Below are 62261 nucleotides of genomic sequence, written 5' to 3'. Positions count from 1 at the left end.
TTTGTGAAATATTATTGCCGGTGATGCGATAATTCATATCATCAGGTATGTTTATATAAAAAATGGGCAAAAATCTTCTAAAGGCTTGATTTTGACGCTAAAGATATCAAAATAATCCTGAATATGTGAGCTAAACCACTGCAACCGGTTTTCGTTTGCATTTGGGCAATATCCAAAGAATTAGGCCGCTTTGATGTGTAATATTGAATATATACAACACGTGAATATCGTAGCTGTGAATAGCTATGTATGCATGGCGGTAAAACGCCGTATTTCCACTGGAATTTGCAATATTTAGCCTTGAAATTTACTACATTTGCGAATTTGTCAGTTTGCTATATTTACTATTATTCCATGCCATGCCCAATTCTACAATATTCTGAAAGGTTCAGTAGTTAAATGTACCACAGAATTCAAGTGCTACAACAGTTTGAAAGATTTACTTGCCTTTTAAATTCCGACTTTCCTGTTCGATGGGGTTCTAAAGCTGGTAGGGGAATAAAGCCTTTTAATAATGATTGAACTGTAATTTCTTGTGAACTTCATGAGAGAAATAATCGAACAAATACACTCATACTGTGATACATTGGCTTGGAATATGCTCCAAAACGTGTGAAATCGAACATTTGTTGTGCAATCACCTTGCAAATATCAAAGAAACGGTATCAAATTTTGAATATAGATTAACCAATCTGATTGGTTTTTATTGAACCAATCGTGGAGTACAAAAATTGACCAATGACAAATTGACCTGTGTACAGAAATAACCAATCAAGTTGTCTTAATTTTGCTGAATTATGCAAGAGCCTACAGGCTATAAAACAGAGCCGTCTGCGACCGTTTTTCTCAGGTAAGTGAGTTCTTTCTTTAGGTAGGATCAAGGTATGTATAATTAATTTTTTAAATAGAAGTAGACCCCGTGGCCCCGCTGTTAGCTAAGAATCTCTGTCCCCGTATCTGGAAACACGGCTCACTGCTTGTCTAACTGTGTTTTGCTTTTCGTTTTCTAGGGAGCTACTAATAATTTTTTTTTGTGTTTTTCAGACAAAGACGATCGTAGTTTAGTTTCAGTATCCAACCCTAAGAAGCCACCCCATATCCATGCCGTCAGTTAAACCCCAGCCAGCAATTGCCTTCATGCTAATTGTGATGCTTCATTTTCTAGGAACAACTCACCATATTTTTTGTCGTTTCAGCTACAGAGTTAGTGGGTTGTGGGTTGTTGGATGTTGTGTCGTCGGTTGTGTGTTTTGTGTTGTGTTGTGTTGTACTGTCTTGTCCTCTACGTTTCGTATTGTCTGCCAGTCGGTTTGGGAGAAGCCCTGTAGCTCTCTCTTTTTCCTGGCCACACAAAGAACACATTTTGCGGATACTCCTTTTTAGGAGTTCATGGGTTCGAATCCCATGAATGTGTCAATTTCGCGCTGATATCTAATGTGGTCCGTCTCAAATACAAAAGCACAACATCCAACGGACAATCTGCATCCTTTCATCACACCAACTACAAGTGTTGTCCTCATACAACAGAATGGAACTTCCAACGGAGCAAAGAGTAACCAATACCCAAGATGAAGTTCTTGTACCTTCTCAAACAGGACAGAATGCGGCACTTGTTAATGAAGTATTCTCGATGTTTAAGGGATCCTCTCAGTTAGACGTCCGATCAGAGGATATTTCAAAGTGGTAAGCTCATTTAAACTTGTGATTACTCTGCGAATACTTCACCCATTTTAATAAATATGAGACCACTAAACTCATTGCTGTCCGGTCGTAAACGGCGCACACAGATAATTTCGGTTTTATCTGGAAGTGTTTTATCAATTCAACTAGAAATTGTATTATCTTAAAGAAAAAACATTTACCTATTTGTATAACTTTAGTTCATTTCAAAAGCTTTCCTATAAGCCAAGATATTTATTGCAGAACTTGTACTTTTTAAATTGAATGTTAGAGAAGCAAAAATACGCAAAGCCTTCCAAAAATCTCGCCTAAAAACCTCCAAATATTTGTAGCTTACATTGGGATCAATATTTTCATATATTTTACTCGAAATACAGTTGCTTTGGCGATTTGTAGTGATATTTCCAACAAATGTGTTTACAAACGGAAACCCGAAAATGTGCATATAATTATCACCATATTAGCGAAAATTTGACAATTATGACCTCTAGGGACAATTTTACCCAGAAATCGATTTCTGGGCTTATTTTACCCCCACGGGGTAGGCAACATTACGTTTTTGACACCTCTAACCTCACGCGACAACCACTTGTGCATGCGGCTGAGCAACGCCTCGCTATACACAATAACAAATAAAAAAATCTATATTTTTCGAGTTTTTCTGCCCATCCTGACTTAAATCCTATCAGAAAAGATAACTAATGCCTTTACAGTTTATATGTAACGGTTAAAAGACGACAGGATAAAAAATAACGAAGAAAATAACGAAATTCCAAAGGCGAGTTATATTTCCATTTTGTAATCCTGTGTAATTTGATATGATTTTTAGAGCTGCACTGCAGTGTCAGGTTAACAGCAATATTGATTAATTTCTTGATTAGAAATTTTCGAGCTATATTTTGGTGGTATTTTTGTGCTTTTTAAATTAAACGGATTAATTTCAACATTAAAAAACCAAGATGATTTCATGATATCTGGTGATGGAAGCATGACAGCATGGGTCATAGCGCTAAGTATTATGCGTACACAATATTTCACTGGTGTTATAAAAAATAGATTTTTTTTCTCCCTTTCCTATTATGTAATTGCATTTACCAATATATATGTAACTGTCAGGGGTTGGGGGTATTATGTGAATATGAAAGAAAACAACCTGCATTTTGTTCTGTATATTCTTGTGTTATAGAAGTCAAAAATACATGCTGTTACTATACTGTATAGGCCCTTGTGATTCATATACAATTATAGTTTCAATTGTGTGATAGTTATGTTCTTGTAATCTCAATTGTAGATTCTATGGCATATAGAGTCGAATTGGTACGGCAAAATATCTTTGAGAATTGAAGTTTATGGCGGTTCTTCAGGTATGTTCTGGCAATTCACTGAAATACTATTTGTTCGCTAAGGAATGTTGTCCCATGGTAGCGGTACGCATGAACCTGGGATATCACAATGCTGATAGCCTCACAACCCTGGACAATAATATAATAATTTACTTGTTCCTTGTGTTTCAATTTTAGATCAAATAAAGTATGGCAACCCAGGAGTTGCTAACAATTATTACCTTTCTCTTATCACTGACTACACCTCCATCCATCGCTGTGCCATACATGGATTTGATGGACTGACATACCAAGCAAGGTAAATATTGCAGGCTACATGGTATATGTTCAGTTTATTATTATGTCATATTAGGACTGTTGGACATTATTTTTTTATTCAGTAATTCCCCTATATGGGAATGTGATAAAATTCGATGTTAACCCCCAAGTAAAGATTTCACAAAATCAATGGAAATAACGCTGTACCTCGACTGGTTTCAATTCTGGAGGAGCCGTGTATGGCAAAATTATATGCATTATCATTTCATTTTTGTTGATGATTGTTCGATGGTGTTTTGGTGCCAGAAGATAATTGATACTAATTATTGGCCCACGTACTGAAGACACATAACATCCCAGATAATAGCAACAAGTGTTGGGAATGCGGATAAGTCGACAGGACATGGTCGCTTAAATGAGGCAGCTTCCTGGTCTGCACGGAAAAATAACCAGGACCAAATGCATTCGGCAAGAAAGATGTTTGTCGGAGCGATTTCACTCAAAGTCGTCGTGATTATAATTAGTGGGTGAAGACCTATTCTGTGTCCTGTAGTTCCGACGGGCAAAAATTCGATCATTACAAAATAAATGGACTAGTCAGGGTTAGCTGGATTAATAAGCAAGGCTTCTACAGATTACCCTGTCACGTTATATGCATCACATCATTTCCATGCGGTCATATATAACTTTTAATGTGTGATTAAGATTAATTGTTTAACAAATTATTCATTTCATTAGAGACTCGCTGGTGGAAAATGTCCTATCACCAACTGTAACCGCGCTTTACATCCGCATTCATCCAAAGACATGGTACGCAACATATCTTTGAGAATTGAAGTTTATAGCTGTTTTTCAGGTATGTTCTAGCAATTCACTGAAATACTATTTGTTCACTAAGGAATGAGAAATGACTGAGAGATCCATCTGACTGAAATATATAGCGAAAATTTTTCAATAAGTGGCTTATGTAAGAGCGAGTTTTTGATTTAGAAATAAATTCTTTACACCCTACCAGCGGGTTTGTCAGGTTTTTTACTAACTTAGGTGCATTGGAATACAAGTAAAAATAAGGCGTGTTTTAGAAGTTATACCTGGACGAGGAATCCAGCATATCATTATGAGGAACAAAGCTATTATAGCGGTATATACTCAGGGCTATCACAATCAAGTTTAGTGTTATCGCTTTATTTCAATGTTTGCTGCACGGTCGGATTCTCACAATTAAAAGAAAATCAAGCGAAAAGTTTCACACGTACAAAAGTATAGGTATGGAACTGGGGCCGGTTGTTCGAAAGATGGATAACTTATCCAACGGATAAGTCCTATCCAACGGATAAATCTGGATAGTTATCCATTGGATAAAAACGCGTTGCAGGAAGCGTGGATAGTGAAGTGGATAGCTACCCAATAGATAAGTTAAAATTTACCAGAAGAAAACAGTATTATTCTGAAATTTCGTACCACAACGTCAGCTGTTGCTAAGCATTTACAACATTGAATTCATAATCATTACGAATTCTCGAGTATAGTTACTGAATGGAAAAGGCTTGAACAAGTGATTTGCTCGAACTTTGCACTTCACATCATAGTGATTTTATTAATTAAACACATTGCAATTTTATTCCTTGACCTTGCAACGCTTTGCCTTTCGGTCCAATAGCAAATTTAGAAACACTATTTTAATGTTCGTGAATGAAATTACTTAGATATTAGCAAGTTTCCTTGGAATAGGTTGAATCTTTCTTTGCATATTCGCGTTTATAAACTGATTAGAAGCGTATAGTAAATTTACCACCTGTTATAAATGCGAGGATGTCCAAAAAATCGCCGGTCGAACGGAATGTGTAGGCAACGTGAAACGCTGCTGCGACAAATTGCACTTCGAAAACATTTTTAATATATAGTGAATACAATCATGATGTGTATTAGTTTGTTGAAACACAGTAAGAGGAATATTGCATTTTTGTCCTATTTTATATAAATGTTTACAGTGTTACCTTGTATCTTTGAATTTATCCACTGGATAGTGGATTTAAACCACCTCCGGACCTTGGATAAATTTATCCGGTAGATAGCGATTTTTATCCTCTGGATAAAGTTATACAAGCTTCGTGCAACCCAAATCACACGCTGGATAAAACTTATCCGTTGGATAGTGAGTTATCCGTTGGATAGCGACTTATCCACCTTTCGAACAACCGGCCCCTGTTCTTTTATTTATCGGAATAACTAGTGATGTGATCTTACATGAAGCATTTTCAGTCATGCTGCTAAATTGTCGTGCTGGCTACGCCACTGAGTATTTTATTTGCTCGCAGAGCCTCGTCTGCTGAACGTGACCGTCGGCCAGTCTTCACCATGTACGGTGACAGTTATTTTCTGCCTTTTAACTTGCCGACATGCAATGTTTCATTGCACGGTGAGTTTTCAACTTTACTGAAGGCGCTACTTACAATATGCAATTTTCCTTACAACTTGCAATGCAATTATAATTCCGAAGGATTTTAATTTGTAAAGAGTGTTCGAAATACTAAGGAAACGTTAGCAGATCGTAATAGATGTTCGTATTTGACAACTTTAGATGCCTCAGGAGTAGAATGGTTTTGCAATTTGCAAGGAAAGTTGCGTAGTGTAACAGCGCGTTGAGATTGTTTCAGAAAGCTGGTTAAATTTCGATGTAACTTGCAAACATGTAATGTTTCATTGCAATTGCGAGTTGAAAAAAAGGGTCATTGGACGGAAGAACGGGACAAGTATCGTAGTTTTCAACATACCTTTTATAAGTGCGGAGACATTGATCTTCCATCCACGGTCGGTTTTATCATTTTTTCTGCTTTTTCTATCATTTCTTTATCCTACAAAAGACAAAAAAAACTTGTTAAATCGTGGATCAATCTAACACTTTTAAAAGCTTTCTCTCCTAACTGAACTAATTTTATTTATACCGTATAGTTCTATTGTCCTTCATGGAGGTCCAGTAGGGGTCATCCCGTATTGATGCAGTGTTACTACAGGAGGAAACCTGAACTAAACTGACTTTATTTATGCTGGATAGCTGTATCAGTTCTAAACTTCAACCAAACTAATTCTAACAATTCGAAAAAGCTGGGACTTCAGACGAAAAAGGTCAGCCGATTTTGAAAAATCTTAGATGCGGGGTGTTATAAGGCGGTTAGTAATTTCATCATCACCTTCATCCAAGGATGTTCCAGAGCTTCTGAAACCGTGATGCATTTTCTGTGACCAACAGTAAGCAGTTTTGTTATAAGATCCTTAGCTTCACTGCTAACATTCTTCCAGAGGTTGTTCGGAAATTTATACGACCCTTCTTTGACTTGTTTCTCCAATGGGTTATTTGCCTGCTTTGAAAATAAAGAAGATCCGGAAAGTCTAAAAGACGTTAACTTTTCATTGACGTACTCCAATTTTGAAATGAGGTTAAGCTACCTCCAGCTTCATTACAAATCGTGTTCACTACGTGAATTTGAGTAAACTGAAGTATATGGCATACCAAACATATAACACACGATTTCTTGTAGGATCGTTCTTCAGGCTACGGGATTAACATTTTGGTAGCGAGGTAACTTGGTGTACCACAGATTGTTTCCATATAGGAATTCTGATCTAAAAAATTAATTGTTATCATTGAGAAACTGTAACAATGAGAAATAACTGAACCTAAAACGTTTGCAGAATGCGCTCTGCTTTCGTAAAACGAAATCACGGACAAAACTCGGAATTGAGATTATAGTGACTTCCAGGATTTGCTGGCAATGGTCACATCGAATGGTTTCTTCAAAGACAATTTAAAGGGCAATTTAAACACAAGTTCAATACACAACCGACACAAACCTTTATAAGCGTTTCGTCATACGAGGAACACAATAAAACATTTTCTGGCTAAAGAAGAAAAAGTTAAATTATGGTCGTTAAAGTTTAGGATATAAAGACAGTAGTGATAAATAAATTAGGGCGTGCTTACCTTCCAATCCCTGTTAGTGATGCCATTTTCATGTAAATGCTAAAAATACGAAACAGTATGAATAAAGTTAGTTTAGTTCAGGCTCCTGCAGTAACACTGGATCAATAACAGATGATCCTTAGCTTGGTGTCATTAAAAGCTCCAATCTCTTCGTGATATTTTCCATAAACTTTAGTCATCGCCTGTGAATGAAATATTCCAATTTGTTTAATTCATTCTTCGAAGGCTACACATGGCTACATTCGCGCTAAACGACATCCTCACCTGAAGGCACATTGCTTTCATAGTTGGTTTAGTTGTCAATAGGAATCAGTGATACAGATCGTTAGACAACTCGAGCCTGAAAACAAAATAGAAAAGTCGATCGAATCTTGAATGGTTTCATCCATGATTCTATACTTCTCTACTACATTCTGCAGGACAAATAACATTGCGTGAACTGTGCAGCAATATAGAGAATAGGGGGAAGCCAGACAGAAAAGCACATGGAAAGTAGTTTGAATATTTGCAAACCCTGATAGATAAATGTCGTGGACTCACACATTTGTTATCGGCGTCTCCTCGTCGTTTTGTTCCAACAAGACTCTCAAATAATAGTCACCTGATAGCAGAGATACGTTACTGAGTTTGATTCCTATCGAGGAATAAGGGGGGGACGCTTTATGAAGAACTGTTAAAAAGCTAGAGCAGTTAGGCTTATCACTAACCTATTTCAGTTCATCAGCTAAACATTCATACAGGACTTCAAACTAAAGGTGATTCCAAAAGACAACGTAGTTTCCACTCAGATCTTTTTCCATTGCAAATGCGTGCAAATCAGATTCGAGTGCCCCAGAAGTTCCTCTCGCGTCTGTTACATTGAAAACATAAGAAATTGTTTCATACTCTTTTACGAGAACAGTTTAGAGAAAGAGGTCAGGACTATTGAATTTGTCTTGTTATACTCATAGCGACAGGAAATCCTCCATTACATTTCCATTTCCTATATTTTCAACGGAAACTAACCTTAACTTCGAGACTCACCTTGTAATTCCAAATCAGGTTGTACGCTGTCAGATCTTGACTGAATCTGTAAAAAAGATCCGCTTAAATATCATTGCTTTTTCATCTTTCAAACGACTAGAACATTTTCCCATTTCTTAATATGAACACTTACTTTTAATAAAAAAACTGGATTTAAATTCTCACATTTTTCCTGGATTTGAATCCTATTTTTGTCCTCCAATGCGAGAGATATCCTTCAAGTTGATTCCTCAACGTTCCCCTCGTTTTTCCAGAGCTCTAAGACACAAGTATAACGCGTGAAATAACAGGCTTATACGTACATGCAAGCATGCATTATGAAATTTTGGAACACGATTGTTGATTTAAAACGTACTTCTGCAAGCTTTACATTGTCACGAATTGATAAACGATCTTCTTCAGTCTCTGGTGGCTGAAGGAAAGATAAAAACTTTCCAACAAAATTGTTTCTTTACAAAAAGGTTTTACACTTCTGAATGAATTACCATTTAATTATTTCCTCAGTGGGGCAGTTGGCACCGTTTAAGGATGAATGATGGAGTTTAGTTACCAAAGCAGTTGATACAACTTAGTCATGAATGCGATTGGTTAGTCAGAATCACCTCAATGGGTTTATGTAAATAATGGCCCTCGCAAAAAGTTTTCAAAGATTTCTTACTTCGTCAGGGCTTTCAAGGTAATAGAGCAAACCAGCAGGCTGTGAAAATCGTATTCAAATTTATTACATTATTGTTTATGAACCAAAAATTATGAACAGGAAATCTCGCATTTAAACTTTCTTGTATATTTTAGACATTAAAAACTATAACTACTTTAATACGAACATTATTCTCGCAAGTAATGCCATTGCTGTTGGATGATGCTATGCCAACAATAATGATTATAAATTACTTATGGAGTATGCTTGTTAGTCTCAATTGAACTATTTACAGATGGCTAGTATATAGAGGATTATAAAATCACAAGTTTTAAGATGAATCTGAGAATGTTGCTAAAATACAACTCAGGTCCTGCGGATGGAATAGAGGCTATACCTCTGCAACAATTTGTTAATTTATCACACTAATTCGCACCTGTTCAATAGCGAACGTCTATCAGTGCTTTGCGTAAACAAGGCCATGCGTAAGCGTTTTGGTAGAGCGCCCTCGGCAAGCGCCAGAACTTGTATTTTTGCTGCGGTTTCTTCATCAGCTTCCTAAAGTGAAGTTCTAACTAAATATTAACAGATGATTTTAGGCACTTCACACGATGCAGGAATATTCTTGAGGTTTTAAAGGGTCTTAATTTCGAGTGGTATTATACGCACTTCAAATTCAAGCAGGGAACAGTTGATGGAAAAATTAGTCAACTGTACGTCCTCAGTGACAAGAGCATTGCACCGGCATCGCAAAAGCGTAGGTTTGATTCCTGCCGGAGGATCTATAGATCACTCATTTTTCCGTCATCTGTTCCTGGCTAGATTTGAAGTGTGTATAATACCTCTCAAAATTAAGACCCTTTAAAACCTCTTAAATATCAACTGAACTAATATGTACATTCATCACGGCTAAAAAAATGCAGAGCGTTATAAATGACGTTCGTCAAAAGCAGAAAATTCTCAATGGATGAATGAATGAATAAAACGTACCTATATTATCGCCTTCAGAACCATGCCAGCACCTTTCACAATTGTTGTCGACGGATGCTGAAATTGTTGAGGAACGAATTCAAAACCACGATTGGTAAGAACCATTAGCGGGGCAATAGTAAAACATACATAAGCGAAGAAATGGTAAAATTGGTACTATTATTTAGTTTTGTCGTAAACCTACCTGGAACAATCGATAAATGCAATGACCCATTTCTAGACAAACAAATAACAGACTTCATGAGTTGCTCCTATGCATGGGACAAGCTAGTGGACGTGGTAAACTTCACCAAAAAGGTAAAGAGAGAAAGGCTATTTAATCAACTCTCAACCTCAGTGAAAGAGCCATAAACTACCAAGAAGACAAGTTGAATGAAAAGCTCCTCAAATTTCTTTGTAGCATACCTGCAACTTTCTCCAGTAATTTCCCAAACTGTTCATCATCTGTTGTCTCACTAAGAGGAATATGCAATAGTCGATTTATTGTAACAGACTACATGAGTTGATTCAAAATATTGGAAGCAATCACACCTTACTATTAGTTTAACATGAATGTCCAACTTCACCCCCGTATTATTTTAATATATTGCAAAGCAACTAGAACAAACCTGTAAGGAGGACACAGAGCAAACGTCAGAAAATCAAGCAATCCACTTATAACTAAAACCCCAGTAGAACGAATATAGAAGAAAAGTTTTCATGGTTAATCTATTTTTTGTGTTTAGTTAGAAAGGTAGTTCAAATTAGAAAGGCAGTTGCTACGAATCACTTGCTGGGTTTTGCAAGGGAATTTCTCTTCCAAAACAAAGCTATATACATACAAGAGGGATGGAAAAATAAAATGCAAGGGTTCAGCATAGATTATAGGCAACCAACACCGCACATCTTACAACATTTATCGTGAGAATTTCCAACAAACTGCTTAGAAATTTTTCAGAGGATAACAAAGAGCTTTTGTTTATCTGTTCTTGTCGAATGTCATAGTTATCGTGCGTTGGCTATATAAAAAAACAGAATTGGTTTCGATAAAATTGGATCCTGTTAACATTCAGATTTCAAAGTTGGCTGAGTTTATGTGGATTGCAAGTTAAAGGGGTAACACTAATGACAGTGACAGATTTGGCAACATATTACCAGGAAATTCATCGTTAAAGTGTTGGCGCTTTCCTTTATACGGAAAAAACGGCCAGACCGGTCCTATTGTTGATCTCGGTACAGACAGATTACTGGTATTTTAGAGTGTTTCAAGAACTCTGCGTTCAAGTATATCGTTACTTGCATCTGTCTAGCTCGGAAATTTCGCAACTATATTCTTAACGAAATACTCTATTTTAAATTTAAATATGACCGGTCTGACCATTTTGGCCGCTTAAAGGAAAACCCTCTCTTTACCTGCATCAGAGCACACAGTATGGCGACAGCGGCGTGAGTCACGGCTTCATTATTCCTCTTCAAAGCTTTCACAGTTTTCACACCAACCTTCTCTTAGAAGCTGTAAAAACAAAACAGAAACACGGTCTAGAGAAAGTGAGCTGGTTGAGTAAACAGCGTGTGTTGTGGTTAAAGATAAACGTTTCTCACCTAGTGAGCGTTGTGAAACCTGCTTTGGATCCAACCTAATGTCTCAAAGCGTGAAACAGTGCTTCGAGATCTTTATCTGATATTTTGTTTTGGTCTCCTGCAAATAGACGAAACATTTTAACTATTTTATGTATATATTGAATACCTGTGAAGGTAATAGCAGTCAGAATATGTATATTTTAGGGGTGAACACTAAATTTATATGGCAAAGATATACAATACCTTCGTGAGCAATGAGCATTGTGATGGCATTAATGATAAGTCTTTCTTTATTCTCCGGGAAAAGTCCTTACAAAATATTTAAAATCGTTTGAAATATATATTGGAGTTTAAAAGACTTAATATTCCAGCCGTACTTCTGGCGAGAAAAATTCAAATCTACCATTTCATGGATTCGGACCCAGTCAACTCAGCAACTAGAGTTACCGCAGCGTAGTCCCTAGGCCTCTTAACGTTCCTTATACGCGGCGAGGCGGGAACTGAGAGGCCTAGAACAAAATGTTTTGTATTTTGGCTATTTTGCCCCACTTTCTGTATTGAGGTCAGTTTACGATCCACGACGCGGTTAACTGGCCTTGTTCGACGTCGCTAGTCAAATATTTGCTTGAAATAACCTACGGGATATTAATTATACTGTCAGGACTTCGAAATATCCATACAAACGTTTCAATGTCATTTGCTGTCGACGCTATCGACTATCAAGTAAACTCGAGTCCGTGCGTACATGGTTATGATTATAATAAGCTTCAATCTGCCAATTTAAATTATTCTCGCTTCCTTTATAACGATTATTGTTGTAAATCTAGGTCAACTAATGCATACTAAAATAAGCAGAAAACTAACGTGCGTATGAAAAACACGTGAGTGGAAAACAGCCTTAATCCAGATTTTGACAGAACATTAAAACTCAGTAAAAATGCAATAATATTCTCTACACAGGATTTTGTCTGCAGAAAAGTACAAAATAAGAAATTGTCAACTTACGTCTTGGGTGACTGCATGAAGTAGACCGCTGTAGGAAATATTGCAGTTAAATCTCTACACATCTTCGGTTAAATTTCCATTAAGGAACCAGTAATAAGACAATATAAGCTTTTGGAGATATTTCAAAAATTTAAAGTGAAATAAAAAGAGAAATATTTCACCTGGAGACGCAGCGAGGAATTTTAAATGACTGCTTTCTACTTCTTCGTCAACAACGTTATACAATGGACCCCAACGATAACCTTGAAAAATATATCATCTTAAAAAAACAATTCTTCTTTTGCTGTATGTGATGTATTGGACTGACTAATAGGAATACCTGACGAGAAGTGTAATTGTTTGTGTGTTATATGAGATCCCATACGTCAGGAGGAGAATGAAATGAGGGTTCGTATTTACGGCAATCATAGCAGTGCGAGATTTTCATCAGGAAAATTTTGACCATAATTTTCGCTCAATCATCTATGAAAAAGCGTACAGTACCGTCTCTTCGTTGGGGTCGTTTTTACACAAACATCTCCATTTCCACTGCCTCTAACCCCGTGTAGCTAACCAGCCAATGATATATCCCTAGATTGAGTGAAATACAAACATTCAGAACAAGAAATATTTTATATAGCTTCATACAAAATCTGCTTTTTTAAACTACCTGTCGGAAGACGAGTAATTTCTCAGCTGACCGCTTGTGTATTCCAGCCAGAAGAACTGAGGATGGTCTCGATAGCTAATTATTGAAAATATCTGACAGAAAAAGAAGTTTTAAAACTATGATATACTATAATACACAAGTCTTAACCAAACGGTATATTTAAAATCTTGAATCCAGGTCAGAAGACATGGAGTGTTTGGAGTGTTTGGAGTGTTTGGAATGTTTGTTTTTTTTCTTTCAAGGTCTGAGATGAACAATTACTGGAACTGACATGGAATGTCGCATGACTTACTGAGCTAAGGGGATGAAGGCTGACGATGTTGAACATATATTATAGTAATAATAGTTTATAGTTTATTATATATTATAGTAATAGAGTTGATGTTCGCGGGCATAAATGTGTTTTTGGCCCTCCTCGCGGAACACATTTTAACCCTCGCTACGCTCGGGCTAAAATGAGTTCGAAGTCGGGCCAAAAACACATTTATGACCGCAAACATCAACTCTATTGTTATATTATTATCACTATAACATACACATGAGTATATACAAAATTAGTAAAATACAATAATTAGTAAATACAATAATTAGTAAATACAAAATTAGTAAAATACAATAATTAGTAAATAGATTTGAATAAATATAGTTCACCTGGTGCAAGGCACTTTTTAATGATAACTCCAAGCTTATACTTTCTGGATAATTTAATACATTCTATAGGGTTTAATGATCAATATAGGGATAAGTATCATAAAATTGTTTGGCTGTTGGGGTGTATAAACTATCAAAACTACAAAATTATATCCTGTCAAAATTTCGAATTCTAAAATAATGCCGGGTTTATGGTCATTAGAATTTGCTTGCTACTTTTATAATATGCAAAAAAGTAGACGGTAGACACTGATTTTAAGTTCAAATTTATAATATTTCGAAAATATATTATGCATTATTAATTATATAATATACCTTGAATAAATTTGAAGTTTTACATGATTCAAGAACATTTTCATTTGTATACCGAACTGTTTCGCCTTTGGATTTGATTCCGTTCATTAGTCAAAGTACACTTCAAGATGTCGGGCTTCCCTTCAAAATTGTCGAGGCCAGGGATATGACGGTGCTAGTGCTGTGTCCAGCCAGGTAAAAGGTATTTCTGGGAGAATATTAGAGAAAAACCCGAAGGCGTTGCATGTTCATTACTCCAGTCATCGTTTAAACCTTATTGTTGCCAAAGCGTGTTCAATTCTTCCAGTGAAAATATTTTGAGTCAGGCACAAAATATCGCCAGCTTTTTTATCAGTTTCCCTATCCGCTCACAGTATCTAAGTAAAAAGATGAAAGAGTTTGGTTTAACACGTAACAAGCTCGCAAAGCCTTCCACGACACGATGGGTAGAACGAATAAGATCCCGCGATGGTTGTTTGGATGCATTCAAAGTTATCTATGAAACACTCAATTTTATGCAGTTTGGAGGATCGCAGGAAGGGCCATTTCCTAGATTAGCTAGTGACGCACAGTCTCATTTTCGCAACGTGGAGAAATTTGAATTTATGGCTGCTCTCATTATCACCCAACATGTTCTGGATCATACTTTGTCATTGACGGTCCAATTAAAGAAGAAAAAAAATCGATATTGCGCAATCAATAAAACAGATTAATCTTTTAAAGGATGAAATGGCAAAACTACGTGCCTCTGTAGATTTATTCCACAATGAATACTACGACAAGCTGTTGGAATTAGCTAATAACCTCGACGTGGCTGAGTGTTTTCCCCGGGTATGTAAAGCTCAAACAAAATGTGATAATAATCGTACCAGTACAGCAGGTGGTTACAACAGATTAACAGTAACCATTAAGAGTCGTGCATAGGCCACGTGATAACGAAACATTCTGAGCTCATCAATGAACAATTGTAAAGGTTTTATTGTAACTCATAGGAAAACCTAAGGATATATTTTGTAAAATCTATTATATTACGAGTGTCTTTCCCTAAGTCTACCGACCCCTGAATTCCCCACGCTATCGTCACCCTGTAATAAATAAGTAACGTTGCAAGTCCTCACCTTCAACCACAAGGATTAAATTACGTAATTCGAAGTGCAAAATTGAGATTACCGGTTTCTGAGTTTACCGGTTTATAATGCTCAGTATTTAATAATCCGTATAAGACCAATTTATCATTATTATTACTTGACTTACGGATTCATTAAGTTTATCCTCGTCTTAACTCAAAAAAGTTTTCAAAGGACTTGCATCCAGAAGGGATTTACCAGGAACAGGCTAAAATTAAACAGATGTTGAGATTAATGCACGATGATGATTCGTGATCTTAAAATTGCTACCTTTTGAAACTCTTCACGAGTTAATAAGCCTTGACTGTTCCCTGTGAAAGAAAAAAAGGTAAATATAGTCATATTATATATATATTTCCTCCATATTGCAAAGGTAATTTCTTGCCTTCAGTTTCTTCCTTGTGTAAAACAGTGTCTTTGGAATCTGGTACGACATCAATCTGAAACGATTGTAAAATGAAAAAGCTAGTCTAAATCAAAGATCTCTTTCTTTTCTGCTCCCCTGCCAGTCATGTTAGTAGCAATATAAGGTATGATAGTGAATGTTCTTGCACCAAATAAATTTCATGCAAAGCGAGTTTGAAGAGAAATTCTTACCATAAAAGCGCTTGGTCCATATCTCGGACTACGACTCAAATATCGAGTTCGTTGAACAAATGCCGAACCAAGATTCAACTTTTGACCGGAATCTTGTAATAAAATCGACGAGGGTGAAGATTGCCGTGTTCTGTAAGCAGCATCTTTTGTTCTGCGCTGTCTAAAATGTTGGCAGATAATTTGTTCATTTCGTAAATGCGCGAACAATGGCCGATTGTTTTAACATTACAAACCTGACTCCTTGAGTTCGGTTTTCTTCATTTCAACATCATCCCGGGTATCTTCAATATTAGTTTCCTCATCTTCTTACATGATGCGAGGCGATCTTTGACAAGATCTACAATCAATGTACGCTGTCTGTGCTCTTGCTAAGAAGTTCTGTTGTAGTTTCAAGGCGTTTTCTGGCTCCTTCTTTAATGAGTTCGGCCGATAAATCATCTGAAATACAACAATATCAATTTGACATTCCGCCAACGGAATGCCCAACCGAAACATTGAACAGGTTTGACCCATCGTTGACCTTACCAAAGAGTTGTTTTGGAATTAAACTTTCATAAATCTCAGTCTTTCCCACCGCTGGTCGTCACAAGATGTTTGAGTCACAAGATTTCTGTACTGAGCCTACGGTACCAGTGGGCTTTAAATCGCGGGTAAGAAGGTCAGATGCTTTGGTATCGAATTTTGTGTTTGGCACCTGGCTAGAATCATCTGCACGAGTTTTTCTATCAGTTGAAGAAGCCTGGAAATGACAAATACGTTCCTAAGAGCTTTCACTAGAAGAATATTAAAACTTGGTCGCTCTTGCAAATATATCTATTGAAAATTCAGCAAGCAATCCCCCTGGCAATAGAATGATGTGGACTTACTTTCGTAATAAATGGCACGAATTGTTTTCTTAACAATAGCGACAGTTGACAAACCAGGATGAAATGACATTATCAGCAAGGCTACAGTGTATTGAGAGTATCTAAGGTGAAACATATCAGTTCGTTTATATTTTAATCATTTTGACAAAACCAATAATAAAAAGTTTCAGATGTTATCGCGTTGAGCCAACTTCGATGATTCTGTGTAAGGCAAACATATTCCAAAGACTTGTTTCAACTGGATCGCTGTGAAGTTTTGTAAAAGCACAAAGCTGTTACAATGCGATTTAAACGATTGAAAAGAATGTTACCAACTTTTCGCCGAATACGATTGTGTGTTTACACAACCTAGCTCTCTTTAGGGGGTACATTGATATTTTGTAACAGATTTCATAATTTACGTAACTTCAAGAAACATACCAGAGGGAAATTCTAGCAGTGGTATGGCAACTTGAGACGTTGGCGAAAGTTTAGTAAACTTTTCCAGATATTGTGGGAGCAGTCTAAGGACAGAAAATTTAGTAATTATTACTTAAAAAATCATATATTTGTGAAGGAGTATCTCGCATCACAAGAGACGTTACGTTTAGGCTGGAGTTTATTGAAAAACGTTTCTGTAAATTCACTGAGCACATTATCAAGGCACGATTTCAAATATCTCCAAAGAAATAAACTTCTAAAACGCTGCAACTACTTAAATCAACTTCATTCTTACAAAGTGCTAATGGACATAAAAAACGTCTCAAATTCCAGACTATTTTAAGTAGCCATACCTTGCCATAACTGAAGGCATTTCTAACATACATACGGTGAGACAAGATACGCTTAACGTCGCGAAATGAGAAACCAAGTACGCATTAGACAACACTAGACGAAATATACAACAAAGTTTAAGCAAGAACAGACAACCGCTGAAAATAAAGTCCCGCAGATTCTTACCTGTTCATCTTGACCAATAAAAATTTGGTACGTACACAGCTCCGTTGTTACCTGCACGTGTTACAATAAAATATCCAATTAAATCATTAGTATGGTATGATATAATTATGGTATAAATTGGTTATGGTATGGTGTGATATAATTATGGTATGATATGCATGGTTATAGTATGGTATGATTTCGTTATGGTATGGTATGGTGTGATATTATTATGGTAAGATATGGTTATCGTATGGTATGATTTAGGTTAGTTATGGTATGATATGATTATATGATATGATTATATGATATGATTATATGATATGATTATATGATATGATTATATGATAGATGGTATGGTTATGGTATGGTATGGTTTTGGTATATTATGGTAAGATATTATGATATATGCAAAAAACTGATTGATAAGAACCGTACTGGAAAAATTCTAGCGTACAAATGAGGTCGGCGCATATCGTTAGGAACACGAAATAATCCAGGAAGAAAATCGTAATTTGAAACCTGAATGCAAAGTAAAATTTTTAGTTCATGATTTTGGTGTGAAAGTACACAACTTCACTTCCCTTCCCATTTTAGAGAAGACTGTAGATATTGAACGTAAATATTGCTTTCCAGAAAGTATCAAGTTTTTATCTTGCAGTGCCTCTGGAAAGTTCCTCAGAACAACATCCAACACCTCCCATTCCAATTCCTAGAAAATGAAGAAAGTTGAACTTCAATCGAAACTTAATGCCAGATGATATATTATGATAGAAAAGTTTACCTGTTGTAAGCACACAAGAATAACATTCATCGCCTCGCTGTAAGGCAGTGAAACAATCCCGTTTGTCTTATCTTCTGCAGAACTAAAACAAAAATGAGAATGTATTACGCAAACAAGAAAAGGATTTTGGAAGCAGAATACCTGACATACGTGGCACTATCGTCATTAACCAACATTTTCTTTCAGAACAAACAAAATACGAAGTGAATTAAACTTTTCTACTTTTGTCTTGCACAAGGCCTAGACGTTGTCAGCTCGCAGACTGAGGAAACATTGAAGAATCTTTAAGAAAACACAATGTGAGACATCATAGAAAAATCGCGAGAAATAAAATTGAATTTGCCTTGAAAGCCGTATTTCCGATGCACTATACGTCCGATAGCCATTGTCATAATGAGTTTTTATGTGGTACACTAATATATTGAATATTCGTTCGGCTCGTTCTTGAGGTTTACGAAACAATTTCATCTGCAAAAATAGAATGAAATTACTGAAAGAGAAGCAAGTGTGGCATTAAATTACACTTATTTTTGTTCACGAAAATAACTTCATCACAATGAACGAATATGTGTGGACAATCTCTGCATGTCCTTCATTACCTTGAACAAGCGTACTAATCCTAATACAGCCTCCTTGATGTCTTTCTATGCTGTTTCATCCTGAGGCTGCAGCAACAAAGACAAATTACAGTGATTAGATGTAATTTTATGTCTCTAGATGTTCCTACATATACCTTGCAGTCTCTATAATTACCTTACATGTTCTTTACATGACGGCTTAACGTATCGCTTGAGAGGATCAACTGGACAGTGGCAATCTGGAATTGATAAATGAAATATATATCCTTTTACTTCACTGATGCGTTTGCATTCACGACCCCCGTGTAAAACGATCCAATTTGCGGATATATAGTTAGGTTCAGGTCAGGAAGCTTTCACTGATAAGAAAGAGTTTTCTATTGAAGTACAGTATCAGCTCATCACGAATGAAGAGGGAAATTGGAGTGGAGAAATGAAACCGTCTGAAAATGATTGTATTGAGTACCTTCTCGATTATATGCAAAACATCGCAAACTTTCGGTGAATCAGAGGATTCAATAACATCGACCAGAAGCTGGACAGCTCGGATCCGCACAGAAATATCCCGATCTTTGACAATGTGGTCTAAATGTGGCAACACTGAATTCTCAAGTATTTCTTCCTGTAAAAAACAAGGAGTTATAAAACTAGAAAAAGATTCATAATATCGCTAATGTCTAGAAAAATGGACTAAAATTTATTCAAAGTACTAAAATTTTATACCTCATATAGTGGAGATAACGTTCCTAATATGTTACAAAGCACATTTAGAGCTTTAATTCGGTTGGCCGTCCTCTCTTCACATCTAAAAAAAATTCCCATTAGGATAAGACTGAGGCTACATAGAAATACACCACGAACTTAAACAAAAATCAACATACCAAAATATTACATTTTTACATAACAAAATATAAAGAAAAAAAGAAGACCACACACTTGAAGTATTTCTCCACCAAATCTTTAATATTTTCAAACCAGTTTTCGCAGTAAGGATGAAGAGACTGGGAACGATGAGAAACCAGGAGAATAACTGAGGATTACTGCAAACAACGACATTTCATTTAGCTGCAAACAACGACATTTTATTTAGCTAAGTGGATTCCGTTAGATCTTCATATATTTTTAATTTTGTCCTCAAAGAAAGTCATAAAATTGTTAGCTAGATTCTCATCAGATTGGCACACAGGATATTGAGAATCAGGGGTATAATGTAGTAACTTTCCAACGGTTTTAAATAATTTCTTTTGGTCACTCCCATTATCTCTAACAATTTCAGAATAATAACGAGTACGACTTTCCTATAATAGCTCACTGACACGGCGACATTGCTGACTGTATTTTAGACGATCACAGGATTGTCTTGACTTACGCCATACCCGCTCGAGTTTCCTTCTGATACGTTTTTCGTTTTTAATTTGTTCAGTGTACCAAGGTGCAGCTGGACGAATAATTATCTCTCTGGAAATAAGTGGTGCATGATGATCCAGAATTTTGGGCAGCTCCGAGTTGTATTGGTTGACTTTCGCACTTATATCAGCCGTGTTCCCAGTGTTAATCGGAGATAGCCTAATTTCATTAAGGAACGAGTCCATATTGATTGCTTTAATTTTACGTGACTCCACGACCCTTCTCTGAAACAATGGTTTTTTAAAATTGAGTTCATATGTAACCGTGTAATGGTCAGATATAGATGGATCATGAACGTCAATAGATTGAACAATATTTTCCTCATGGCGAGACAAGATAAGGTCTAACGTGTGACCAGCAAAGTGTGTTGGTTGTTGTACACGTTGTTCCAGATTAAAAGAATCAACAAGATTGAGAATTTTTTTTGTTGTTAATTCCGACTTATCGTCTACATGGAGGTCGATATAATACGATTATATTTAGAATTTGAGATGACACATTGATTTGCATACCCATCACTTCGAAAGACTTAATGTGAGAACATTTTCGCCGAGTCCAGCTTGACTTTTAAAGTGTTGTTGTATAGTATACCAATGCCTCCCCCTCTACCTTGTTGTCTCGAGATATTGTTAAAGGAGTAGCCCTTCGGGGTGAAATTCCCAAAAGATATATGATCAAATTTGTCAGGGTGAAGCCAGGTTTCTGTAATCGCAAATATATCAAATTCATTCTCAACCACATAGTCTTTGACTAAATTCGCTTTGTTCCGAATAGACCGTCAGTTGAGAAGACCAAAAGAACAAAGCTGAGTAACAGCTGTATCAGGAGTGTTGGCAATGCCTGATAAAGGAATATTGATGAGATTGATTCTCTAATAAATTTCTGCCATATATATTTACAGGCTTTGGGACACGGTCCGTGATTCTAACAGGGATAGCTTCCTGATGATTTGCAGGATGATAGTGATTGTATAGTGTGGCGGTGGTGTTTGCGAAGTAGGTATTATAGCAAATATTCCTATAGGTCATATGGAACAACCAACCTTTCTGTAGATTCAACTGCCCAAGCATTGAACTAAGCTCCTCAGGATTATTAGCGGGTCGAAACGTGTTCATCAAACGTAACTGCTTTCGATGTTGAGACATCTCATCCGACTGATTATTATCAAAAGATTGAGGACCAGGATTAGGCGAAACATCCACACACATTGTTAGATCCTGCTTGAAGGCTTCGTACACAGGACTAGACTAACAAATCCATGTTTCGTTTCTTTAGCAATCGCAAATGAGACTTTGTATTTAGATTCAAAACCAACTCGTTGTATGTTGACCCGACATCGAAAAGCAATATCTCCACAAATACTCAAGGTTATGCCATCCGCAGCCAATCCATCCAAATCCGTGCAATTAGTACTCTTAAATGCCATATTAATTGGTCGAGATGTACGAAACTCGTTAGATGAAATAAATATCATAAAAAATATATAGAGCTGCCGACCAACCGACATATTGGTCGTGAATTAAGCAGTACGAAAACACAATATTCATTTCCATACACCAAAAGATGGTGATTCAATGATAACATCACGTTATCAGCTTTAGAGAATTTTTTAAAAACTTGTTTAACGAATCGGATAGAAGCAAACGGGAACGAGAAGAAGAAGAAGTTGTGAAATCATTGTAAGTGTGTTTATTCTATTTAAACCCGACAACTTTACTTGTTCAGGGAAAGACATATTAGAGTTGTTTACTAGTAAAAGCTATGTACACACACCTTGGGTGGTGGTGGACAAAATATTGAATCATTGGTTATTTTTATTCTAGATCACTAGCTGCCTGTGAAGGAACATACAAAATTTTACTAGAATGCTACAAAAACAGCTGGATTGAAGGTTGTCAAACTGAAATGGTCTCCCAAGTGGCAAATCGATTGCTCGAATCCTACCATAACCGTGTTTCATTATAAATCTGTGAAAAGGATAAAGTAAATTAAATGAACATGGCCGTTCAGCACAAGTACTTGTAGTCGATTGGAGAAGACAATTGTCTCCCATGCGGTAAATCGATGGTTCGAATCCTACCATAACCGATTTTCATTATAAACTTCGTCAAAAGAAATACAGTAATTAAATAACCATGGCCATTCCCATAAGATCTTGTAGTCTAGTGGCTAATGCAATTGTCTCCCAAGTGTTAAATCGATGGTTCGAATCCTGCCATGACCTTTTTTCATTATGAACTTCGTGAAAAGAATAAAGTAAACTAAATAACCATGGCCGTTCAGCACAAGACCTTGCAGACTAGTGGCTAAGACAACTGTCTCCTAAGTAGTAAATCGATGTTTCGAATCCTGCCAAAACCATTTTTTATTATGAACTTCATGAAAAGAATGAAGTAAACTAAATAACCATGGGCATCCAGCACAAGACCTTTTGGTCTAGTGGCGAAGACGATGGTCTCCCATGTGTTAAATCGATGGTTCGAATCCTACCATAACCGTTTTTTCATTATGATCTTCGTGAAAACGATAAAGTAGATCAAATAAACATAGCCGTTCCCCGAAGAACTTGTGGTCTAGTGGCCAAGACAATTTTCTCCAAAGTTTTAAATCGATGTTTGGAATCCTGCCAAAACTATTTTTTATTGTGAACTTCGTAAAAGGATAAAGTAAACTAAATAACCATGGCCATCCAGCAAAAGATCTTGCAGTCTAGTGGCGAGGACAATGGTCTCAGAAGTGGTAAATCGATGGTTCGAATCCTACCACAACCGTTTTTCATTATGAACTTCGTACAAAGGGTAAAATAAACTAAATAACCATAGCCATCCAGCAAAAGACCTTTTGGTCTAGTGGCGAAGGCGATGGTCTCCCAACTGTTAAATCGATGGTTCGAATCCTACCATAACCTTTTTTCATTACGAATTTCGTGAAAGCGATAAAGTAGATCAAATAAACATAGCCGTTCACGCAAAGAACTTGTGGTCTGGTGGCTAAGACAATTTTCTCCCAAGTGCATGTTAAATCGATGTTTCGAATCCTGCCAAAACTATTTTTTATTATGAACTTTGTGAAAGGATAAAGCAGACTAAATAACCAGGGTCATCCAGCACAAGACCTTACGGTCTAGTGGCGAAGACGATGGTCTCCCAAGTGTTAAATCGATAGGACGAATCCTACCATAACCGTTTTTCATTATGAACTTCGTGAAAAGGATAAAGTAAATTAAATAACCATAACCGTGCAGCACAAGACTTTGTGGCCTAGTGGCGAAGACGATTTTCTCCCAAGTGTTAAATCGATTGTTCGAATCCTACCATAACCGTTTTTCATTATGAACTTCGTAAGAACGGTAAAATAGATCAAATAAACATAGCCGTTCACCCGAAGAACTTGTGGTCTTGTGGCAAAGACAATTTTCTCCCAAGTGTTAAATCGATGTTTCGAATCCCGCCAAAATTATTTTTTATTATGAACTTCGTGAAAGCATAAAGTAGACTAAATAACCAGGGTCATCCAGCACAAGACCTTGCGGTCTAGTGGCGAAGACGATGGTCTCCCAAGTGTTAAATCGATGGTTCGAATCCTACCATAACCGTTTTCATTATGAACTTCGTAAAAGGATAAAGTAAGCTAAATAACCATGGCCATCCAGCACAAGATCTTGCGTCTAGTGGCGAGGACAATGGTCTCATAAGTGGTAAATCGATGGTTCGAATCCTACCATAACCGTTTTTCATTATGAACTTCGTACGAACGGTAAAATAGATCAAATAAACATAGCCGTTCACCCCAAGAACTTGTGGTCTTGTGGCAAAGACAATTTTCTCCCAAGTGTTAAATCGATGTTTCGAATCCCGCCAAAACTATTTTTTATTATGAACTTCGTGAAAGGATAAAGTAGACTAAATAACCAGGGTCATCCAGCACAAGACCTTGCGGTCTAGTGGCGAAGACGATGGTCTCCCAAGTGTTAAATCGATGGTTCGAATCCTACCATAACCGTTTTCATTATGAACTTCGTAAAAGGATAAAGTAAACTAAATAACCATGGCCATCCAGCACAAGATCTTGCGTCTAGTGGCGAGGACAATGTCTCATAAGTGGTAAATCGATGGTTCGAATCCTACCATAACCGTTTTTCATTATGAACTTCGTGAGAACGGTAAAATAGATCAAATAACATAGCCGTTCACAAGAACTTGTGGTCTTGTGGCAAAGACAATTTTCTCCCAAGTGTTAAATCGATGTTTCGAATCCCGCCAAACTATTTTTATATGAACTTCGTGAAAGGATAAAGTAGACTAAATAACCAGGGTCAACCAGCACAAGACCTTGTGGTCTAGTGGTGAAGACGATGGTCTCCCAAGTGTTAAATCGATGGGACGAATCCTACCATAACCGTTTTTCATTATGAACTTCGTGAAAAGGATAAAGTAAATTAAATAACCATAACCGTGCAGCACAAGACCTTGTGGCCTAGTGGCGAAGACAATGGTCTCCCAAGTGTTAAATCGATGTTTCGAATCCTGCAAAAACCATTTTTTTTTATTATGAACTTCGTAAAAGGAGAAAGTAAACTAAATAACCATGGCCATCCAGCACAAGACCTTGTAGTCGAGTGGCGAGGAGGATGGTCTCCCAAGTGGTAAATCGATGGTTCGAATCCTACCATAACTGTTTTTCATTATGAACTTCGTGAAAGGAATAAAGTAAATTAAATAACCATGGCTGTTCAGCACAAGATCTTGCATTCTAGTGGCTAACACTGCATGAAAAACGCCGTATTCCAAGGTATTCACATGTGAATACGGGTGTGAATAAAACACATATTGCAAGCGTATGCCGACATGGAATATTAGTGTGAATACGGCATCGTATTCTTCAGTATTCTAAGTGTGAAACCGCGTGAATATGCCGCGTATTCTGACCAATATTCACACTTGGAATATCTCACTTCTCACTTAATCCGTGTTTCCACAAAATAAATTCATCAGCTGACATTTTTAAACTTTATTTTGAATGCTGAAAAATTGAAGTGGAATTTTATAAATAATTTGGCGCAAAACCAAAAGCGCGCTTTCGAGTTTAATAAACATTGAACGAGGAGATCGTGCGTTTGTGGCTGTAAGAAATCTTTTTGGCGCTTATAAATAAGGGAAGAGAGTGAAGGATGCCAAGGGCTTGGTAAAGTCTGGAAACTCTGGTCGCAGTTAAAGAGCATGCCGGCGAGTATTTGTATGCTACGATTCCCACGAAGTCTGATGAGAAAATGCCGAATAGAAATGAGATTGCATGGCGCGATTTCCACAGCACCTTATGTTCGCTAATACGTGTAAATGATACGAATATTAACCGTATTTCAAGGATTTTTTATTGTTCAAAACCGAAAACGCATATACTGTTTGTGCGTAAGGGACTCTTCGGTGAGTGACTATATCGTGCAGTTGAATTCAATAGCCGGCCTATAGACTATACCCTATGACCATGTTGGGAGTAATCTCAACATTTTATTAACAAATTACCTGGTGATAAGAGGTTAATGGGTTATGCGTTCGCAGCCTGTGCGAATGTTTAGGCATTTATTGTCCCTCAAGTCTGTCCATTAAGGAAAATATCAATATGAACAAACATGCATAATCTTTAGGTTGCCATGTTAATTTGCATAGCAGTCATACACATTGCAATGGTAGGTTATCACAGTTAATGTGTTTTATCAAGGTTGATCAAATGCAATACTAAGATTTCAGTCAATTATTTAAATTTTATACAGTCCTTAACAGATAATGTACATGTGATGGGTTACAACATTTCACATTTTATAAAATATTATTGGAACATCACAAATTGTTCAAAATATGTAGCAAAAACAGCCTATCATGAACTTCTACTAAGCTGTTATGATTTTCAATCTTTCATCAGCTGATTGTTAATTTATAAGCAATGTTGTTTTAGTATATATGAACATTGCTCCTGGAGTATGTCAGAAATTATACTTAATAGTAAATTGTTGAGCAAAGCAAGTGATGTTTTTCACTGGTAGATATTAAAACTATAGTGAGCAGATAATGAATCAGGAACTTCTTTCACTGGGTGAAAAATCCTCTTCATCTTTAGCAAAGTTAAGGCCAACTCTTTTGGGAATTTTCTCAATCTTGCAACCCCTGATGGCTAAAAACAATTAAAACCACCTTAAAGCAATTATTGAACAAAATACATAGCAAACTTTCTTAAGCTATATAGATTATTATCCGAAAGGTTAATGATAATGGTAAAAGCTGATGTTGCATGCATGGCCATTTGTTTTTATGTTGTGCATAGAATTTATGCAGTGTAATGAAATTATAATATTCCTAGGAGAATGTATATGTACAATGTACAATGTACACACCATTCATATAATTTGGAAGCTAATCATTAGGGTAAAAATGGAAACAAATTCTTCCATGAACTTAAAGCTGTATATACACATAGCTACTCCAGTATGCAAACATCGAGAAGCTGTAGTAAACTCATCTACACTTTAATGGTATATTCTTTAAGTATTGTGATTATAATTTATGTACGGAAAAGTAATTGCAACAAATCAGTAAAAGTCTCAGTTATAATTATGATGAGGGCATGTTAAAAGGCTTCACTTAAAAAACAGTCTACGCATGAACTTCTAAGCTGTTAAGATTTCGTTTTGGGCAGCTGGTTGTTAAGATTCCTATCTTTTGGCAACCAGTTCAATAGCTATTCTGTGGTAATATTAGTGTAATATAATTCATATATGCTAAAAGGAAAATATAGGCCATTATTTTGTTAAAAATATGTATTATATAACTAAAAAACAGTCTGGCTTTGATTTCTAAGCTGTTTAAGATTTCTGTCTTTGGGCAGCTGATTGTTAAGATTTCAATCTTTTGGCAATCATCATTAGCTATTCTGTGACAATTATATAACAATATATCTATAATATATAAATTTTGCCTAAAATATAAAAATCCCTCATGAAATGCACCAATGCACCTCATTTCAATGCATCTTGAAACGTCTATCTAAGGGTTATGTTATGTTAAGTTATGATTACAGCAGCTTTCTGAATATTTGTGGTAGGTAAGAAAGTAATGTCCTTTTCAGTATTGGCAAACTTTTAAATTTGTTTGTATTGAGTATGGCTTTGAAATGGCAAACATTTGTACCTACTATAATTAGTGTGTGATGGAGGTAGGATTGATGAAAACCAATTAAACCATCATACAATTTATTTATTTACAAGCAGGTACAGTTAGCTGTGTACAAATTAGCTACATAATAAATCGTAATCTTATTATATTAATAAAAACAAAAAAAGTGATGAGCCCAGCCGTAAAAGCGTTGGCCTCGCACTATTGTTGTTGTGTTGTGTTGTTTCAGGACTATAGTATGACATAACTCTTGTTATTATTAAATAACTTACCTGATTTTGCGCCGCCACAAGAATTTTTTGGGATCGCGAACATCTTTAACAATTCAAAGTTGAACAGCTTGAACTTCTGTTGAAAACGCATTTATATATAAGCGCCCTGGTTGAACCAATTGACATTTGTGCCATGTTATCGTTTTGTAAACAAAGGGAACTGGACAACTTTTGCGAGGAATCATATAAAGACATTTATTTGTTATTGTTACGTCCGAATTTCGCCATTTATTCGCAATTTCGCCGCAATTCCTTGGCGCAAAAATTGTCACTAACATGTCGAAGAGGAAATTTCCCAAAGGAAATTTCCTACGATTTCCCAACACTGAACTGTATATATTACGGATGCTTTTGACGATACAGTCATACAGAATCATCAACTTTCTACCCATGTGTTTACGTATCCAAGCAAAAATAAAAGTATTTTTTTATATATGACTTCTTTTACACAGGTAATTAAAGAAATTGATGGATATTTCTCTTTTTATACAGCTTTTTTACGACTTACGAGGCTACTCAGCGCTCATCGACTGAGGATATACGATACTCGACATCCCTGCGGCAGCAAAAAAATTAGTCAAATAAAATCATCGTGCGTTTGGTAACATTTATTGTCTTTATTGTCTGTCGCCTAAACAAATCAAGTGCAATTTAATTGTGACCGTGATGAGAAGAAATGCTGGATAACAGTTGACACCGGATTGAACTGAAACAACCTTTGCCTATTCCGTGGTATATAACGCATTTCCTGCAATATTTACACATATAACTCGTTGATTATCCCGTATTCATGCGTACATCACATTTTCTATGCGAAGTGTGATACTAGGTCTTGAAAAATATTCACAGAGTATTCGAAGGTATTCTAGGTCAGAATACGCGGTGTGTTTTATTCACAGGTATTCACATCGGAATACCCCAATATTCCGAGGATATTCACAGTGAATATCTGTGAATGTGTGAATATGGACCATATTCGAACTCATATTCGCACGTATTCACCTGTGAATACGCGGTTTTTCATGCAGTGAAGTCAATGTCTCCCAAGTGTTAAATCGATGATTCGAATCCTACCATAACCTTTTTTCATTATGAACTTCGTGAAAAGGATAAAGCAAATTAAATAACCATAACCGCTCAGCAAAGATCTTGCAGCTACTGGCGAAGACAATCGTCTCCCAAGTAGTAAATCGATGGTTGAATCCAGCGATGACTTTTTCATTATGAACTTCGTGAAAGAATAAGTAAATTAAATAACCATCGCCGTTCAGCACAAGACCTTGCGTCTAATGGCTAATAAACTGTCTTTTAAGTGTAAATCGATGTTTCGAATCCTGCCAAACCATTTTTTATTATGAACTTCGTAAAAGGGTAAAGTAAACTAAATTACCATGGCCGTCAAGTACAAGACTTGTGGTCTAGTGGCGAAGACGATGGTCTCCAAGTGTTAAATAATGGCTCGAATCCTACCATAACCGTTTTCATTATGAACTTCGTGAAAAATATAAATAAATAAATTAAATAACCAAAACCGTTCAGCACAGACCTTGCAGTATATGGTTAAGACATGTCTCTTAAGTGGTAAATCGATGTTTCGAATCCATGCTAAAACTATTTTTATTATGAACTTCGTGAAAGGATAAAGTAGACTAAATAACCAAGGTCATCCAGCACAAGATCTGGTGGTCTAGTGGCGAAAACAATGGTCTCCCAAGTGTTAAATCGATGGTTCGAACCTACCTTAACCTTTTCATTATGAACTTCGTGAAAACGATAAAGTAGATCAAATAAACATAGCCGTTCCCCCGAAGAACTGGTGGTCTAGTGGCCAAGAAAATTTTCCCCCAAGTGTTAAATCGATGTTTCGGATCCTGCCAAAACCATTTTTTGTTATGAACTTCGTGAAAGGATAAAGTAAACTAAATAACCATGGTCATCCAGCACAAGACCTTGCAGTCTAGAGACGAAGATGATGGTCTCCCAAGTCTTAAATCGATGTTTCGAATCCATGCTAAAACTATTTTTATTATGAACTTCGTGAAAGGATAAAGTAGACTAAATAACCAGGGTCATCCAGCACAAGATCTGGTGGTCTAGTGGCGAAAAATGGTCTCCCAAGTGTTAAATCGATGGTTCGAACCCTACCTTAACCTTTTCTCATTATGAACTTCGTGAAAACGATAAAGTAGATCAAATAAACATAGCCGTTCCCCCGAAGAACTGGTGGTCTAGTGGCTAAGAAAATTTTCCCCTAAGTGTTAAATCGATGTTTCGGATCCTGCCAAAACCATTTTTTGTTATGAACTTCGTGAAAGGATAAAGTAAACTAAATAACCATGGTCATCCAGCACAAGACCTTGCAGTCTAGAGGCGAAGATGATGGTCTCCCAAGTCTTAAATCGATGTTTCGAATCCATGCTAAAACTATTTTTTATGAACTTCGTGAAAGGATAAAGTAGACTAAATAACCAGGGTCATCCAGCACAAGACTTGCTGTCTAGTGGCGAAGACGATGGTCTCCCAAGTGGTAAATCGATGGTTCGAATCCTACCATAACCGTTTTCATTATGAACTTCGTGGAAAGGGTAAAGTAAACTAAATAACCATGGCTATCCAGCACAAGATCTTGCGTCTAGTGGCGAGGACAATGGTCTTATAAGTGGCAAATCGATGGTTCGAATCCTACCATAACCGTTTTTCATTATGAACTTCGTAAGAACGGTAAAATAGATCAAATAAACATAGCCGTTCACCCGAAGAACTTGTGGTCTTGTGGCAAAGACAATTTTCTCCCAAGTGTTAAATCGATGTTTCGAATCCCGCCAAAACTATTTTTTTATGAACTTCGTGAAAGGATAAAGTAGACTAAATAACCAGGGTCATCCAGCACAAGATCTGGTGGTCTAGTGGCGAAAACAATGGTCTCCCAAGTGTTAAATCGATGGTTCGAACCCTACCATAACCATTTCATTATAAACTTCGTGAAAACGATAAAGTAGATCAAATAAACATAGCCGTTCCCCCGAAGAACTTGTGGTCTAGTGGCTAAGAAAATTTCCCCCCAAGTGTTAAATCGATGTTTCGGATCCTGCCAAAACCATTTTTTGATTATGAACTTCGTGAAAGGATAAAGTAAACTAAATAACCATGGTCATCCAACACAAGACCTTGCAGTCTAGAGGCGAAGATAATGGTCTCCCAAGCCTTAAATCGATGGTTCGAATCCTACCATAACCGTTTTCATTATGAACTTCGTTAAAAGGATAAAGTAAATTAAATAGCCATAACCGTTCAGCCAAGATCTTGCTGTCTAGTGGCGAGGGCGATGGTCTCCCAAGTGGTAAATCGATGGTTCGAATCCTACCATAACCGTTTTTCATTATGAACTTCGTGGAAAGGGTAAAGTAAACTAAATAACCATTTTCATCCAGCACAAGACCTTGCGGTCTAGAGGCGAGGGCGATGGTCTCCCAAGTGTTAAATCGATGGTTCGAATCGTACCATAACCGTTTTCATTATGAACTTCGTAAAAGGATAAAGTAAACTAAATAACCATGGCTATCCAGCGCAAGATCTTGCAGTCTAGTGGCGAGGACAATGGTCTCAGAAGTGGTAAATCGATGGTTCGAATCCTACCATAACCATTTTTTTTATGAGCTTCGTGAAAGGATAAAGTAAACTAAATAACCATGGTCATCCAGCGCAAGACCTTGCGGTCTAGAGGCAAAGACGATGGTCTCCCAAGTATTAAATCGATGGTTCGAATCCTACCTTAACCGTTTTCATTATGAACTTCGTTAAAAGGATAAAATAAATTAAATGACCATTACCGTTCAGCACAAGATCTTGCTGTCTAGTGGCGAGGGAGATGGTCTCCCAAGTGGTAAATCGATGGTTCGAATCCTACCATACCCTTTTTTATTATGAACTTCGTTAAAAAGTAAAGTAGATCAAATAAACATAGCCGTTCACCCAAAGAACTTGTGGTCAAGTGGCTAAGGCAATTTTCTTCCAAGTGTTAAATCGATGTTTCGAATCCTGCCAAAACTATTTTTTATTATGAACTTCGTGAAAGGATAAAGTAGACTAAATAACCAGGGTCATTCAGCACAAGACCTTGTGGTCTTGTGGCAAAGGCAATTTTCTCCCAAGTGTTAAATCGATGTTTCGAATCCCGCCAAAACTATTTTTTATTATGAACTTCGTGAAAGGATAGAGTAGACTAAATAACCAGGGTCATCCAGCACAAGACCTTGCGGTCTAGTGGCGAAGACGATGGTCTCCCAAGTGTTAAATCGATGGTGCGAATCCTACCATAACCGTTTTTCATTATGAACTTCGTGAAAAGGATAAAGTAAATTAAATAACCATAACCGTTCAGCACAAGACCTTGTGGTCTAGTGGCGAAAACAATGGTCTCCGAAGTGTTAAATCGATGGTTCGAATCCTACCATAACCGTTTTTCATTATGAACTTTGTGAAAAGGATAAAGTAAATTAAATGACCATGGGCGTTCAGCTCCAGATCTTGTAGTCTATGTGATATATATATTGAATATTTAATTAGGCTGTAAGGTATAAATATGCATGCGTAATTAGCAGCGTTGTTGGCTTGCTGGATGATGCTGTAACATAGAATAAAACAGAGAATAAAACATTTTATGAAGACTAGATCAATCTGTATCAATCCGTATCAGAGACAAGGCATATACACTACAATTGGGCTCACTGAGGAGAAAGTCAGGGCTGTGGTGAATGCTACGGAGCCGAAAACAGCCTCTGAAGTTCGGAGTTTTCTTGGTCTGGTAAATTTCTGTAGTCTGTTCATTCCAGATTTAGCTATAACGGCTGAACCCTGCGGAAGTTAACCAGGACAACTACACCTTTTGTTTGTGGTAATGAACAGAATAAGGTGTTTCAAGAGCTTAAGAATACGATGTCTACCGCTGATTCATTGGCTTTTTTTGATAAAGATGCAGAAACGTCGATAATCTCAGATACTAGTCCTGTTGGTCTTGGTGCAGTGCTTGTGCAAAAGCAACAAAATGTAATGAAGGTTGTGGCATATGCTAGTAGATGTCTTTCTGACATGGAAAGGCGGTATTCTCAGACGCAGAAAGAAGCATTAAGTATAGTATGGGCTTGTGAGCGTTTTCATGTGTATTTGTTCGGGATTCACTTTGAGGTTTTGACAGACCATAAACCATTAGAAGTGATTTATTCCAAAACCCATAGGCCCTCTGCACGAGTCGAAACGTGGGTTCTGAGATTGCAGAATTATGATTTTACTGTTAAGTATCTTCCGGGTCCAGAAAACATCGCGGACACGTTGTCTCGGAAACAGTTGTTGAAGAAATCGATCGAATCCAGCGGTCGTGACTGTGAAGTTTCGCGTCAAAACGGATAGCTATCGCCTAAACCAAGAAGGCAGTGTTGGCCTCCTAAACGTTTTGGTGATTATTTACTATATAAGTAATTCGTAGTACTTTATGATACCTTATAGTACTATAATATATATATATTGAAGTTTTAGAAACAGTAGAATTAAGCGAACATTATCATGTATACAAAGTGCGAAAACCTATGGAAAAATCATTTAAAATCTGTTTCTAAAAAGTGTTTGCAACATTTCTTCCATAGCATGTTACTAGCCCTATTGGTGCCACTGGGTTATATGTAAATGTTAAATATGATACTGATTTAATGAATATTTAAACAGTAAACATATACTCTATAGATATGTAAATATATAATGTAGTACAATGTAATTAAAAAAAACAACTTATCTCCAATATTAAACATCACAACGAGTAAATCCTCTTGGCATAAATTTTAAGTTCCAAAAACAACAATGGTATGTGCAGTTGCAAGCAAACTGCGTGTTTGCACCGACTATAACCATCATGTGAATGATTGTACAGTATAATATAAAACAAAATATTTACGAAGGAAATAAGAAATTTATGTAATGTGATTTTATAAATAGACTATTAAGGCAAGGTGTTCCCCCAAGGGGATACGCCTTGCCGACGATAATTAAAAATCTTATATTATGGGCTTTGCGTCCTATCTAAAAGACCGACAAGTAATGGATGGCACGCAATATGGGAAAGGTGGTCAATGGCCAGCAGCAAATCGAAAACTAACAAAGACCGAATACCCAAACCATAAACAATCAGTTTAAGCGTGACATCGCGAAAGACAGATCTCCTTTAAAGTTGAAAGGTATTTACAGAAGTGTTCTACTTGTTTTTCTATATATTTATATATTGATATACATATAGATAGTAGCTACGAATACACAATGGTACCCCCAAAAGTTTTGGTCCTGGGACACTCATTTGTTCGTCGCCTACAGTGCGACCTGAAACATAAACGGGATATTTGCATGTGCCCAACCTTTAAACTCAAGGGCACAGCGAGAGTTTCTCTACACGGTATAGGGGGTAGAACAGTGAAGAAGATTCGTGTAGGATATCGTGTTAGTATCGATATTTATTCACCTATGTTTCTAGATATATATTACACTTCTAACGAAAATATTAATGTTTACTCGAAGACTCCGTATTCCGTTTTTTTTTATATATATATTATTTGTCCTTTTATATGTCTCTGTTCGTACGCATGAGTACCTAATTATGCGCATATTTAGTTCTATTTTGTTACTGAGGGATCGTTATTTGCTACGACACTACATCCCTCCCCTCTTATATATTTTTCCGTCTATTATGTATGAAAATCCTTGTATATTGTTTGCTTTGTCGATATTCTATTCCTCATTGGTCGTGGGCTCCTCTGTCTCGTCGGCTCTCTCTCTTCTCTATCAGGTTGCATCTGCCTACTTAATGATGGTTGCCATTCATTGTCGCTTTCTTCATCCTCAGCGCATTTCAATTGAGCTGTTATCATCGAGCCTTTCCTTGCGATCACCACAAACTGTTCCGGATTATAACGAGGGGTTAAGCTGTCAATTTTGTCCTGCTCCACAAGTATTTTGTCTCCCACTTCGATGTGTATCGCTTTGGTATGTCTCCTGCTGTCTGCATAGGCCTTGCACTTTTGTTTGGCAGTTGCGTCTCTTTGTCGGATGGTTGCGTCAGATACTGTCTTCTTCGCCATTCGAGGTGGTAGACGACCATTCAGTTCCCTCCCAAAGATCAACTTGTTGGGGGTTTCTCCGGTGTTTCCATGTGGCGTGTCTCGATAGCTTCTGATTGTTTTTTGAATTTCCTGTCGGATGTTCTTTCCTTCTATTTTCGCTATCTTCGCACTTTTTTTATGATTTGAATCATTCTTTCGACATCACCATTTGCCTCGGCCCATTTTGGAGTAACTTTCCGGTGTTTAAAACCCAGCGTTTTTGCAAATTCTGAAAATTTTCCCGAGTTGAATGGTGGTCCATTATCTGTCTTTATCTCTTTTGGAGTACCATATGTAGTGAAGATACGTTCCAGCGCACGTATTGTTGTTTCTGCCGATGTTGTGGTGACGAATTCGACTACTGGGTATTTGGCATATTGATCCCACATTACCAATATCGTATCTTTGTTTGGTAAGGGTCCCGCGAAGTCCATGCTGACTTTTTCCCATGGTCCATCTGGTAGTTCTGTCATTTGTAGTGGCTCTCTGTTATTCAATGGCGTAGTTGCTTGACATCCCAAACACTTGTCCGTGTAGTTTTTCACTGCTGCATCTATTCCCGGGAACCAGACGTGTGCACGGAGCATTTGTTTAGTTCGTACTACTCCTTGATGTCCTTCGTGGGCAATCTGTATCATTCGTTTCTGCAACTTGTCTGGGACTACCATTCTTTCACCTCGCATGATCAGGTCGTCCACCAATGCCAGTTCCTGGAATACGTTTTTATATCCACTGATATCCTCTGTATTCACCATTTGTCCTCTTTTTATGCATTGCGACAGTTTTCTCATTGCTGGGTCTTCTTTCACAGCCTGCTTCATTTCCTCTATACTAATCGAGATAGGCACGTCATTTTGGAGAATATAGTTCACATATTGTTTTACTTCCTTACTTGTGCTTAGCTCTTGCTTGGTACACTCCTTACGCGGTAGCGGGTGCCTTGAAGTATAATCGGATATGTTGCTCTTTCCCGGCCTGTATTCTACCTTGAAATCGTAGTCCACAATCCTTACCAAGATTCTCTGTAGCCGTATTGAGGTTTGATGTCTTGGATTATTTATGATTGCTTCTAATGGTTTGTGGTCCGTGATTATTGTAAAAGGTATTCCGTATAAATACAGGTGAAATTTCTTACATGCGAAATCTACAGCCAGGGTTTCCAGCTCAATCTGTGAGTACCTGCTTTCTGTATCTGTCAACGAGCGGCTTGCGTATTGTACTACTCGCCACGGTCCCTCTTTGTCACTTCTTTGCACCAGTGTTGCTGATATCCCCAGAGGACACCCATCTACGTGAACTTCGTGTTCCGCCTTGGGATCGAAGTACACTAGGCTGGTCTCGTCACACAATCCTTTTTTTAGGTTTTCGAATGCTCTCTGGTGTTCAGTTTCCCATTTAAAATGTTCGTCTTTCAAAAGGCTCCTCAATTTTTCAGTCGAAGGTGCAAATCTTTTCATAAATCTAGCGTTATACTGCACTGTGCATAAAAATGAATTAAGTTCCTTGGCATTCCGTGGTGGAGATGTTGTTTTGATTGCCTGAACTTTGCCCGGGTCTGGGCTTACTCCATCCTTCGAGAATACTAACCCGAAATATAAACACTTGTCTTTGCTAAATTCGCACTTCGATTTATTGAAAGTAACCTGTTTATCTTTCGCTGTTTCAAGAAGTAGTTCTAGTCTTTCGTCGTGCTCCTGTTGATTTCTCCCCGATACCAGTATATCGTCGCTGATATTAATAACGCCTGGTATGTGCTGGGTCAGTTCTTCCCGTATTTTGTTTTGAAATATGTCACCAGCTGATTTCGTCCCATAGTTGAGTCTCTTATACCTGTAGAATCCGGTATGTGTCGTGAAGGTTGTTATATCACGGCTGTTTTCTTCAAGCTCCAACTGGTGGTATCCATGGTTCATATCTAGGTGGGAAAAGACTTCCGCTCCATTTAATTCATGTATCACTTCTTCGATTTGTTGGATTTGTTACATATTTTACATTCTTTACCCCAGGCTGGGCATTTGGTCCTTCCACCTTGATGCGGGAATTTTCCACCACAAAAGAAGCATTTCTTTGATGATTCGGTTTTTTCTGGTGTTATTCTTGTTTCATGTATTTCTTCGACTCGTAATTTTTCATACTTAAGTCCTTTCTCGATCGTCGATGCTTGGCTATCTGCTATCTCTTGTGCTCTTGCGAACTCAAGCGCTTCTTGTAGCGTATGTTCTTTACTCAGCAATTGTCGTCGTAGTCTTTTCGATTTTCCTTTATCTATGATCTGCAATTGTATTTCGGTGTCTTGCCAGCCCTCTGGGAATTCACATAATCTCGCTGCTTGCTTTAATCTTGTGCAATAATCATCGCTGGTTTCGTCTTGTTCTTGTTGGATTTGTCTGAGTTGGTATATGTTGTAAAGATTGTTCCTTTTGGGTTGAAAATATTCTGCAAGCTTCGAAGCCGCCGTTTCGAAATCGTCTCCTGTTTCCTCTAGCGTTTCAAAAATGTCTTGCACCTTGAATCCCGCGGTGTGTAGAAATAGGGCTCTTTTTCTGGCTTTGTCTTTAATATCCATTGCGATTATATAGTTCTTAAATCGATCAACGTATTTGGTAAATCTGTTGCCGACTGTCGTTTGATCTACGTCTGGGTCAAACGGCGGAAAGTTTATAGACATGCTATTAGCCATGTTAACACGTGTATAACTTTTATGATTATAGCTTTAGGTGTTTGTCTAGTTATCCTCGTCGCCAATGTAGGATATCGTGTTAGTATCGATATTTATTCACCTATGTTTCTAGATATATATTACACTTCTAACGAAAATATTAATGTTTACTCGAAGACTCCGTATTCCGTTTTTTTTTTATATATATATTATTTGTCCTTTTATATGTCTCTGTTCGTACGCATGAGTACCTAATTATGCGCATATTTAGTTCTATTTTGTTACTGAGGGATCGTTATTTGCTACGACACTACAATTCGCAAATTTGATTTAGGCGTAGTTTCTCGGTGTGCCCCAGATATTGTTATTCTGGAGATAGGCACGAACGATTTGTCCTCCTTAAGGCCCGAAACAGTCGGGTCACGCATTGACGACTTGGTTGCTTTATTGCTGGATCAATATCACGTAAAATTGGTATGCGCATGCATGATTTCCCCGCGAAAGAACAACCCTCTTTTTGAAAAGCAGCGTTTAACTTAATGCTGAACAATTATCTACAGGTAGTTTTAGAGAAGGTCCCGAGAGTGTTTTTATGGACACACCATGGCTTTATACGACCTTCCGTGACGCCATTTCTACCTGACGGGGTCCATTTTAATCGAATCGGGCAATATAAATTATACCGAAGTTATCGGGGGGCCATTCTTCAAGAAATTAAAATGTTATAAAATTCTCTATCTATATCTATATATATATATATATATATATATATATATAATATATATAATATATATATATATATAATATATATATATATATATATATATATATATATATATATATATATATATATATATATATAGATAGATAGATAGATAGATGGTTTATTGACTTAAAACTTGCAGCCTCGGCAATAGGCTCCGGCTGAAAAACCTTAAGTGTTACAAAAAGTATGATCTATGTTATTAAAATCCATAAAAGTGGAGGTTCAATTGGTAAAACTATCTATTTACATTATTTAGTGTCTCAGATATATTATACGTATTTACTAGAGTTGAAATTGATAAAATCGTTTTTAAATCTAAATGTTCTACAGTTTGGAACTTGAAATATTCTTCTTTCTCTCAGAGATGCCTCAGATAAATTTAATGCTGGTAATAAATGGTGTAATTTGTCTTGCGGATCATTAACAATTTGCCGAAAAAGTTTATCGGTCAAATTTTGTCTTCGATCGAACAGTGACAAGAGACCTAGTTGATTAAGTCCATCCTCGTACGAATGTTCGGGGAGGATTATTCTGCAAGCTCGGCGTTGTAATCTTTCGAGATCGTCTGACAGGTATTTTGTAAGGGAATCGTGGAATACTTCGCACGCGTATTCAGCAACCGGCCGAATACAAGTAACGTAGAACAAGAGAAGATCCTTGGATGGTAACTTTGCCCGTTTCAATTGTCGCAAGAAGTATAGACGAGTTGAAATCTTCTTGCATAATCTTCTTGCTTATATATAACAAGCTGTCGTACATTACATTTACTTTTATAATATAACCTTGACATTTGACAAACTTTACTCGTGATTACTTCTTAAATACCGCTTTAGCGCCTTTATCTATTATATCTTTATCTTTTATCTATATGAGAGTTCTCACACTGTTTGTGAGTTTTGTTGGCCATATGATGAACGGTGCGGCGATCTTCTGATCTGCCATGTTCATCCTGCTGACGTTTGATTTTGTCTTTATCTCTCATCTATATGAGAGGTCTCACACTTTTTGTGAGTTTTTTGTTGGCCATAGGGTGAATGGTGCGGCGATCTTCGGATCTGCCATGTTCATCCTGCTGACGTTTGATTTTGTCTTTATCTCTCATCTGTATCAGAGTTCTCACACTTTTTGTGAGTTTTGTTGGCCACAGGGTGAACGGTGCGGCGATCTTCGGAACCGCCATGTTCATCCTGCTGACGTTTGATTTTCTAATCATTCTTTCACAAGTTCCAATTTTCAATTACGACAAATAACGGACGAATCCTCACTATTGAATGTTCGCCATTACGGGGATAGTTTTTATTTCTCGCACAACGACAAAATTTGGGTGCGGTTGCTTTACATCTAAAAATCATTACGCCATAAGTATCTATTTCTGCTTTTAAAGTTTTATTTCTTAGAATGCCACCCGTACGTCGTTCTAAGCGTGTCGCCGCTCCATCAGCCGTTTTTGCGAGAGTCTGTTCAGAACCAACCAACAACATCTCGTCGAACTCGAAGTTCGTCCAATGCTGTATCTGTTGGTGCCGCCCCGTCAACGTCAACTGTGCCCGTGAGTCAAGTGACTTTGCCCTCTCTTTCGAGTGAGCTTATCTCAACGCTGGTGTCTTCGGTTACCGAGGCAGTCACGCAAAAGCTAGCTGGTTTCTTACCAACCTTTGTGTCTTCCACATCCACAATGGTGTCTGCCCCAACGGATTCTACCTCCGGAATCGAAATCTCAAACCAGGGTCCCAATGCAGATTCTCTGGTCAACGACGCGCTCACGTCCATACAAGAAAACCTTACAGGTCAGACCACTCCTTTTTCTCTTCAATGTTCAAGTGCCCCGGGTCCACGGGAATCGTTCCACTCTGCCGTTTGCCTCTTGATTCGCGGATTCCGGATAAAATAAAGCTTAAAATATGGAATGAGGAGTTTGTCGATATAAGTACTTTGTCAGGTGGCCCAGACGCGGCCGCTAAATACGAGATTAGTGTACGTACCTCTGACAACGGTCAACCTGCTTCTCTTCTCCTTGAGCCGACTGCGAAATCCAAAAGGGTCAAATATTAGCGATTGGCTTCGTTCGTTTCATATTTTTGTTTCCATTATACACAACGGTACCCCCATGAGTCCCCCGCGCTCATGAAATATTGTCAAATCATCCAGGATTTGGCCAATAGGGGTCATAATTGGTTTTACTACGATGAGAATTTTCGATTTTTGCGCCAAACACAGGCCACGCGCGTTCCCTGGGCGACTGTTCACTGGGAGTTATGGTTGAAATGTCATTATCCCACTACTTCTAAGCCGAACACGCAAGGCAGCAATCATACGCGCCACCCTTCAAAAGTGTCTGTTCCTCGGGGATATTGTTTTAAGTTTCATCGCGGAACGTTTTGTGCCGGTTGTGATTTCAAGCACATTTGTTTTAAATGCAACGGATCGCACCGTGCCGTGAATTGTAATTTTCATATCCCACTGATCGATCGCCTAGGCCTATTTCAACAACGTCCGTTGCCAACACCCGTGAAACTTCATAATTTACAAATATTGTTAGAAGGTTATAATCCAAGTATTGTTGATACACTAATTTCCGGATTTACTTCGGGTTCTCGCATTCATTTCTCTGCCACAGAACAGTCGTTTGAAGCAATAAATTTACGGTCTGCTCTTGACAAACCAGAAGCGGTTGACCAAAAATTAACGAAAGAGTTAGAGGCATCTCGCCTTGCTGGGCCATTTAATTATCCGCCCTTTCCAAATTTTCGTGTTTCGCCTTGGGCCTGGTTCCTAAAAAACAACCGGGTGATTTTCGCATGATTCATCATTTATCGTTTCCAAAGGGAGCATCGGTTAATGATGGTATACCCGATTTCGAAACATCTGTGCGGTACGCTATCGTTGACGACGCTATTCAACTTATTAAAAAAGCGGGCCGGGGTTGTTTCCTGGCGAAAACAGATATAAAAAATGCTTTTCGAATCATTCCTATCAGCCCAGCGGATTATCACCTCTTTGGCATAAAATGGCGGAGTTTGTATTATTACGACCGGGCAATGCCAATGGGTTGCTCCAGTTCGTGTCGCACTTTTGAGATTTTTAGTACGGCTATCGAATGGATCGCTAGGGAAAGGCTTAACATCGGCAAACTCCTTCATCATTTGCTCGACGACTTCCTGTTTGTTGCACCGGATTATTCTGCTTGTAAAACAAACTTACAAGTATTCATTGCTCTTTGTGATTTCATTGGCGTGCCTATAGCACCGGGAAAAACCATGGGTCCCTCAACAACCTTAACGTTCGCTGGGATTGAATTAGATACAATAAAATTCCAGGCCCGATTGCCGATGGATAAAATCGAGAAATGTGTTCAATCTATCGCACGCTTTTTAATTCGTAAAAAGGTTACACTCAAAGAACTTCAGTCCTTAATTGGATTACTTAATTTCGCATGTTCCGTCATTATGCCAGGTCGCGCATTCCTGCGACGCTTAATTGATCTAACGCATGGCATTTCACACCCTCATTTCTTTATTCGCTTAACGCAAAGTGTGAAACATGATCTTCGTGTCTGGCAAACGGTTCTGTCGAATTTCAACGGCAAATCATTCTTTTTGCACAACCATTGGCGTAATAACTCCCATTTGAATTTATATACTGACGCTTCGGGTAGTATTGGTTTTGGGGCCCTGTTTGGTTGCGACTGGTGCTATGGCGCATGGCCAACTGACTGGCGGAGTTACAATATTGCCGTTCTAGAGCTATATCCGATTGTCCTCAGCCTGTGTTTATGGGGATCAAAAATGCGCAATCATTGTATTTTGTTTCTCACGGATAATGAAGCTTTGGTGTCTGTTATTAATAAGCAAACATCAAAGGATTCTTATATCACAGGATTCTTATATTACAGCTCCAAAAATTTTCACAATTGGCGCCGGCCGACATGCGTCGAGCTCCAACGCCTATTCCCTTTCACCTGCTGCCGGAAAATTGGCGACTATAGTTTCTCAATTAGCTCAAAGTAGCTTGCAACCTTCTTCAGTGCCGACTTATAAACGGGCATGGGCACTTTTTACGCAATTTCATGTGGCAATTTTTAATGAGGGATCGTTCACTTTGCCTTTGTCGCCCTCAGTCGTTGCGTTATTCATAGCGTACTTTTGACTCAAGTACGCCTCTTCAACAGTTAACACTTATGTATCTGCACTTGGTTATACTCATCGCATGTCCGATCTACCGGATCCAACGAGAGTTTTCTACGTAACGCAAATCTTAAAGGGGTATGGTAAGAAAGGCTTCCGCTTAGATAGTAGGTTGCCTATAACTTTACCAATTCTCAATCGTCTTATTGAGGCTGCGCCTCATATTGCTGGGTCACCGTACCAAATATGTCAATTCCGGGCAATGTGCTCTTTAGCATTTTCGCGTTCCTGAGAATGGGAGAAATAACTAAGAAGTCAAATAACCAACCCCTTCAATTGCGACAACTCTCCAAAATATCTCCCGATGATGGCCGGGTTGCAGGCATAAGGTTGACTTTCGAGGACTTCAAGCACAATTATAACAGTAGACCTTTTAGTTTGGAAATTTACAGGCAAACGGCATGCTGTCCTGTTCGCTTATTAGAGGAGTACATGATTTTGCGAGGTACCCAGCCCGGAGCTATTTTTCTATCACAACTGGGCATTCCAGTCTCGTGTGACGAGTTTGCCAATCTTCTTAAAAAGGCTTTCCGCTTCTGTGGACTCGATACTTCCAAATATAAGTCTCATTCATTTCGAATAGGCGCCGCTTCCCACGCAGCTGAACACGGGCTCTCTGATGCCCAAATTCGAACTATGGGGCGTTGGAAATCGAACGCATTCCTCAAATATATACGTTTTTCTTCCCTATCAACATAGTTTGGATGAATTTTCGAGCGTAAAACGTGCGGGGAGTTTTCTGCTCGAATTGTGCGGTTATTTTATTTCTTCCTCAGCTTGCACATGGTCAGCAAGGGCGATCGTTTGCATTCCGGGGGGGGGAAATAAAGTGCTTATAACAGGGTGATGGAGAAGCTTCTTCTGGGCGCGGTAATATTGTGACTCTGCTAAACTAATATCAGTTAAGTGTAGATTATCAGCAAGGGCGATAATCTATGCCTTTTAACGGGCTTTGTAAGTGCCTTTTTGCCCATGTTCGTTTATACGGTCGCGCAGACCGCTGATCCTGTATTAATGTATTACGAAACTTTCTGAAACTTTCTGCATGCATCCCTTTCCTTGGGGTGGGGTCAACTTGCTTTGCTTCGTTGTTTTGGCGGTAATTTGCCTCCACCCTTTTCTGAGCGTAACTATTTGGAATTTTAATGCAATGTATTAATAAATATCTTTTGTTTAACAGAAATAAAGCGGCTAGGAGAACCATTACTCCTAGCCAAAATTATCCCAAAACGGCGTAAAATTTAATGTGTCATTATTGATGCTCAGAAAACTGAGCTGCGGAAAGAGTATGCAAAATTCATGCCTGGCAATATATCTATGCGTAAATAAATCACATTACATAAAACAAAATATTTACGAAGGAAATAAGAAATTTATGTAATGTGATTTTATAAATAGACTATTAAGGCAAGGTGTACCCCCAAAGGGGATACGCCTTGCCGACGATAATTTAAAATCTTATATTATGGGCTTTGCGTCCTATCTAAAAGACCGACAGGTAATGGATGGCACACAATATGGGAAAGGTGGTCAATGGCCAGCAGCAAATCGAAAACTAACAAAGACCGAATACCCAAACCATAAACGGTCAGTTTAAGCGTGACATCGCGAAAGACAGATCTCCTTTAAAGTTGAACCCACCTCCTCCCCAAAGCCTCCGCTAACAATTATGTACATTGGACGATTTACCGTAGCTGATATATATAGAGAGAGGAACGTTATATCTCAATTAGTGATGGTCGTAGGCCGTATCTACAGGTGCTGGCGGTAATTTGCCTCCACCCTTTTCTGAGCGTAACTATTTGGAATTTTAATGCAATGTATTAATAAATATCGTTTTGTTTAACAGAAATAAAGCGGCTACGAGAACCATTACTCCTAGCCAAAATTATCCCAAAACGGCGTAAAATTTAATGTGTCATTATTGATGCTCAGAAAACTGAGCTGCGGAAAGGGTATGCAAAATTCATGCCTGGCAATATATCTATGCGTAAATAAATCACATTACATAAAGGCCTATATAGAGTTGGAAATGGAAGCACTGCATGTTTACGCTTTTCAGTCCAGGTATAATTTATAACCTAATTTCATGTAAATCAAGCCAAATCCATAATACATGCACACAGCAAAATCGTGAGTCTTATTTTAAGAAAAAAAATACAAACAAGTAAAATTGTTCTTGTCAGTATAGTAAGAATATTATTCTTGGCAAGAATCCAGGCAAGAATATTATTCTTACCTGGAATCTCATTTTAAGAAAAACAATTCTTGCAACAAGAATTTTCTAAAGAAAAAATACTCGTTTTAAGTAACACATTGCTTGAAATAAGCAAAATTATTATTGCATATTAAGGAACCTACTCACACAATTCTTACCTAGAATGTTACAAATAAGAAAAAAACTACTTAAAACAAGAATAATTTTACTTATAATAAGTACAAAATTTTTAGACAAAAGAAAACATTTCTAGTAATTAAGTTTATTAGCTGGCTTTGAAACATCACAGATACATTATTCTTATACATTATTTTAGTTCAAATATTAAAATTACTTATTTAGTGGCCATACTAAATATATAAATGCCATACATTTACATCTGACAGAAATAGTTTTTTCAAAGTACTGCTAGGTTTGTGCAATACCTTGCTCAAATAAACAAGTCTTTCAAGGACTTAATTAAAAATTGCCAATTGGCAAGTTTAGGAAAGTATCCGATAGAGCTCAGATAATGAAATTAAGCCCTTGTATGAAGTAGTTGAATAAAAATATTCATGGAAGAAGACAAACACATCTATGCAAACTCACTGCATGTCTTCAATTATTACACATAAGCTAAAGTCATTCATTCCTGAGCAATGTTTCCCTTTGATTATTGACCAGCTGTTCTTAAATTTTGTATATCATGCCAAACATGAAAATATTTATAAGATCACCTGGAGTATTTTTTTCCTTGAAAATTAAGTGCTGAAACACTGTGGGTCCAATTAACCATTGGTATAGCAAATTTTCCACTGAATTTCTTGCTCACTACCTCAATCCATGTTCCTAATAAAACAAAAAGGCAAGCATACTTGAGAAATCAGAGTTAAGATAACAAATGTTAAAGAAACTAAGCAGTGCATAATATGTGTGAAATATATGATTGGGGATGCTATGCACAGTTTTGCATGCTCTGACAGATATAAAATTAGGCATAAAGGGTAGTCATCTGGTAAGCTGTCAATGATTTTTCCTTTTATCCATTACATGATAAATAAGTATATAATCAATTGGTCAATAAGTATATAATTACCGGTATATTATATTATACATTAAAACTAAGCCATATGCTTAGGTGAATAATCTAACAGCATTGCACAATTCCTTATAATGCATTACTTACCACAGATATTACTTTCCAATGAGACCTCTTTCATTACAGGTTTAGACATAAACATCACCACTTGTTAATCCACTATCTAAGAATGCATATAAAAAAATTTAAAAGGCAATAAAACAGTTATTTCATCCTAATTCTTAATCAAAACTTATGTATATCCAGTAACCAAGATTCAGTATATCATGATCCTAAGATTGAGTACAAATGTTTCAGCTAAAATTTGACCATGGTTTTATAGCTAACGTCAATATCACGTACACTTTTTATGGCATAGTGCCTATAGTATAACCACGTTATAATATATTTATATAAACGTCGTTCATTTATCGGGAATGATGAGTATTAAAACTGTGAATATATCTGTTTATTGTTTATAAATACGTTTACTGTTTACGCGGCAAATTCAAAAATAGCTTTCGTCTGTTTGCGCGTATAATTTTAAATCCTTACCTCTTAGAAGACTGAGATTCCCAGCCACTTTTAAAACAATCTGCGCAATCTTCTGCAGGAAATTTTGCGACATAATGTCCAGTAAATCCTATCCACAGTAATCCACAATAATCCACAGTTCTTTCCGCCAGTTGCAGTTAGCGAAGTTTAAAATATATATTTTCATAAGAAACGAACTACGTCCATTCAGAATGCTTAAATAGGCATTAAACCTTCATTTCGTCTGCTTATGAAACGAAACTTGCGAATCTTTGCTCGGTTATTAAATGTTACTTAGTAAGAATGTAAAAATATTCTTGGTTGTTTGAAAATAAATTGGTTGTTTGAAATTAGTATTCTTGGCAAGTGAATTGGCAACAAGCGTTTTTGATTGCCGGTTTTAAGTTAACAATGTTTCTTGCCAAGAATCCACAAAGACGCCTTCCTTGTTTTAAGAATACCAAAATTCTTAGTTAGAATACAAGCTAGAACATTTACTTGTTTTAAGAAACGGTTATTCTTGCTTAAAAAAAGTTTACTTATTCAAGTAAAATTCATTCTTGATAAGAATAATTTATCCCCTTTTACATATTTTGAGCAAAATTTTGCTTAAAATAAGAATTTCTCAAGAACATTATTCTAGGTAAGAATTCTCGATTTCGCTGTGCATGTGCATGATTATATAAATACTGTATAACTGTTTGCCTCAGTGAAATTGAAAATTATTGCCGTGTGTGATCACTGATCAGTGTGATTGGGCGCAACCAGTATATCAACAAAACAACGTTTGCATAATTATAAATTAGACGAAACGGTAATTTTCGTAGTTCGGTTACTCTTTGCAATTAGAGTCAAATTGACTCCTTCGAAGAGTAACATTACCTTTTGGTAGAGTAACAAGACTCTATTGTAGAGTCGTTTTGACCCCAGTCGAAACTACCCTTAGAGTTGAAACAACTATACAGACTGTACTGAACAACTTTTGGTAAACAAACTTATGCGTATTTTGGTAAACAAACCCGCATTCGATAAACATTGCTAGAGACCAGACTGAAGTGCATCGACGCTGTTCTCGACAATCTGGGTGGTATGTTGCACCATCGAATTGACAATCGTTTGGGGTACCTTGCCTTCCTCTTTGACCTTGATTAAGCCCAATACATTTGATCGTTGATTACTCTCGACCTCCCAAACAAAGACGAAAAAATCATCGTCATCGTTTTTACCATTATAAACGTCAAGTTCATCTCCCTCGTTGTTAGCACGTGGATCTCGTTCAACAACTTCCTCTGCTTGAAGTACTTGACTATGCTTGTTGACAAAATGGTTTCGCAGAGAGAAATAGTTCGTGTACGTACGTGGACATTCATTAATGCCACATAGCGCATGGAAATCCCGATCACTCTTGTGAACCCGACCGAGATGATTGATCAACGAGCGAAGAGTTTGACATGTAAAGTTAATGCATAGGTTACAGTGATAGTGCATTCCGGACATCGTCGAAGCTATAGGAGTAATATTGGAGACGTATTTCAGTTCATGTACTACTCTACTTCAACTAACTGTGGGACTTGTTGACCTTAGATGTTCCCACATATATCTGCAGTAAGAACTTTGGGTGCAAAACACTGAGCTATATTATAATTCCTGGAGGACTGGTTCGTCATTTTTAGGTAACTTCGCCGCCATCTTTTCGAAGCAAAAAACATGGCGGACTTCACCTTTTGCGCAGTGCGCAGTGTTCCTCTGTGCTCATACCGTGTACTTGGTCCAGATGATTTGCTAACCTTGCTAAATTTATACTACCACAGCCAAATACAGGACAGTTCCTACGCGTGCGACGCATATTAAGATGATTGCTCAACAAATTCCTAATAATAATTGGCTCATTTTTTCGTGGGTCAGGTATTTTATTAGCCCCGTATTAGCCCCGAAAAGTCCGGGCTTGTCAACGCAAACTCTTGCTTAAGGAAGACAAAGTCAAACGATCTAAACAAGAAAACAGTGTAGTGCCCGGACAATATGTTTAAAATATTTGTAAAATTGTTCTACTTTATTATATTGTTACAAGCGTTAATCCGTGTCTTAATTTATGCTCCAAGCATCGCGTTGTCCATAACACCAATATATATTTCCCTCTAAAAATGCATACATTTTTGCATTCGCCATACCCCTTTTTCCTCCCTTTGAGGAGCTTGGGCCTGAAATATCTCATTGAGCAGATGAGCATCTTTTCATGAACATTTATGAGCATATGCTCATAGGCCCGTTTGGGCCCTATGTGGCCTTATATGGCACTATTAGGCCCGATGGCCCGATTGCTGACTGCGCGTCCTAACCCGCGATTATGGAAAAATATTCCATTAAATATCTATGAGAGCAAGTAAAACAGGAAATCCAGAGAGAACAAGCCAACAGTGTACTAGCCAGTGTACTAGCTCGTTTTTACTCAAACAAGCCACCTATGCGAAACAAGAAATACGGTTACCATATGAACGTCAAAGAATCGCGCGAGTATAGGCGAACATTTGTGTTAAATAACTGTTGACATCACATATGTAAAGACTACATTAACATATGTGACCTTCCACGGGAAAACACGTTTACGCTATTTCGCTCGTTCAAAAATATCGTTCGTTATCCGTTCGTTTGCCGTTCAAACGCTTCAAGCGTTCGTTGAAACGATTTTCGAGATCGTTCATCGTTCAAAATTGCCCGTTCGAACGCTTAGGAAAAATCGTTCGAAAATTGGTCCAAAAGCGTTCAACGGTTTGATTTACCGTTCGTTGAAACGTTTGCCGGAATTTCGTTCAATCGCATTGGATTTGATTCAACATTCGATTAAACATTTGCAATGTTACAACTTTAGAGAAGAAGCGCAGAATGTGTTACACAGAAATACTCCCAGAAATGTATTCAGTTCCTTAGTAGAAGGCTTGTAAAGGAAATAGTAGGGTTATATCATTTTAGCCTAATCGAATGCTTTTTGCGCTTCATGTTCTGGTTTATGCTTAGCGTGCTCTTATTTCATTAGCGACAAATTTCACGTTATAAGCTTTCTTTTAAAAATTTATCGTTTTTGTGCTTCGGTAATGCACTGAATGGTTAGAATTTGTGTTTTAATATACTTCTGTAGCTTCCATAAAGCCAAAGTTCACCGCGCGCACAAACAACGTCGCAAGCCATATATTACAGCATTACGAGCCATAATATGCCTTGGCAAGGTGCTAATTAAGTTGCATAATTGTCGGAAGTCTGTAATGTATGTAAACAGACAAAACCAGATTTTAAAATCAGTAAATTGAGGGATTTTGCGTGTTACATATTATCGCACTTGTAAATTTATTTACAAAGTGCGATAAATTTAAGCTAATTTATTTACATCTGATAATCTGATAGCAGGGCCTCCGTCCGAAGCAGCTACTGATTAAAATGTATTCAAAATAAAGGACCGCATCCTAGGACGAGAATGCGGTTCAGCATTTCAGCTCGTTGTCTTTAATGCAGTCTGACATGCAAATTATATACAACAATTGAAATACCCTAGCTAATATTTGAAGACATAAATACAGTGACCTAACGCGCGTTCGGTAGGGTTAGGACGAGAACTAAAATAAGGTTCCCCAGTTATTGGGGGCCAGAATAGATAACGAAACATCATAGTATATGAGCAAAACGTGATCAATGACAAACAGCGAATTAAGGGACCCGGCAGTACCAAGTATATCTCAAGACCCCATCCTCTGTTCGTTATGCCACTGCATGAATATCCAAGCAATTTAAATATGACGCGTGCATCTAGTCTAAAACTGGAGCAGTGCCCCGCTTGCAAAATTGTCTTATTTCCTTAAAAGGGTATATTTGTCTCACCAGATCTAAGCCATCTGGCTCGATTGTTGCTGGCATGTTGAAAGGTATCAATTGGCATAAATATAACTTATGGCATAAATATAACTCATGCATTGTAAATGTTTATTTAGACTCTTAATTCACAAAAAAATTACTTCATATATGTTGATATATATATGCACATTTCAGCACAATTCACTCCCCATGCATGTAGCTATATTTTGGTTGTGATTTGATTTCTCTCGACTAGCTCCTCGAATCGGAAACGTGGAACGCGGAAAAGTCTCAAATCGTACAAATCATAGAGACTGTATGAAAGTAATGAAGCTATATCAATGATGTTCATTGTGTGACATTGTTTATTACAATAAAAAAACAAGAGTGTCGTACAATGAACATCATAATATTGCTCAGGGAAATTTAGCCTATAGGCTTTGATAATGCACAAAATATCATCTGGTCAACATAATTAGAGCTGTGGCCCGTGTGAAAAATATAACAAAACAGAAATTATGATCTATATTATACCATTTAAGTTTTGTTGATATTAAACTACCATAAACCATCAAAGACGCCGTCTACAAATTCCGTGTTTTGTGAGATTGAGTTTAGCGCCATGTTTTAACCAAGTGCGTGCAGCCTTGCGCACAACTGGCCCAAGCCCAAGGGCAAGTTGCCAAGCTAACGTGTACAAACATTTAAGTTTGACCTTTCGGATATTTCGCTTATATATATTTCGCCATACTTCATCAGAAAACGAACATTAGAATTTATCTTGCTTGGACAACATATCAGCTGCTTGGGCAACAGGAAAATATTCACTAATTTTGATTTGGGCTCCTTTATTAGGAAATTACATTCCGGATATTAAATTGCAATTGTGCATGGTCATTGCACCTTGAAGCCTGCCAGCTAGAGCGGCAAAATGAACAAATTTGAAATGGCGCCTATCAACTGTTTATGCGTATATGAGCGCGCGGGTAAAGATCTTTACCAGTAATTTCGCGAAGACTAAACCAAATATTTGCTGGATATTAACATCTAAATGGAGAAGTCAAGGCGTTTTACCCCTGCATATAAAGGTATGAGACTATACGAAACATTAGCTATTATATAAGGCAAGTCATGACTGGGCATACTTTATTAGGCGCGCTTGCAATTATTATTTCCCTCCCAGCATTGAAATCAGGCTTATCGATGAAATCATCAACAGAATTCGTATTACGGTTGGCTCGATTTAAAGTTTTTTTTCCTTGAGTGTGTTTGCCTGGCTAAACTGTAGCTCTCTATTGATCCATGCATATATCGAAATATGACACGCATTCGAAGTAAGATTTCATATAGATGATCATGCAATTGTATATAACAAGACGTTCTCAATTGCATTTTATGTATATATGCTAACGCGAGTAAAATGGAGTCGGATATAAATGCGCACTGCAATATAATCCTTTAGATTACTTGCCATGGCCGGTGGAATCGAGTTGGGCCACGATCATCCAATCATTCCGAATAAACATGACATGAAAGGTTGCCAGACCTTTAAAATGGCTTGGCTGAGGTTAGAGTAGTTGTTAGCTTGGTGGTTACAATTTAATAGGATGCATTTACTCACATTGAAACAACAATTGTTTGCAAACTTTTCTGACATTTGTCAAAAAATGTGGGTAGATGCTACCTTGAAATATATATAATTATATGATATAAAAGTTTTCGCAAGACAAAATGGATTGATGCTTTGATGCATGCTTTAATCATCTGTCTGGGGAAATCTTGATTAGTTAATTTTATTGTAAGCAGGCGGCACAAATTGTGTCACAAGTAGATGTCTCGAAGATGTTAAGGATCGGGTGTTTCTTAAAATGGTGAGTATAAACTCCCCTGTGCATGCATTTGGCATTGTCGTTTCTATATGGGCGGCAGCATTGCTATAAGCTTTGCAGAAAAAAATTATTTGCACTCTTTGTGATTTAAAAACTCGGTTTCTATATGGGCCGTGTGCTATTGCTATATGCTTTAGTAAAAATAATGTGCACTTTTGTCTTGCTGCCGGGGTTGAGTATTAAGTTGCTTTGCAGGGCGGATTTTCGGACCTTTAGGATTGCGGATTGCCGCGGTCGTTTGAAATGAAGATTTCGAAAATTATCCCACTAATTTATGCGTTCTATTTCTTTAGGTCACTATTGTTAGGCTCATGCAGTTAGCTTAGGCATTTTTACACAGTTAACTATGTAGATGGTCGAATATATGGGGGGAATGAATATAGTGACCACCAATAATTTAGTTAGATCACAAGTATTAATTAGCGACTTGTTATACTGGTTAAAAATCATAACACATGCATATGTGATCGTATGGTCACAAAATATGTAACTAATATGAAAAAAATATGGCGGCAGAAATAGCGACATTGCAGCTTTAGCTTTGCGAAGAAAATATAGCGATGGTGCATGCAATCGACAAAAAAGATTATTGTCAAATTTTAAAATATTCTTAAGGTAATGATGCCCTTAGTTGCTAGTGACTTGCTTCTGACAGTACTGTGTATAGGCGACATTCCGCGACAAGCTTGACCGCGGCTAAAGCTAGGCTACTGGTGTTGCTGCACGGAACATATTGTGTGCACTAGGTAAATATCCAAGCCTATATTTTAAATATTTTATTACCGCAATGCATTGCTGAAATTGAAATGTGGATTTCATGTGTATAAATGGTGTGGATATTTAATGTAGTATTTATACCAAATAAGTTTTGACAGCATGCAAGCACACGTTACTACGCTGGTTCGCATACAAACGAACTTTGCGTATGCGATATTCTGTATTAATGTTTGGTTATCATCGGTAAACAACTTGATCCTTGCGCTAATTAATTTAATCGTTTGCGTGTCAAAGAGTATAAACAAAAGTGTACAATGGAATCTCTTGTGTTTAGTTTAACATAAAGTATGTATCCAGTAGCTGAAACTCAACCCAACTGAGACGGCAATTTTTGTTTACTGTCGGTTTACAGCCGTGTTAATAAAACGGATGCATGCTGTATCGCCTGTATGTCTTTGTTTATATGTCTTTAACCACTCATACATAGAGTTTGTTCGTGGAAAAATTTACAAAACCTGTAACGATGTTGCAAATGAACACGCGCTGAATATTTTGATGGGTATAGTTGCAGATGATGCATTAATTTGACATAACGATGATAATATATACTAATAACTGAAGGCTTTCTAACGATTAACCCGAATTTTGATGCAAAACGCCAATGTATATATGTATATAAAGTATAAAATAATGGGATTTAGGTAGTATAGCTAATAATTTTAGTTAAACATTCAAATGAAGGTATAGCTATTTATGTACACACATACTTGGAACAACACATGTTACTTGTTTGAAAATATTTCCTATTCTTTTAATTAGATAAATTAGTCAATAATATCTTGCGTCAATTATACGCGCAACAGGCGTTCAGACAAATTCGTTAAAACCGTTCATAAACATAAATCGTTCAAACGGCTTCAGATTGAACGTTTATTTATCCGTTCGTATTCTCGACTTTAAACGTTCACATTTTTAGCTGAATTCGTCAAAACGTTTTCTGGGTTCGTTGAAACGTTATTACAGATCGTTCACTACCCGTTCGTTATCCGTTCGTTTTGCCGTTTCAACGAAATATCGTTAACGTACGTTTTCCCGTGGAAGGTCACATATCGTATGGGCGTTATATTCGTATACATATAATAAAAAGATGTGTACGTATACGACGTATAGATTTGCAGTGTTGCAGAGGAATGTTCTAAGGGAACATTTATTCCCCAATGTTTAATCGAATATTTGTCCATATTCGGGTGTTAAGATGCCCATGCAGTCAGCAATCAGGCCATCGTGCCTAATAGGGTCATATAAGGCCATATAAGTCCCAAACGGGCCTATGAGCACATGCTCATAAATGCTCATGAGCAGATGCTCATCCGCTCAATGAGATATTTCAGGCCCAAACTCCTCAAAGGGAGGAAAAAGGGGGGTATTGCGAATGCGAAAATGTGTGCATTTTTAGAGCGAATCGAAATATATATTGGTGTTATGGACAACGCGATGCTTGAAGCATAAATTAAGACACGTATTAACGCTTGTAACAATGTAATTAAGTAGAACAATTTTACAAATATTTTAAACATATTGTCCGGGCACTACACTGTTTTCTTGTTTAGATCGTTTGACTTTTTCTTCCGTAAGCAAGAGTTTGCATTGAAAAGCCCGGACTTGTCCGAGTTAGGACGCCTAGTCATGCAGCAATCGGGCCATCGGGCCTAATAGTGCCATATAAGGCCATATAGGGCCCAAACGGGCCTAATAAAATACCTGACTTACGAAAAAAATGAGCCAATTATTATTAGGAATTTGTTGAGCAATCATCTAAATATGCGTCGCACTCGTAGGAGCTGTCCTGTGTTTAGCTGTGGTAGTACAAATTTAGCAAGGTTAGCAAATCATCTCGACCAAGTACACGATATGGGCACAGAGGAACGCAAGAGATGGTTAAAGTGGAGTAAGAAAGGAATATGTGTACCTCGACAGAGTAAAGAACCAAAGGAATTCGATATGGAGGAGTGTCTGGAAAATTTATTAGAGCGCGATGGAGAGAAATTTATTATCAAAAAGAGATGGAGAGAAACTTTAATGTTTACCTAAGCACTGCAAACGAACAACCTCTATCTAGGGGGAAACGAAGAAAGTACATAAGGGATTGCTAACATTTTAGTTTGTGTGAATGTACTGGACTACACTCTAAAAACACTCTGGTTAAATTTAACCAAAATGTGGTTAAATTTTAACTACTTCCCGGGTCACTATTTAACCTAGCATAGTCTGGTTAATTTAACCAGGAAATCCTGGTTGCAAAAGATCAACTTGTGTTCCTGGTTAATACTAACCCGGAATTTTGGTTACTAATCTTACACTATCATGGTTAAATGAACCCCATTTCCATCTGGTTAGTATTTACCCTAAAATATATAGCCGGGTTAATTTTTCATCAGAATTTAATCATTTTGTTAATTAATTAGTGAACAAACTGTTTTTAAATATTTAGTACATCCCAATGCCTTTACAGCAAAGATACTATAAAATTTTTAGAACACTAAACTCTATAATAAATTTCTACTAATAAATATATCTTCATGCAAATGATTCAATTCAACAGCAACAAGTGCAATTAGAGTTCAACTTTCTGTAACATTCAAAAAACATATGTGAAATTATGGCAACACTTAATTAAGAAACAAAAGACTAACAAGCAAAGTATGCAAAATATTATGGGTGGCCTGTAACTAAATTAGTTTTAAAATTGGCAATTATATACTAATTTTAGTATGTTATATACAGCTTGTTACCCAGATCAAATGTTGATCTTTTATGCTAGTGATCCATTGCCTGCAGAATTGGTCTTCAAGGCAGCTCTCATTGAGATCACAGCAGGAGTTGTCTTGTGAGGCACTTTGTCTTCTAGACAATATATTGTTTTTTGGATAAACTCCCATGTAGTTTTACATTCCCATGGATAATTGATATCCAAAATGTAAAATAACTTGAAACAGGTATCAATAGCCTCCAGCATGTTTTTTTTCTCCAATACATTTCCACTTGACACAACAAAAACCTGGTGTGGTTGGCAACAATTTCCAGTTACAAGAATATGGGGGTCATGTTTAGATTCTTCCTCCAAATACTTTGGCATATTTGTTCCAATCTAAATAGACATGGATGTTGGATACATATTCTACACATATAGGCTTAATTGTTTCAGTATAAAATGTAAGAACAATAAATTAATAATTGTCATGGTGGAAATGACTGGATTAGAGGGTACAGTACTATAAATGAATTAATCAGATATCAATTAATGCAAACAATATTGTGTGCTGACACATCGGCATTCCCTCTCAAGCTGTAATGAACTTTCAATACTTACTGGCTTGACATCAATAAATGCTTTAAGAGCGTCGTCTATGCTACATCGTTTTTTTCCCGTCCGTCCAGCTGGTAAAATAATCGGAAGCACCATTATGGCAGCATTCTGCTTTGCCACTGCATCTACAAAATATTAAGAACAAGATGAACACAACATAACAGCAGTTCTGGAATGTATGGTACTAACCAGTGTTAAGCTGTCTCTCATCAATGCTTAGATATCGTCGCCAATTGGTTTGGTCTGAAGCATAATTGAGAACTTTCTCGGCAAATGACGGAGTCCATTTGAGGAAGATATCTGCCACTGATTCAGGAACAACAATACTGAAGTCCTGCTCAATCTAAAAGGAAATAAAATAAAAATATGTTAAACTGATGGAATCGAGCGTCATATCGTATAGCTAGTTTCGAAGATCACCAAGGATTCGCAAGTAGGATTATCTGGATTAATTGGCCATATACACTGTATTTACAGTGCAAGTTGTCTTGAATTCCCAAGCACATGGCTTGAAACATTTCATGGAAACATTGGAAGTTTAATTACCAATGAAACTATTGAGATCAAAATGTATCATTGTAATGTGTGCTTTTTTTATAACACTGAAGAAAAAGCAACAGTGGCGAGAAACAGCAGTCTATTTAAATGTAAGAACTGAAGAAAAACTAACTTGCTGTACTTGATCATTAATAAGGTTTCCAAAGGCTAACTGCAGTTCTATGCTGCAGTGGCGAGTGAGAATATTTTATTACAGTACCAAACTAAATACTCACCATTCCCGCTGTATCGAATAACCTGGGATGCTCTTTCACTATGTCAGACACTGATAGTTCTGAATGTTCTCGAATCCATGAAGCTCTTTTAATTGCAGTTTTTTTCAAAAAGTCTTTTATTTTGTTCAATGGCTCAATGTGATATTTCAGCCACTCTACCATTCCTTCATATTCATCAATGCTAATATTGCTTTCTGCAAAATATATAAGGCTTTGTTAATGTATAGTGTAAAGTGCCGGCAGTGAAGTCTACGACTCTACATTGCATATATAAGAACACAGAAGTGAAATCTCTTCAGTATATTGAAATTATAATGTATGTAGAGCCTTAACCAGGACATCTGTTAAAATCATAGATCTGCATGGCGATGGACAGAATAAACTGGGAAATGTTGTGTCAATGTATATATAAGCAATAAACCAGCAATTTGAGAATAACGTACCTGCAGGCAAAGAAGCAATTTGTACCAGGTTTGAATGTGGCGCTGACAATATGTTTGATGAACATATTGATGTTGTCTTTTCTTTGTTAGTTCTTCGTCTAACATTTCTCAATTTTTCCTCCAACCAACCAGTTGCTGAATGGATTCCTCTACCAGGGGTGTACCATGCTTCCTAAATGGAGACAAATTAGGTTAGTTTAATCACATGAACTTTTATTCGTAGTGGCTTTATAGTGACAAAAGGTTTATAGTTCCTACAAAGGAATATAGAAAAGTGCATTTAGACCACATATTTAATTAGATATGGCAGTATTTTGAGGGTTCATTGCTAGTCTGTAAGGATTAACGTCTCTTAATTGGCGAATTAAATATAGTCTGATGTTAGTGTAAAAACTTACAAAGCCTTCACCTTCCTCATCTTTGAGGAAAGGAAACTCATTCACAACAGCTTTTGCCATTGAAATTTTCACATCTGCCTTTGGTCTAGAAAGAAGTCATTGTTAATTGTCTACTAGAACAAAGTATTTATAATTGCTTTGACACACAGGAATGACATATTATATTAATCTATTTAAACAGACATACCTGTCCCCAAATTTTGTTATAATCTCAGCAACCAAAATCTGGACCATTTTTAATCTGTTTTTGCGGGAAAGTTTTTCACTTTTCAATTCCATTAAAATTTCTTCTCCAAGACTTGAGCTTTCAAGTATGGTCTTTATGCTCTGAATAACAAGGAAATATTATAATGACCAAATATATGCATTGCATATTAAATCAGCAACAATTAGTGTAACTTATATGGCAGCAATAATTAATTTAACTTAATTTTGAACTTTATTTTGCTTTCATCTTTGAAAAATTTACCCCCTGAAATACCAAAAACATTTAAAGTAAAATCAGTTTTTACTTACAAATTCAGCCTTGAACTTTTTGGGGGAAAACTCTTCATTATCATTTAAGGATGCTGGCTGTATAAAAATGCACAATATGACAATGAGATAATAAAGAGAGTTAACATTATATATGGTTATAAAAGTATATAGTACTGTATTTAACTTAATAAAAAATCGCTTTATGCACTAGTAAATGCCAGAAATTGTCCAAACTTTCTTTGATGCCCTTATAGTTTGGAGTATTATTTGTTGGAGTATTAATTAATTGTACATATAAATGTACCATACCAGTACATGATTCTTAATTGTGCAACTTTTTGATCCAGGGCCTATTTCAACTGATAGATTATCAGATGCATTTGGAGTATCTCTGCTTTGAGCTTGTAGCATCTAAAATTGAAAGGGGAAATAACTTAGACAACTTATAGATGATTTACTTTACAGACACTTTGTCAAAAGAGTAAACATCATATACTTTTATTAGTGCTCTACACTGCTCTGTATCTGTATGTGTCATATCTGTTCAATATTCTTTTGGTGTGATGACTGTGATCAATCATTGAGAAGTGGGATATGAAATGACAGGGTAGAATGACCTTGCCATTTACTTGTAAATATATCACCAACTATAATCAGGCACTGTTCTTAAATACATACTGTAATTAATTGAAATACTTTGCAGAAGACGTTGTTGGGGTATAAACCAGGAAGTTGAGGGCATGAAACAACATGTTAAAGCACCTACCAAGGTATTCTATGGCGTAGGGTAACATAACCCAAATCATCTCCTTTGTACGATTTAGAAGCATGGTATGTATGGTGATCAACTAAATCTTGCACTGTTGTAATAGACCACATTCCATTTTCAGTTGGCTTAACAACATAAGTGTGAGTATGACGGTCAAACTTAATAGTACTCCAAGGAAGTGTAACAAGCCTAATATCAGCAGGTCCCATACTTATGATATAAATGATCTGCTGAAACACAGGAAAGGAGTCATCTGATTTGGCAGTGATGACCAGAGCATTTTTATTGTACTTTATCCCATTCACTGTTACCCATTTGGCAACATACACTTCACTAAGAGGATGAACACCAATTGTTCTGCTCAAAAATTCTGCGTTATCAAGAGAAAGAACCAACATAGAACACCCTGAACCAATTTCAATGTTAGTGTCTGCGATCCCTCCAGACATGAGATTGTAACATAAGAACATCTGTTGTCTGTATGCTAGTGTTTTAAGGATGTTCCTATAATTACACACGATGTGGCCTAGACGTTTGAAGAATCTGTGCTTAGCCTCGAATCGCATGGTCCAGAAATTGACAAGTGGTCCTAGTTGTCGGATTTGGCTGGGGTAATGAGTCATGAAGTGATGCTTCGGTTTCAAATGACGGTTCGGGTACAACTGAAGGAAGAGGCTGTGATGATCTTTAATCAAGTGCTTCACAAATAAAGATTCCTCAGTGGTAATTTCATGACTAAAAATAAAATCCATACACTCCAACAGAAGAAGAATGAGCTCTAGATGCTCATTACCTTCTGGAACTAAGTCACCGATTAATAGAGGTAGATACCGAATGAGGCACCACATCTGAGCTGCAGTCTGCCCTGATGCACCGTCTGGATTTTGAATCTTATTACGCATGATCGGGGAGGGCTTGTTCTTGGAATCACTAGGTGCATAATCAAAGCTCATTATTCTGCTGTTAAACAAATCCAGGTCAAAAAAGCCAGAGTTAATTAAATCGCCAATAACAAGGTGAACTTCCAGCCCACAAACTCCCTCTAACAAGTCATGCATTACATCTGGAGTGTAATTTGTTGCTACGTGAAAGTGTTCCAGATTATTTAGAAGACATGTTGCTTTAATGCCAGTACATGTTGGATTATTCCTCTCCAAATCTTCTTCATAATTCGCATGGTTACGCCGCATATCTGCTTTTTCTGTTAAAGCACGGCGCATTTCTTCTAGGTGCATTTTACAATTTCTACAGAAATGGTGGCTGATGAAACTCTCAACGAAGCCACAAATACCATTAAGGCCTAAATTGTCGCCGGTCACCTGAGCAACTCCTACATGAACCGTTCCCTCAAAGATTTCCGTGCTGATGTACAGTCCATCCCTCTCTAATTCTTGCAAATCTTTAACAAGTGGTTCCAATATACAATTGAACCCATAGGTTTTTACATCTCCTGTGTTGTATAACGCAACTAAATAACAATTTGATAACGAGGAGCGAAATTTGGGTGGCAGGTTTAATATTGTGCAGTAAATCACTCCAATTTTGTGCATCCCAGCCCTTGAACCTAGGGGGTTAGCAATTTCGCAATCGTCAACATATAGTAGAATGGCAATGTTCTTAGAATTTGAAAAGAACAAATGTCCTCGGCAGAATTCACCATCATGAAAGTCCCGCATTATACCATCAGTGCTAGGTTGATACTCCTGAATTGCCCTCATAAATCCTCTACTTTCTAAGACATGCTTCAGTAATTGCTTCAGAGGAACGTACTGAAAGGTCAGATGTTTAGCAACCTGATCCACATGTGACGAAGCTGGATTGTGACGGGGATGAAATGCAACAGCAAAAGGTATTTCGATGGGTTTTTACAAAATACCCACTATCAGTAAAGTATTTTTGTTGTTGATACGCAGTTTCCAAGTTCTCATAAGGATATTGAAAACTTCTAAATGTTTCACATAGCTCCTGCCTTTCTGGATCATTTTTGTCGACACCTTTGCTATCCAAAACTTGTTCAGTTTTAGTTTTCAGTGACATAACAACATTTGAAAATAATTCTGCACTCTCTTGAACTACATGATCCACTGTTGCTTGAACAACGCTACTAGACGCCTTTAATTTGGCAATTGTGGTGGCCGCAAGCTCAGTTATTTTTTCTTTACTTATTGCAGTATCAACATCGTTCATAAAATATGTTGGGTCAAGGGGATTCTCTCCTGGATCACTATTTTCATCACTATTACCATCATCTACCTCTGGGATTAAGTTTAGAGCACTTTTATGTTTGTTCTCGATATGTCGTTTGAGAGCCATTGAGTACCGAAATGTCTGCAAACACCCATCTTGGCCACAAGTAAACGGGCCAGTGAAAGTCGCACCCGTTAAGAGGGCATGTCGATTTCTAATATGCCAAATAAGGGAGTTCGCTTTCCCAATAACTGATTGATTACATATGGAACAGATATAACCCATTGTTTGCCTGGTTTAAATAGTTTTCTATGAGTAGTTCAGTTAAGCGTTTATTTCAGTTCAAATATGCTTTATACCTTTTCTTCTTGAAGCTTGTATAAAAGCTTTTGTCGCGGTCCAATAGCGGAGACCATTTCTTTGACTGTCTCTTCATTGAGTAAAAGGAGGGATTCTTGATCAATCATGTTTTCTGAAAAAATATCCAATTGTAAAAATATGTTACCTTCCAAATCAGGCTGAAACTGAAGTTCAAATTGGTATTAAAATGCCAATGCCACCAATGGGCCAAAGTGGCGTTTTGTGACTTACGTTTTGGAAAATGCCCTTAAAAACTCTGTGTAACGGCTTAGACTGAATTACAGCACATGTTAAAATAGTACCACGTAGTTTGAACATTACCAATTATTAGCATTTGTCAATGAGAAATTGTTTAAAAACGTATATTTTTTATATTTTTCATCGCTTTTCATTATTCAGTAAATGACTTCCAAATATATGAAGTGTTTTAGTTGTGGTTGTAAATGCGGAAAAAAAGAAAAAAACAAAAAACCTTACCTTCAAATACATTTTCAAGACAAGAAAGATTCCACTCCTCAAGTTTTTTTTTAACAAAGGGATCCATTTATGTTAGATTAAAGTGCTATTCGGCTGAAAAGACTTCCCGATGACAAGTGTTTGTAAAAAAAAACTAAGAAAATCTCGGGAAAAGCGCGAAAATAGCTTATCCGATCGGGATTACTTACTTCGAATAACCTTCTCAAGTCTCATTGGT

The 62261-nt window shown here is 37.2% G+C and overlaps 2 protein-coding genes and 5 long non-coding RNA genes across 8 annotated transcripts; all 7 read right to left on the bottom strand.

Moving 5' to 3' along the window:
• Positions 1-6055: 6055 nt before the first annotated feature.
• LOC114542954 lies at positions 6056-7175 on the bottom strand. Of its 2 annotated transcripts, none has more exons than XR_003689817.1 (4): positions 7134-7175; positions 6729-6905; positions 6473-6643; positions 6056-6136 (listed from the first exon to the last, which is right to left on the bottom strand). It is a non-coding gene; the product is annotated as an uncharacterized LOC114542954 (long non-coding RNA). The 2 variants fall into 2 exon arrangements; XR_003689818.1 differs by having other exon boundaries at positions 6793-6905.
• A 229-nt stretch (positions 7176-7404) lies between these two features.
• Positions 7405-7843, bottom strand: LOC114542948. Its single transcript, XR_003689813.1, has 3 exons — positions 7804-7843; positions 7528-7603; positions 7405-7445 (listed from the first exon to the last, which is right to left on the bottom strand). It is a non-coding gene; the product is annotated as an uncharacterized LOC114542948 (long non-coding RNA).
• A 473-nt stretch (positions 7844-8316) lies between these two features.
• LOC114542950 lies at positions 8317-8681 on the bottom strand. Its single transcript, XR_003689814.1, has 3 exons — positions 8642-8681; positions 8452-8544; positions 8317-8332 (listed from the first exon to the last, which is right to left on the bottom strand). It is a non-coding gene; the product is annotated as an uncharacterized LOC114542950 (long non-coding RNA).
• Positions 8682-12678: 3997 nt separating this feature from the next.
• On the bottom strand, positions 12679-13176 carry LOC114542953. Its single transcript, XR_003689816.1, has 3 exons — positions 13128-13176; positions 12962-13048; positions 12679-12720 (listed from the first exon to the last, which is right to left on the bottom strand). It is a non-coding gene; the product is annotated as an uncharacterized LOC114542953 (long non-coding RNA).
• A 5-nt stretch (positions 13177-13181) lies between these two features.
• LOC114542952 lies at positions 13182-14364 on the bottom strand. Its single transcript, XR_003689815.1, has 3 exons — positions 14094-14364; positions 13779-13841; positions 13182-13219 (listed from the first exon to the last, which is right to left on the bottom strand). It is a non-coding gene; the product is annotated as an uncharacterized LOC114542952 (long non-coding RNA).
• Positions 14365-35045: 20681 nt separating this feature from the next.
• Positions 35046-35747, bottom strand: LOC114542949 (uncharacterized protein K02A2.6-like). Its single transcript, XM_028562280.1, has one exon. It carries the CDS (start codon positions 35745-35747, stop codon positions 35046-35048), a length of 702 nt encoding a protein of 233 aa, XP_028418081.1.
• Positions 35748-55605: 19858 nt separating this feature from the next.
• On the bottom strand, positions 55606-58333 carry LOC114542951. Its single transcript, XM_028562281.1, has 8 exons — positions 58291-58333; positions 57962-58101; positions 57775-57859; positions 57377-57548; positions 56934-57127; positions 56350-56503; positions 56164-56285; positions 55606-55941 (listed from the first exon to the last, which is right to left on the bottom strand). The coding sequence occupies exons 2-8, from the start codon at positions 58051-58053 to the stop codon at positions 55606-55608; spliced, it is 1155 nt and encodes a 384-aa protein (XP_028418082.1). The 5' UTR covers positions 58054-58101; positions 58291-58333.
• Positions 58334-62261: the final 3928 nt, after the last annotated feature.

This window comes from Dendronephthya gigantea, unplaced genomic scaffold, assembly GCF_004324835.1.
Source record: "Dendronephthya gigantea isolate DGI-Jeju-01 unplaced genomic scaffold, DenGig_1.0 000414F, whole genome shotgun sequence".
Lineage (NCBI taxonomy): Eukaryota > Metazoa > Cnidaria > Anthozoa > Malacalcyonacea > Nephtheidae > Dendronephthya > Dendronephthya gigantea.
This window is presented reverse-complemented; position numbering and strand designations above follow the sequence as displayed.

Bases quoted from the DNA above. Each gene is read 5' to 3' on its own strand.
- LOC114542951 (XM_028562281.1), bottom strand. From the start codon at position 58,053: ATGGAATTGAAAAGTGAAAAACTTTCCCGCAAAAACAGATTAAAAATG. The intron at 57,549-57,774 runs GTAAGTTTTTAC...GTCTCCATTTAG, and splicing joins ATGAGGAAGGTGAAGGCTTT to GAAGCATGGTACACCCCTGG. The intron at 55,942-56,163 runs GTAAGTATTGAA...ATGTCTATTTAG, and splicing joins CATTTATTGATGTCAAGCCA to ATTGGAACAAATATGCCAAA.
- LOC114542949 (XM_028562280.1), bottom strand. From the start codon at position 35,747: ATGAAGCAGGCTGTGAAAGAAGACCCAGCAATGAGAAAACTGTCGCAA.